The following is a 72,089-nucleotide window of genomic DNA, read 5'->3' on the forward strand; positions in this document are numbered from 1 at the left end:
TGAAGAAATGTGTACCTATAGCAACAAATGCAGCCAACAGTAAGTGAAAAAACTCATGAAATTTCACATTTAAAAAATATTATTTTTTCGTGTTTTTGAACTTCCACTGCTATGAGTGTGAATCCTGAATCCTTCCTGTTCATGCTGACAAAGTTTTATGAATTTATTTGTAAAAGTGTAGACAGTGAAAATTAAAATGTCCTGTGGTGCCTCTCCTTCTCGAAGTCGGCCCGTTTGACGTCCTACCCCTCTTAACAACAACCCGTTAGCGGGAAAGAGATCAGTAAGACATGAACCAGACAATAGCAATTTTAGCAATTAAGAAAGGATCAGACCAATTATGGCAACGCAGCTGGGAAGACCATCCGATTCATCACGACAGCCAGGAAAGACTGGCTCATTTTATCAAATGTGTGATCAAAGTCCACGGAGACCAGGGCACCGTGCAACCTACAGGCCGGCACAAGGGCGATCACATCTGAATACTCGCTAAGAACTGTCCGCATATTACTGTTCCCCCCCTGAAGATATTTGTTCATATGAGATAACTTGGTGCAATACTCGCTTAAGACGCATCGCCAGAATTCTTGTGAAGACCTTGAAATCACAGTTGAGGATGGTGATTGGGTGGTAATCTTCAGTCTGTGTGCCACCAGCTGCTTTGGACCTTCCATGAAAGCCGGTGGAATGGGGACCGCTAATGACAGCAATTCTTGGTATGTCTCCTTCCACCATGGGGCCATCAGATACTCAAAAGTCCAGTAGAATTCCGGTGGAAAGCCATCTCGTCCTGGTGATTTATTAACTGTGCCCTTGGCAAGGGCGTCCAAAACATCACCACCTCCAAAAGGGATGCTGACGCTGTATCTTCAAGTGTGCCAGCGAGGGTGTGAGTTAAGCATCATGCTGCACCCCCTGTATCATCGGCCGCGCGGGATTAGCCGAGCGGTCTTAAGCGCTGCAGTCATGGACTGTGCGGCTGGTCCCGGCGGAGGTTCGAGTCCTCCCTCAGGCATGAGTATGTGTGTTTGTCTTTAGGATAATTTAGGTTAAGTAGTGTGTAAGCTTAGGGACTGATGACCTTAGCAGTTAAGTCCCATAAGATTTCAACAACAACAACAAAATCCTGTATAATCGGTGATAGTGGTCGACGAATGGACGGGTGATGTCCGCCTGGGTCGTCACCCTGCTACCATGCAAGAGATTCAGAGCGTGTACCAGTTTTTGACTGTCGTCGTTCGGAGGTAATGTGGTGCAGGGACATGGGTTCTTCGCCGATCCTGTCCTGGCATCTCGCTCAATGCTATGGCGGGTAAGGGTGATAATCTTCACTTTGGCGCGGCGGATCTTTGGCGATCAGGAAACGGTGGGTGTGCTGTAAGTTCTCAGAGAAGTGTATGGTTTGTTGGTGCAAGAGCGATCTTATTCTACCACAACTAACCAGCGTACGTCATAAAGCCAGTTTGACAGATTCTAGCCACCACTGAATTCATGATGGATACCGCTTTCACCTGAGGGCTACTTACTCGCTGTGATCGCTATGAGCTGCTTGCATTCTTGGTCGTGTTGGAACACCGCATACAGTTTCCATAACCCCCGACTTCTCCAAAACGTCTGCCGCCGGAGGTTCACCGTGTCGATGTATGCACTGTGGTCTGAGAAAGCCCTGGGTCAGCGCTCTGCTGCTAGAACCGCCATCGCAAAGAAGAGACTTAGATGCTATCGAGTCTTCTGGCTGAGTTACTGGTCACATAAATAAAGCCAGGACGACCACCATGCATTACCTCCCAAGTATCAGCAAGACGCGGTTGTTGTACCAAGAGACGCAGTTTGGGGCAGGGAGTGCAGTTCGGTTTTTGGTCTTTCTGATACTACACACTATTAAAATGATGTGGATGTGGCCGCCTAAGAAGAGAGGCGTAAGTTCTTCCGCATAAAACCGTCACGTCTCGCCTTTTATCAGTCCCGGAAGGGAGGAGACTTTAACAACTCGAGTCCCCTGCATATCGAACACCAGTCCCCATGCCGATGGCAAATATATCACATTGGATACCGAGCCGTGGTAAAAATTGCTGTTTTGAAGAGGGCGCCGCAGAGCGTTGTGTGAAGCAGTCGCCCTCCGTTTCTGGGGGTGGCGCCACTGTGGCAGTCACAGCTTTGGTGTCTCCCTCTGGTGGGAAAGGGGAAAGGTAGCCTGTTCACGTGCATTTAAGGAGCGCGATGAGCTCGCTAGGGTGCGAGTCTAGTCAGTTGGTCAGTGGGAGTGAGTCTGGGTCAGTCATGCGTCACCAGTTGCTGGTCTGTCTCTCGTTCGCATTTGTGCGGCAGTTAGTGTCTGTCTGTCGTCTGGAGTGCCAGTACGTCTGTCGTTCGGATTGACCTTTAAGGCCGGTTGCATCATTCAGTTGGTCGGTCGCGCACTGAGACACAAGATGACTTGTCTGCCTTGAGCGTCGGCGCATATGAGGTCACCACGTGGGTCCAGTGGACCGGGCCGTATAGCGAGGGGTAGTGGCTTCGCGGCCGACACGAGAGCAACAGGAGTCAACCCACGACATCGGTCTGGCCGGAGCGAACTGCGACGCCATGAGACGGGAGATCGGAGCGCCATCCTGCGTCCGTTGAAGCAGCTGGCAGCGGACGGTTCTAGAGAGCGCTTTGGGGGTGCTGCGCGGGGTGTACGCCAGAAATCGAAGTTAAGTTCAGATGGTTCAATGGCTCTGAGCACTATGGGACTTAACTTCTAAGGTCATCAATCCCCTAGAACTTAGATCTACTTAAACCTAACTAACCTAAGGACAGCACACACATCCATGCCCGAGGCAGGATTCGAACCTGCGACCATAGCGGTCGCGCGGTTCCAGACTGTAGCGCCTAGAACCGCTCGGCCACTCCGGCCGGCTATAAGTTAAGTGATTGGTGATATGTTGTTTCATCTACTTGTTAAATTCTACTTGTTTTCTTGGTCAGTCTCTCGTCCCCAGCTTGCTCGTCTGTCTCACGTCCACATTTGTTAGGCAGTTAGTGTCTGCCTGTCTGTCTGTCTGTCGGTCTGCCGTACGTTAATAGCTGCCTGTGTCATGTTTGTCAGATTCGGTGTTAACGAATTTATTGCTTCAAGTGTAACGGCCGAATTCCTTAAATATGTTTTTATTTTGCCTATCACCTTGAGAGGCGGTATATGTGTAATGTAGAGCATGTTTGGCCAACCTTGTATATTTTACGTAAGACTGCATTTCATGAGTTTTTATTTAAATGGTCATTTTACTATATAAAGTTGCCACCATTCTACAGTAGGAATTTTTTTAAAAATCATGTTGCACTTTCGGTGGCAAGTTAATCTTTTAATGTTAGTGTTTTGTGCCATTTCCATCCCTCCTACGGGGTGCATAGCTTATGTGCTTGTGTGAGTTGTTAAAATATTTTAGTTTAAAGTAATCTGGTGTGTTGCAGATTTGTACCAATGTAGTCTTTCGGAGGTTGTTGTGAACGGACGTGACTACGCCCGTGTCAAATGGGAGTGGCAAGCGTCTCAGCCCGAAAGCTCATACAGTCAAAAATTTGTTATTTCTGCCTCTTTTTTTTAAATTTTCCATTTGTTGAAAGAAATTTGATTTGTTTTCACCAGTTACCCACTGGCAACGACTTCCACGCTCACATAGGTTGATTAAATGTGTTAATGTTCTTGATGAATCGCTAGTAAATAAAATAAATTTTTAAGAAAAGGTTTTGAAAGTAAATTCACAGTTCAGGTACCTTCATTCCTTCTCGCACAACAGCAGCCGTTCCACTGCCTCCCATAGCAGCGGCAGTGACGAAAGCGGTAAACCCCTGGGAACGTCTCCAGTCGAACTTCCTGCAATAGACCAACATCCATGTCCGCCGCCCTCAGCATATCGCGCAGCAGTTGAAGTTTGATACGTGTGCCGATCATGTTGAGACTGATGGAGGCTACCTGGTAAGCTTGCATATGGTCTGAAGGCAATGGGACTTTCCTAAGAGGGGGAGGAGGTGTAGCCACAGAGACAAATCAACTACGCAGTGCTTCCCTTCACCCCACAACACGTTCTAACGTTCCTGTGCCGCCGGGACAACAGTCGCCTATGTATTCTCGGCCAAACATTCGAGAACAATATCATTGATCAATGATATCAGGTGAGTGGTGCGGTTTTCAGAGTCCTCCTCAAAGAAACGTGGTGGCTGCTGGGACACTTCACATGGCACAGGGCGTCGTTCGTCGCGTTGGTCGGCAATCAGCGGCTGCACGTTCGACAAGATCGGATCGACGGCCAACCCAGTGGGAGGACACTGCTGTGGAGGGCCATCGGAAGTTCATCTCGCGACCGTGTCGTGGACGCACTTGTGAAGGTCATGTTTCGCTTCTTATGACTCTTTGGGAGCCGCTGTTTCCCAGATTGCGTCTCTGTGTCTGATGGCGGGATTGAGTCTCGACGTCCAGTTACAACGGCGGCCGTCGGTACAACCATCGCATCAACTTCCAAACCACCGTGGGTTTCCTCATCCTTTTAGAGACGGCTAGGCGTGATGGGGGACCGTGTTAGACTTCATCTGCCCCTCGTCGTTCCGTCTGGACATCGTCGGTTGCGGAAGATCGTGCAGGTGGTCGGGCCCATGCATCTGACTGCGACCCATCCGGAGCGCCGCTACATTTTTTTTTTGGTCATCAGTCTACTGACTGGTTTGATGCGGCCCGCCACGAATTCCTTTCCTGTGCTAACCTCTTCATCTCAGAGTAGCACTTGCAACCTACGTCCTCAATTATTTGCTTAACGTATTCCAGTCTCTGTCTTCCTCTACAGTTTTTGCCCTCTACAGCTCCCTCTAGTGCCATGGAAGTCATTCCCTCATGCCTTAGCAGATGTCCTATCATCCTGTCCCTTCTCCTTATCAGTGTTTTCCACATATTCCTTTCCTCTCCGATTTTGTGTAGAACCTCCTCATTCCTTACCTTATCAGTCCACCTAATTTTCAACATTCGTCTATAGCACCACATCTCAAATGCTTCGATTCTCTTCTGTTCCGGTTTTCCCACAGTCCATGTTTCAATACCATACAATGCTGTACTCCAGACGTACATCCTCAGAAATTTCTTCCTCAAATTAAGGCCGGTATTTGATATTAGTAGACTTCTCTTGGCCAGAAATGCCTTTTTTTTGCCATAGCGAGTCTGCTTTTGATGCCCTCCTTGCTCCGTCCGTCATTGGTTATTTTACTGCCTAGGTAGCAGAATTCCTTAACTTCATTGACTTCGTGACCATCAATCCTGATGTTAAGTTTCTCGCAGTTCTCATTTCTTCTACTTCTCATTACCTTCGCCAACTCAGATTTACTCTCAAACCATACTGTGTACTCATTAGACTGTTCATTCCGTTCAGCAGATCATTTAATTCTTCTTCACTTTCACTCAAGATAGCAATGTCATCAGCGAATCGTATCATTGACATCCTTTCACCTTGTATTTTAATTCCACTCCTGAACCTTTCTTTTATTTCCATCATTGCTTCCTCGATGTACAGATTGAAGAGTAGGGGCGAAAGGCTACAGCCTTGTCTTACACCCTTCTTAATACGAGCACTTCGTTCTTGATCGTCCACTCTTATTATTCCCTCTTGGTTGTTGTACATATTGTATACTATCCGTCTCTCCCTATAGCTTACCCCTACTTTTTTCAGAATCTCGAACAGCTTGCACCATTTTATGTTGTCAAACGCTTTTTCCAGGTCGACAAATCCTATGAAAGTATCTTGATTTTTCTTTAGCCTTGCTTCCATTATTAGCCGTAACGTCAGAATTGCCTCTCTCGTCCCTTTACTTTTCCTAAAGCCAAACTGATCGTCACCTTGCGCATTCTCAATTTTCTTTTCCATTCTTCTGTATATTATTCTTGTAAGCAGCTTCGATGCATGAGCTGTTAAGATGATTGTGCGATAATTCTCACACTTGTTAGCTCTTGCAGTCTTCGGAATTGTGTGGATGATGCTTTTCCGAAAGTCAGATGGTATGTCATATATGTCATATATTCTACACACCAACGTGAATAGTCGTTTTGTTGCCACTTCCGCCAATGATTTTAGAAATTCTGATGGAATGTTATCTATCCCTTCTGCCTTATTTGACCGTAAGTCCTCCAAAGCTCTTTTAAATTCCGATTCTAATACTGGATCCCCTATCTCTTTTAAATCGACCCCTGTTTCTTCTTCTATCCCATCAGACAAACCTTCACCCTCATAGAGGCTTTCAATGTATTCTTTCCACCTATCTGCTCTCTCCTCTGCATTTAGCAGTGGAATTCCCGTTGCACTCTTAATGTTACCACCGTTGCCTTTAATGTCACCAAAGGTTGTTTTGACTTTCCTGTATGCTGAGTCTGTCCTTCCGACAATCATATCTTTTTCGATGTCTTCACATTTTTCCTGCAGCCATTTCGTCTTAGCATCCCTGCACTTCCTATTTATTTCATTCCTCAGCGACTTGTATTTCTGTATTCCTGGTTTTCCCAGAACATGTTTGTACTTCCTCCTTTCATCAATCAACTGAAGTATTTCTTCTGTTACCCATGGTTTCTTCGCAGCTACCTTCTTTGTACCTATGTTTTCCTTCCCAACTTCTGTGATGGCCCTTTTTAGAGATGTGCATTCCTCTTCAACTGTACTGCCTACTGCGCTATTCCTTATTGCTGTATCTATAGCGTTAGAGAACTTCAAACATATCTCGTCATTCCTTAGTACTTCCATATCCCACTTCTTTGCGTATTGATTCTTCCTGACTAATGTCTTGAACTTCAGCCTACTCTTCATCACGACTATATTGTGATCTGAGTCTATATCTGCTCCTGGGTACGCCTTACAATCCAGTATCTGATTTCGGAATCTCTGTCTGACCATGATGTAATTGAAATCTTCCCGTATCTCCCGGCCTTTTCCAAGTATACCCTCTCCTCTTGTGATTCTTGAACAGGGTATTCGCTATTACTAGCTGAAACTTGTTACAGAACTCAATTAGTCTTTCTCCTCTTTCATTCCTTGTCCCAAGCCCATATTCTCCTGTAACCTTTTCTTCTACTCCTTCCCCTACAACTGCACTCCAGTCGCCCATGACTATTAGATTTTCGTCCCCCTCTACATACTGCATCACCCTTTCAATATCCTCATACACTTTCTCTATCTGTTCATCTTCAGCTTGCGACGTCGGCATGTATACCTGAACTATCGTTGTCGGTGTTGGTCTGCTGTCGATTCTGATTAGAACAACCCGGTCACTGAACTGTTCACAGTAACACACCCTGTTCCCTACCTTCCTATTCATAACGAATCCTACACCTGTTATACCATTTTCTGCTGCTGTTGATATTACCCTAAACTCATCTGACCAGAAATCCTTGTCTTCCTTCCACATCACTTCACTGACTCCTACTATATCTAGATTGAGCCTTTGCATTTCCCTTTTCAGATTTTCTAGTTTCCCTACCACGTTCAAGCGTCTGACATTCCAGGCCCCAATTCGTAGAACGTTATCCTTTTGTTGATTATTCAATCTTTTTCTCATGGTAACCTCCCCCTTGTCAGTCCCCTCCCGAAGATCCGAATGGGGGACTATTCCGGAATCTTTTGCCAATGGAGAGTTCATCATGATACTTCTTCAATTACAGGCCACATGTCCTGTGGATACACGTTACGTGTCTTTAATGCAGTGGTTTTCATTGCCTTCTGCATCCTCATGTCGTTGATCATTGCTGATTCTTCCACCTTTAGGGGCAATTTCCCACCCCTAGGACAAGAGAGTGCCCTGAACCTCTATCCGCTCCTCCACCCTCTTTGACAAGGCCGTTGGCAGAATGAGGCTGACTTCTTATGCCGGAAGTCTTCGGCCGCCAATGCTGATTATTTATCAAAATTTAGGCAGTGGCAGGGATTGAATCCGGGACCGAAGACGTTTTGATTATGAATCAAAGACGCTACCCCTAGACCACGGGTACATACATGAGAGATAAAGATGATGGGGTGTTGGAAGACATAAAACCTCTTGGTTGGAGCTGGACAATCCGTGGCCCTTCTGCTACCGCGCGCCGTGGAATCTAAATCCCCTCCAGACGTCATGGACGTCAAAGACCACTAGAGGTCTCTGCATCATCGCGCCGTAAGCTGTGGCAGCGTGCATGTACTGACCTGCGAGTAGTGTGAGGGCACCACAGTGGAGCACGTTGTTCCAGCAGCCAATAGCGGCGCCCCCATTAGAGTATTTAAGAGTCGGCCTCTCGCTCTGCCAGCCTGCCATGTCTTCACTGTTGTGTCCCCCCTACCCTGCATGTCTGCACCCTTCATCTCCTTTCCCAAGGTGGCTTCCATCAACTCCCCCTCCCGGATGGTGCCCTCTCTCCCTCCATTTATCCCTCCTATCAACTCTGATCCTCACCCCCCTCCTTTCTTCCATTCTTTCCCTGAGCTCATTCCTCCCCCCTTCCATCCTCTGTTTCTACCTGCCTAACCTCTCCCTACCTCCCTTCTCCCCCCCTGACCCCTTCCCACTCACTGTCACATCTGTCCAGCACCCCCCACCCCTCTTATGGGTCCTCATCCTCCATTGGCTTCTTTCCCCCCTCCCCCTTCGCTTTTCCTCACCTTGCCCCCCTTTTTATCTGCCCCACATCTGACCAGTTTCCCCCCACATGCTCTCGGCTGTGGAATGCCATATTTTAGCGCAGTGTTCCAGTGAATGTTCACTGTTGTTTCATCTTTTCCCGTGTTTCGAACAGAAACCATGCTGTCGCTGCGTGTGAATTTTATGTCCTTTGCGAACAGAAACCAGACAGCCACCGTGTTTTTTTTTTTTTTAACTGTCTATTATTTTACCTGTCTGCTAGCCGGCCGAAGTGGCCGTGCGGTTCTAGACACTGCAGTCTGGAACTGCGAGACTGCTACGGTCGCAGGTTCGAATCCTGCCTCAGGCATGGATGTGTGTGATGTCCTTAGGTTAGTTAGGTTTTAAGAGCTAGGGGACTAATGACCTCAGTAGTTGAGTCCCATAGCGCTCAGAGCCATTTGAACCATTTGAAACTGTCTGCTTCGTATGTATTTTTATTAGCATCATCATCCCTTTGTTCTATGTTTTAAGTTCCACGATTTTTTTTCGCCATGTTACCCTTTAAGTCTTCGATTTTATCGCGTTTTTTTATTATATATTATCTTCACCTTTTTAAAACAAAGTCTGTAGGCTGAAGAGCGGCATACTGTGCTGCTGCCAGCACGCCCCCTTCGGAGGGGGAATCGAAATTCAATAAAGAAAAAAAAAAAAAGAACTCTGCCAGCGAGTCTAATCGTTGCGTGAGTCTCGACACATCGCCTCGACAAGACAGCGTGTTTATCGTACTTTGATCTCGCTAATCGTGGGCGTCTTGGATCGTTTGGTTGTCTCTGTCACTCCGTTGCGTCTTGCGTGTTGTCGCCGTAAGGTCTCTCTCCATCGTCCGTCATTGTTTCGTGTCCGTCCTTTCCGTTCGTTTGTTTGTGTGCGGGCCGCTCCCCGTTTGGTCCCGCCGCGCTTTGTCGGTCACCCCGCGACCGTTCCGGTCGCGCTCACAACAGGTTACAACAGCCCTCTTTGCCACAGACCGCCATATATTACGACGATCGCTCAGCATCCCCCGACGTAGAGGTAGGACAGAACATGCTTTCTGAGTTCAATGTGTACCTGTCGTACTGCATTCAATACAGGGTAGGTGGTAAATTGTGCCCACTTTTCCGCGACGTGGCCGTAAGTCGTCCCATAGGGCCTAAGCGCGGCCACGGCTACACCGTCCGCCAGCACTTCGAACAGGAATTCGAATATGAGGAGCGTCCTGAGGCCGAGATCCGCATGACCCACAGTCACTGGGTCAATGTTGCTGTCCGAATGTCGAAACTTGAGTCCGTCTCTCGTTTTCTCTAAAATCGTCACAGGGAGCATCAGTTACTAATTTCACATAAACCAAGATGCTCGCAGTTGAGAGAGGGATACCAACAAGATTGGTACAAGGAATATTCATATCGCTTCGAAGAAATATTTCTATTTTAAGGCCTTTGGGACGTGCATATTCGTTCGAGAAACTGAATTTCAGTGTCGATTTCCGATATGAATTGGCCATTTACTTCCACAGACACTCGCGCGAAGCCGGCCGAAGTAGCCGTGCGGTTAAAGGCGCTGCAGTCTGGAACCGCAAGACCACTACGGTCGCAGGTTCGAATCCTGCCTCGGGCATGGATGTTTGTGATGTCCTTAGGTTAGTTAGGTTTAACTAGTTCTAAGTTCTAGGGGACTAATGACCTCAGCAGTTGAGTCCCATAGTGCTCAGAGCCATTTGAACCATTTTGAACCACTCGCGCGAAAGCCGCTGTAGCACGTAAACAATTCGAAAGCGCGCACCGCGGCGAGAACGTAAACAGGCCCGTCCCAACCGCACTGCCGACGAAGGCAGACTACTGCTTGGCCACGACAAACAATACGCAGCGTATGCTCTATTTCTGCCGAGTTTAATGGAGAGGACAACAAGGTGACTTCGTTGCAGAATGACGTGGACGTAAGTCGTAAACGCATGAAATTTTGGAAGGTTTCTACTGTCAGGCTTCACAAAATTCCTTTTTATTATTACTTAAAAGTTGTAAAAGCGTCAAAATAATTAATAACTAAACCATCTGCAAGAAAAAAGTGCGCAAATGCACTACTAATTTCAGCTAACATTCATTCACTATATGTAAACAGAGCTGACGTCTTGAAATTTAATGATGTTTAATCTATTAATTACATAAACATAACAGATGTTTCGCGAGGCTATGGACCAAATTTTCTTTTTTTTTTTTTTCATGTTACAATCATTCACAGGAGCCGACCGGAGTGGCCGTGCGGTTCTAGGCTCTACAGTCTGGAACCAGGCGACCGCTACGGTCGCAGGTTCGAATCCCGGCTCGGGCATGGATGTGTGTGATATCTTTAGGTTAGTTAGGTATAATTAGTTCTAAGTTCTAGGCGACTGATGACCTCAGAAGTTAAGTCGCATAGTGCTCAGAGGCATTTTCATTCACAGTAACAACAATACAAACTATATTTCTAACAAAGGAAAACAGTCTATTATAAACTCACTTTCCTCTTGGACGCATCCTGGTGATTCGTCAGTAAAACATCATTACTAAATTCGAAACTAGTATTTCTAAAATGACAAATTCTAGCTGTAAACAAATCACACCAAACCGAGCTAGTGGCCATACTGAAGCCTGACCACCTCTCGGTACAGCTGTCGAAATGTCGGTGGGCAGACCAACCGGTAACAGGCCTCAGACGATGACAGGGTGGCAACTTCGGCTAACGAACCGAAAATGACGTCACTACCGAGGTCAACCTGTATGAACGATACAGAATAAGGCTCGAGCGCGCCACCTCGCGCTCGTGTCGCAACTGACGACCAAAGATCAGAATAGAGTGCAAGGGTCGGTATCCAGAGAGGCTCCACAGTTCATTGTTAACATTCTACATCTTTATTCTTCATGTATACATATTTCATATATATTTTTCAACATAGTTACCCTGACGACGAACACATTTGTCCCAACGAGTGACCAATTTGTTAATATCGTCGCTGTAGAATGTTCGCCTTTGTTGACGGACCCACAATCTCGCTTCTTCATGCACTGCTACACTACTATCATTGAGAAGTCCACGTTGGTGTTCTTTAAGTTTTGGAAACAAATGAAAATTGGATGGGACCAAATTGGGGCTGTATGGCAACAAACTGGATTGTTGCACATGTTCCAACACACGTGTGTGGTCTGTCATTGTTGTGCTGAAGGAGTGGGTGCTCCATGTGTTGACGTTTTCTGCTGTTGGTAATTCGATTACACCACACTGTTTCTCACGCACCGACCTAGGTACGTTACACATCACCATGGTACACATTACTATCCAGACCCTCTAGCGACAGAGGGTTGCTACTTGCATCATCGAAGTGGGGAAGTCGACCGAGTAATATGCATGACTTGTACCTGGGGCCGGCCGGAGTGGCCGAGCGGTTCTAGGCGCTTCAGTCTGGAACCGCGCGACTGCTATGGTCGCAGGTTCGAATCCTGCCTCAGGCATGGATGTGTGTGATGTCCTTAGGTTAGTTAGGTTTAAGTAGTTCTAAGTTCTAGGGGACTGATGACCTCAGAAGTTAAGTCCCATAGTGCTCAGAGCCATTTGAACCATTTGTACCTGGGGCTTTCAGAAATGAGTGGCACAACAATTTCTTTCGTGTTCACAGGAGCTATTTGCTGAACAAAAGAATACATAAGTGGCAGGTACTCCCCATCAATATCCATACACTTTTGCCATCGTTCTGGCATCTTCCGTTTATGTGTAGCAAACCATTCCTTGGGGGTATCCTGGCGCCACTAGTAGACAACTGCAGGAAGTTCGTTATTGATGATGAACTTCTTACCCCACATGACTTCTTTTACTACTTCGAAAAGGGCATAGACACTAGCAGCCAGATCTGGCGAACAGGGAGGAACCGTGACTCGTCCACACTGACCAGATGCTCAAGGAACTCAGCTGGATGTGCAGTATATAGCATATCTCCACACGCTTTTGTTGCTGCACAGTGGTGAGGGAATTGGGCAATTACTGTGCACACACCTTCTTCATCTTCAGATCAACGCAGATGATGATATGGAGGGTTCCCGTGATAGATTTGTTGCCATCTCTAGTTCATCAAACGTGATTCACCTAGGCTCCATATCAGGTAACTGACACGCTGGGCGTTGTTTGATTTGCATGCGACTGGTGGACATCCAGTGCTTTTGCATTTGAAGCACAGCCCCTGCAGTCTCTGAATTCTGATACCCAACGAAACATTGACCTACGACTTGGTAATGTTTCCCTACCCTACTATCCTGTTATGGATGTCTGAGGCAGTCACATCTTCCCTACAGTGGAACCACACTGTCCACCGTTGCGCATGAATGTCTGTTTCCTTGTTGCCTTATCGATGTCCACCAGTGCACTCACAGTCCGGCACAAGAGCTGCTGCAATGCGCTGCCCATGGGAAGCAGCAACACCATCTGGTGGTAGTAGACAGTACGATAGCCCATAATCACGTGTTCATCGACAAACATTTAAAACTACTACTTAGTAGGAGTTACAGGGGGAGTGCTAGTCAACAGTGAACTACTAAATAATACCACACCCGATATTGAGATACAAGAAAAGATTCAGAGGCATTAATTTTCAAGAATGTCCCCATATATTTTCCAAAGAAAATTACAATCACTGGGCCTCATAGTCTGAAACTCCCTAAGAGTATTTAAAGAGAAATTAGTCTCATCGCAACAGCTGCGGCTCAAATATACAATATTTCGTTCTGTCCATAATGAATATAAAGCACTGACTGACTACAATGAGGTACCCCACCCCGTTAAATGCTGTATTAAAACCTTAAGAAGCTGTCTTCTTTCGTTATACACTTCTCAGCATACAGTCTTGATTGTGTGTATCGGAGTTTTTATCCTTGCTCGGGGAAAAATTTAATTGTCGATTTTACGCCAGACTGAGCAGATTAAACTCCGCAGGATCGTTTCCCTGACCTTGGGAGAAAGGGAGGTTGTAGTGTCGAATTAGCGCAATTCTGGCTTTTAGTGATATTGTTTAACTGTTGTGTAGCGTAACGATTAGCTCCCAATGTTTATCATAAATATTTAGTCACTCTAACTTGATTAAACCGCTGTTTATGCCTTTAATTAGTTTTGAAAGTCCCTTCTGACTTGTTGCAGTAGTTAAAATCTCGTAAAAGGAATGATAAAATTCTTGTACGTAGCTTATGTAAGAGGTTGCTAGTTAGTCACTACAAAGATCAAAATTGACCCAAGCACTTTTTGATAACTAAGCTTTTCAATTATTTATCACAAAGTATTTTTAAGAATTCTGATGTATCACTTTTTGCCTTTTTGAAATTTTTGAAATCTTTGTTATTAAAGCACTTTCCCTCATAACTGCCCCAGAAATATAGTCATACAAAATACAAGGATATACTCATCCAGAAAATATTATGTAATTGTTAAGTTTATGATACATACTGAAAAATTTCTCTTTTTCAGAAATGCTTTGCTTATTATTGCCACTTTGCATTTGATATCCTCTCTGCTTTAGCCGACGTCAGTTACTTTACTGACCAAACAGCAAGACTCATTCAGTGCTTGTAGGTCTCATTTCCTAATCTAATTTTATCTGCATCACTTGGTTTAATTCGAGTGCATTCCATTACTCTGTTTTGATTTTGTTGATTTCATCACAGAACAGTACGAATGAACCTTTATTTTTCGCTGCTGCTCACGATGTTTTGGTGACAGGAACGAAAGACGATTTTCTGCAGAGATAACGTGATATTTATCACATGTGATCGAGGAACTGAGTTCTGATGATTCATTGGTCATTTAGAAAAGTTTACTTTCCAACTGGGTATGTTCCACAAGATATTACGCTATTCCAACTTTCGTCATCTATAAAAGCGTATGTAGTCCATTATTAGCTCTTAGTTTTGTACCATAATGTACCAGCATCCATCTAACATCAGAAATAACATCCTTTTGTTCACCAGCATTCATCCAACATCACAAACAACATCCTTTTTTATACCAAAAAGAAAACTTTATAGGCCTACCTACTGCGCATACATAAAGATTGTAAGGCATGATGTAAGTTCTTCTGTATTTATTTCATCTGCAAAAGATGATCAAGTAAGTTTCCCTGTAAAATAGCATGCGCTGAGTTTGCAGTACAAGACATTGCCGCTGTTGATGTTTAATAAAATTTTATTCTGTCACTTCTTTGGCACTGATTCAGAGTGTAACCTGCGCAATTATATTTAATCTAAAAGGGAACAAAAAGGTTGCCATGGAGATCCTGTTGCAGCATACTATCGTGAAGTGTCTTTCTATGTGTATTCTCCCGTTTGTATATCATCTGTTGTCTTGTCTGAGACCTATTAAAACCACATTGCACGGCCAAATTAATGTCAGTCATCGCCTCAAACATATCAGTACGAGTTATGAGGTTCTCATGGAGTCACAGCTTCACTGTACCGATCACAGTACAGCTGTCTCAATGTTCGTTTATGCAAACCATGCGCATAACAGTTGAATGAAATATGCCTCTTTGCATTTTTCCTCTAGAGAAGATACGTCAACTTCCTCTAATCACTGTTGTGTATCCAACCATCGTTATCATATATGCTTGCATACATGAAGCAACTACTTTAATAGTAGGAAAGCAACAGCCATTCCTCAACTGCGGCAGGCAGAGCCGAGAATTAGGCTGCTGCAACGAGAGTGTGTAAGGTGTCATACAAGTAACACACCTTACACTGAATTCTTGAAACAATTCCGGTGAACTCGTTATGTCACATGACATAGTTACGTGAAAATGTACGTATTATTGACAGACAAAGCGAATAAACAAGCTGGCATTTCTTGAATATAAACCACTAACACTCACACTAGTAACTGGAGGGAAGTAATTTACCAGACCTTAAGTACGAGACACAGTTCTGAGGGAAGAAGAATTAACTACGGCAACGTCCGTCCCATGTAGGCTGAAACTTTCACAGTGGGGCATCTGGCGGACACAATGAGTCGCCGGAGCCGCTGCGCACACCACCGGCGGCAAAAGCAGCCCTTGTCCCTGCTTTTAATGACGACCCTTCAGAAAGCCTTTCTACAGGAACATGGTCGAAGATCGCTTACAAAGGCCTGGAGAAACCCAACTAAAAATATGGGTGACTCACTGTAGCCACCTGTGTTAAAAGCTGTTTATCTCAGTATTACGTAGCAGAAGGTAAACTCTGCCCTATAAAAGAAACGACGCCAGTGATAGGCTACAAAAAGCCTTTTCAGTAGTTGCAGGGGCAACAGTCTGGATGATTGACTGATCTGGCCTTGTAACACTAACCAAAATGGCCTAGCTGTGCTGGTATTGCGAACGGCTGAAAGCAAGGGGAAACTACAGCCGTAATTTTTTCCGAGGGCGTGCAGCCTTACTGGGTGGTTAAATGATGATGGCGTCCTCTTGGGTAAAATATTCCGGGGGTAAAATAGTCCCCCATTCAGATCTCCGGGTGGGGACTACTCAAGAGGACGTCGTTATCAGGAGAAAGAAAACTGGCGTTCTACGGATCGGAGCATGGAATGTCAGATCCCTTAATCAGACAAATAGGTTAGAAAATTTAAAAAGGGAAATGAATAGGTTAGAGTTAGATATAGTGGGAATTAGTGAAGTTCGGTGGCAGGAGGAACAAGACTTTTGTTCAGGTGAATACAGGGTTATAAATACAAAATCAAATAGGGGTACTGCAGGGGAAGGTTTAATAATGAATAAAAAGAATTGGAGTGCGGGTTGGCTACTACAAACAGCATAGTGAACGCATTATTGTGGCCAAGATAGACACGAATCCCATGCCTACTACAGTAGTACAAGTTTATATGCCAACTAGCTCTGCAGATGACGAAGAAATTGATGAAATGTATGATGAGATAAAAGAAATTATTCAGATAGTGAAGGGAGACGGAAAATTAATAGTCATAGGTGACTGGAATGTGATAGTAGGAAAAGTGAGAGAAGGAAATGTAATAGGTGAATATGGATTGGATGTAAGAAATGAAAGAGGAAGCCACCTGGTAGAATTTTGCACAGAGCATAACTTAATCATAGCTGACATTTGCTTCAAGGATCATTAAAGAAGGCTGTATACATGGTAGAAGCCTGGAGATACTAGAAGGTATCACATAGATTATATAACGGTAAGACAGAGATTTAGGAACCAGATTTTCAATTGTAAGACATTTCCAGGGGCAGATGTGGACTCTGACCACAATCTGTAGATTATGAACTGTAGATTAAAACTGAAGAAACTGCAGAAAGGTGGGAATTTAAGGAGATGGGACCTGGATAAACTGAAAGAACCAGAGGTTGTACAGAGTTTCAGCAGGAGGGATGACTTTGAAGTTGAAGAAATGTGAATTCGTTAAACAAGAAATAAACTTTTTACGACATATCATAACTACGTCTCGGATTGGAAAGGACCCAGGAAAATTGAAAGCTATAGAAAAATGTCCACCACATAAGAACCGAAAACAATTGAAAGCATTTTTAGGTCTTTGCGGTTTTTACCACAAATTTGCGAAGGGGCAAACGTTTAATAGCCCACATTTAAATGGTTTACTTAAGAAATACAGTACATATATCTGGACAAATGAATGTCAAAAGGATTTTGAAGAGTTAAAAATTGCGTTAGTAGAAGGAATATATTACTTCACCCAGTTTTGAGTGAACGGTTCCATATGATTACAGAGAGTATTACATACGGAATCCGAGTTGAAATTTTCCAGGAAAATAGTGAATTAATTAATTAATCAAGAACACAAGATGATAATTTTCGCAAGCAGGACTCTAACTAAGTAAGAAAAGAATTTGTTGACCCTGTGCTGCTATCTGTCCAGACAATATTTTTAACAAACCTGTCATTTTTGGTGACTTTTCGCTTTTCGATTCTGCTGCACCTTCGTATTCAAATGCTACTTCTTGCGGCTTAGTTACTTCCCTTTTGATCTTAGGTGAATTAAACATATCTGTTGACTCGTTTGCATACCCACAATCTTCAACTGGATGGCTCATTTTTCATGCTCCCATCCCACTCGTCTTGTTGTATTCTCAGTTTTCCGCCCATCTTAGTTATTGTTATATTTTTATATCCTTAACTTTCAAACTTAGGTAACTTTCTGCTATTTATTTCTTCATTTGTGTTACAGTTTCGTGCCACAGGACGTTTTATTCTTGATTTAATTTTGTTTTTCGTGTAATATTTACGATTTTTACAGTCTCTAACAGTAAAATTAAATGATGTCCTGTCCCGTGGCGCCAAATATAACACTTACTGCCCAACAGATAGTACTGTAGCGTGAAAAGCCAAATACAACACTACACTACACTGCGCTGTTTGTTATACCAGTATAATGCGTATTACCGCTGCCTAATGGGTTTGGATTATCGAACCTGAATTTAATATAACAGTAGAAACCAGAAACCTAAAGATTAAAATTCGGGTAATATCTTAAGTAACCAAGTTTACTTAAATGAAATAAAATACAGTCGCCAGCCTAATTAGGCATAGTAACATGAACATTCCTTTTAAAGATTATGTATTGAATTTTGATAAAGGAAAGCTACCATTACTTCTATCACCATAGAAGTGCGATGAAACGCTGCTATAATCAGATAAGTGATACAATGAATACCAGCAGTTATAAACAGTATGTGGAAGCTCCCACAGGAACAATTTACACTTTATCTCTTTTCAGCAGTAATACTTTGTCACATGTAAGTTATCTCATTATGAAATGTTGTGAAAGACACTACTAAACCAAATTTGGACATGGACATAGTCTTGTTTCAATAGTTACTTTTCATATAGCACAAAGATAATTATAAGTCACTTGCAATAGGATTTTTACACTTGCTATGAAGCAAACTTACTTCTAGTCTTTTTAAATAAAAGCAGTTACAGTAACTTTATCTTTCATAGGCAAAGACTTAGGTCGGGGCCCTCAAACCTCCTTTCCAATTTTTATCACACAAAGCACACAAAACTCTAGAATTACTTCATAATGCAATTAGTAAATTCATTGTTCAAGAATATTTCTTTATATTAAGCAACACTAAAGTGGGGATTCTCAACTGACCTTTACACTAAAGCAAACTAAACACAGTTTTCTGAGACTATTTGTAAGATGCAAATTTAGGTATTACTCTTCCACAAATTTCATTCACCTTGCAGGACTTTTTAAACAGTTAATGTCAGTGATCTTTTATACAGGTTCTTAAGTATGAATTTAAATGAATCTTACTCTAACTAACCTCAAAATAATGTGCTTCATATTTGTCACTATCACAACTACTAATTTTCACTGACAGAATTAAATGCAGGTAATCTTTGAAGCATAAATACTTTGAACTGAAACAAATCAAACATTATTGAGTTTTTCATAAATGCAATACTAACTACCTCCCTTGATTTCAATGAAACCCACAGTATCTCTATATATCTTGTTGCATTCAGAATTAAGCAACACCAACAATCACTTATTTTCAATCGTTTTTCATATACAGGATACTCGGATGTTAGTAATTATGTGGAATGGATCCTAAGAGGTATGATGAGACGAACAAATTCTAGGGTTGTACACACAGTTTAACATAATTTGCCTTATTATTGCAAATTAAACAACACTTAAATGTACTGGAGCATTCTTTGACATAAATCTGACCTCTTAGATTTTGATGAAGTGATGGCGCAATATTGGTGGCGAGTACACGGTGGCTACCTGGTCTTTCCTCTGGACGTAATTTGCTGTATTACTTTCTTCTTAGCGAGGAAATTAACAACTGTAGAGCCTTTTCAAATAATAGAGCACCATATCAGAGTCATACACACATCTAAGACCTTTCCATTTTAATCCATGTACTTGGTGCCTCACTCGGCACTTGCACTGTTCACTCACTTGCCAGACCAGATTGTCCAGTAGCTAGCTGCCGACTGACTGAGCTCTCTCACTTGGGGCCCAGACTGAGCGCCACATCCACCTTTTCCTAGCGCACCAACTCACTTCCGTGGCAGAATAGAAGTACTGTTGCTTTTCATTTTATACAATGCAAGTCCGTAGGTATGAACCACTTTGTACATAGTTGTAAACAAACATCTTTTAAAAAATATTAATATTTAAATACATTAACATGTCAACACAAAAGCCACATACGTATCTAACATTTTCCTCCAATTAATACAAAGAATTTAAATAGTAAAGAGAAAACATTTTACACTACTTTCCACTTCATTACAATAGGTCAAAGACATTACATAGTGAAAATTACATACTTGGCAATGAGCAGAATTAATCAGTACAAAATGTTTACAGTATTAATTATTGTGTTACATGCTCCACAAATAGCAACACTCATTTACTGCTTGAAGCCCCTGATTTCCTAATCAAATTCCCTCAGCATCGCCTGATTTAATTTTACTACATTCCATTATCCTCGTTTTGCTTTTGTTGATGTTCATCTTATATCCCCCTTTCAAGACACTGTCCATTCCGTTCAACTGCTCATCAGGATCCTTTGATGTCTCTGACAGAATTACAATGTCATTGTCAATCCTCAAAGTTTTTATTTCTTGTCTGTCGATTTTAATTCCTACTCCCTGTTTTGCTTTTGTTTCCTTTACTGCTTGCTCAATATACACATTGAATAACATTGGGGATAGGTTACTACCCTGTCTCACTCCCTTTCCAACCACTGCTTCCCTTTCATGCCTTTCAACTCTTATAACTGCTATCTGTTTTCTGTACAAATTGTTAATAGCCTTTCGCTCTCTGTATTTTACCCCTGACACCTTCAGAATTTGAAAGCGAGTATTCCAGTCAAGATTGCCAAAATTTTTCTCTAAGTCTACAAATGCTAGAATGCCTTCCCTTACTCTATTTTATACGGTAAGTCGTAGGGTCAGTATTGCCTCACGTGTCCCAACGTTTCTCCGGAATCCAAACTGATCTTCCCCGAGGTGGGCTTCTACCATTATCATTCGTCTGTAAGGAATTCGTTTTAGTATTTTGCAGCCGTGACTTATTAAAATGATAGTTCGGTAATTTTCACTGGTGTAGAAATATCAAACAATTCAGGTCGTAAATTGTAAGTGCTACTCCAAGATGAAGAGGTTGACTCAGGGGAAGAGTTCGTGGTGGGCTGCATCAGTCAGAAGACTGATGACACACACAAAAAAAGTTTCCTTTTGGTTTCTGCCCTTCGCAGCAACAGTGCAGCAAAAAAGTGTTTGCTGCTGTTACGAAGTGTTATCATCCAGATTGCTGTACCTGCAACTACTACAAAGGCTGATGCTCCTCTTCAGTAATCACATTTCAAACTGCCCTTTGCACAGATACTTCTCCGTTGTGGATACAACGATCGTTATCGTTGAAACTACCCCACCTCGGCGTGGTCCGTGGTTCGTTGGGGGGAGGGGGGAGGGGGAGGGAGGCGGAAGAGGGGTTCGGTCACCGCAGGAAGTTGTCGTAGCCGCTACCACCTCTGTTATCGCCGCAGCCTCGTCGGGTCGTTGCTCACACCGCTACCGTTGAGGAGATCCTCACTGTTGCCTTAGACCAGCGGTGCTCAACCCGTCGATCGCGATCGACCGGTCATCAGTCACCATGGCTTTCTGAGTCGATCTTTCAAAAACTTTGTCCGAAACCTGTTTAAATGAGCTGTTCTTGTAAAATACCAGTTCCTTGATCAGAATTTTGTAGGCGGTAAGATTGACAAGACTGTGTCCGCCTCTTTCGTCTCCATCTGCTTTTCACCGTTCTTAACGCTGGAGCCGATCAACAGTCTCTCCTGCGTGGTGAGGTTACTGATCGCGAACTGTAACTTGCCACATTGTGAGCGGGTGTTGACGTGAGCGCGGAGAGAGCTCAGGATTTTCGAGGGGACTTGCTTGACCCTTGCAGAGTACACCTATAGAAATTAAATGTGTAACGCTTTTCTCCAATACTTTCGGAGCCGTCAGTTAAGCAAACATCATTGGATCAAGAAGCTGCAAAGAAAACAGAGTTTGAAAACTGATTTTCAGATTTCAAGGCAATTGAACTTGTTGTAGCTTTCACAGCTCAGCTTTTCCGACTAAGGAATGTGGTAGATATTTGAAGTAAAATTAGTGCTCTTTTCTCTTGTATTGAGACTAAGCGTGAAAAGAATGTAATTAAATTTCAAAATGCCATTTCATTAAAGTCAAAATTGATTGAAGAAATTAGTGAGTGTAAAAACTACTCTAACATTGTAAAAGTGGCATCGCATGTGTTATGTCATTAAACTTTTTTCACCATTCATGGTGGTGCAAATTTTAATTTTTTCACGTGTGTAATATCTTGAAAATGAAGTTGTAGGATTACAGCTGTTGTTAGAGACAAAATGGTCTTTTCTGATTTTTGTGTAATTAAAGTGGCTAGTTTTGGCTACAGTGTTGTTTTGGGCTTAAACCTTCACTAATTTTTAACTCGGTAGACCTCTAAATGGACTGAATAGCATGTAGTGGATCTCAAGCGTAAAAATGTTGAGTTCCTATGCCTCTGACCAAGAATCGCTGCGCTGCAGATTCTCCAGAATGTAATCGTCGGTTCCCCATCGCGCACGCGCGCGCGCACGCACACACACAAACACACACACACACACACACACATCCAGGCGATATTTCAACGATCTCCCTTCCCTCTTCGTCTTTACAACAGTGTTTCCATTTTCAGCTCTGCCACCACCAGTAGAATCGGCTCCTCCGACGGCATCGCCTACGGCTTCACCTGCACCTACAGCTCCACCGCCATTAGCCTCATATGGCACCAGGGGTGCGAGAATCCGGCCATTCTACTTTCTCGGTAAGATCCCAAATCACTGCTGGACCACTGCTTAATAAACCTTACCTCATAAAATGAGAAATCAGATAAAGTCACCAACAAAGTACTGAAGAAAACTAAAAAAGATGATGCTGATTATATGGGCGCAACATACGGGAATTAACAAGAACCCTCACGAACTCTGACAGTCTCATCGACTGTCTCCAACTGTGTTTAACACAATGTATGGGCGGGTTGACCTGTTACATCACATAGAAGAATATAAGTTTATTCTACACTCCAATATCACTTATAAACTGCCGTATACTGGAGCGTTGGTCAAAGTGTTCGAACTCGTGCAACTATTGCGCAGTAACAAATAAAAGTTTACATACATGACTTAGAGCAAAATGACCTACTATTTGAAACTCTTTAAGAGTTCACTACTCCCAGAAAATCACCGAACACCCAACATGCCCGATCCAACCGAGCCCATTCCATACATTTACCGTAATGGCTGCAATGTCACAAACCCCATACATTCACCTACCTACGACTCTGGCAGAACCTCTCTGAACGTCTACACCTCCAAACGCGACACTAGTTTCATAAATCCGCAGACGTTTCCCAGAGCAATTCGCAAATACAAACCCGACCTCACGATTTATCAAATAATCCTTAGGATTTCATTCGCAAGGATGGGGCCCCTCCACGCCCACACCAACGTGGTATCCAATCCAAAAGTTCTACTGTCACCTCTGTATAACATGTTAGTTTTTGAATCAGGAGTCACAGGATGCGGGCTGTGATGTTATCCATGCGTATGGGTAAAATTACTCATAAACATGGTCCATCAGGAGATAGAAAGTGGACAAAAGCGATCGAAGGGTAGCGGTTGTAAGAGCAGAGGAAAAAAAGTGCCAATGCAAGCGCCAAGGGAAAAAAAACCTCTGCGACAGTGGGACGGGTAGTAAGGGCAGTAGCGGCTTGCTATCTGCGACAGTGCATGCAAGGTGTGGTTGTGTTAGTTCGAGGTATCGTGCATCGTTACCTTTGTCGTTGTTGGCGCTTGTTGCGGTGCTTGCTGCAGTTGCTGCGTCCCTGCAACAGTTCAAGGTCGTTGTACATTAGTAGGCGATCGGTCATAGATCGGCTCACAGACGGTGCAGGGGGTGTGTGTGGTTGGTTTGCGTGCTGTGTACAGTACGGTTTCCCAGCGGTTGCCTGTTTTTCGGCTGGTCGAACATCTGGGGTTGCTAGTAATAGCTGTGTTTCAGGGGCTCGCCAGTACTGTCGCGTTAGCGTTCTATGGACCATAGATGTTTAGTTCCTAGCCAGTAGTGTCTTTGGTCTGTTATGCTTCCATCTATGGTTGTGGTCGTAGTTACCCAGAGAAAGGATAAACGGGTTGCGCGAGTGTCTCGTGTTATTGTACAGTCGTGTGGAGAGTTTTTGGAAGACCTGCAAGATAGTCTCTAGCCGGTATTCCCGGTGAAGTTCCGCGATGCGTGTGTAGCGCGGAGCGTTGCTTATGATTTTGAGTACTTTGTTCTGTATGAGCTGCAGACGGCGCAGGCGAGTTGGCGCAGCGTATCCCCAGACAGGGGCTGCGTACGTCATCAGGGGTCGAATACGTGTCATGTACATGGACCTAGACACCCTCCTGTTCAGTGTGCTACGCCTGTTAAGCATAGGGTAGAGTTGTTTGAGCCTCGCGTTAGCTTTGTTGGTCACGTGTTGAATTTGGTCCCCCCAGAGTAGTTTCCTGTCCAGCCAGACACCGAAGTATGTCTTTTCGCGGAAACGTATTGGGCGTGTGTGTTAATGTTATGGGGTTGCAATGCTGATGTTTGCGCAGTTGCTTCGGTCTTCTAGTGAACAGAACGGCCTCGCACTTGTCGACGTTTACTCTAACACGCCATTTCACCAGCCAAGGCTCCGCCGCTCTGAGTGCAGTCTTTAGTCGTTAATTAATGTTAGACGGCTTCCAATCTTGCGCAAGGATGGCGGTGTCATCCGCGTAGATTGCTACCGTCGTTAGCGGCCTTTAATGACCCTCTGATCCTGACCCCTACAAGAACCTACACCACCAACTCCACCTATACCGCATTTGATTATCGCTTTAACCACCATACGATATCCTGTTTCTGAGGTAGCCGAATTCCTTCACTGCATCTACTACGTAATCCCTAATTATGAAATTTATCGTTAATCTTGCTTCTGATACTCCTCATTCCTTTTGTTTTTCTTTAGTTTACTCTCAGTCCATATTCTGCGCTTATCACACTTTTCGTCCCATTCACCAGGTCATTACCTTCACTGAGGATAGGAATGTCATCAGTAAATCTTTTAATTTATAGCCTTTCACTCTAAATTTTAATCCCACTCTTAAACTTTTCCGTGACTGCACAATACGACGTATAGTTTGACGGATGGAGCAGACATACTGCATCCTTGATTTACGTCCTGTAGGAGCGCAGAAAAGGCGAATACGTTCCTCTTTAAAACACTCTGACAGAATAGTGGGGAACGTGGTGCCTCAATCCTCATTTTGTCTTCCTCAACAATCTTTCGTCTTTCCTTTGTGTTGTGCACGTGATACGGTTATTGTTCATTTGACTAAAGACAAACACACAGCGACAGTTGGCAGCACTATACACTGTAAAGACACACACGTTCAACACGCAATGAGAAGAGCAAGTGAAGTGTTTTGATAACTGTGCGTGGAAAAACGCCATAATTCTGTCGTCTGGAGGATGGGGACATAGTAAACGTATCTCCAGGACCACACACATGGACTAGCAACAATGGAAATCGTACGTAACACCAAACGGTAATTTAACCTCACAAAATTTGGCTGCAAATAGTGTTTCTAGTCTGAAAAACAAAAAAAGAACACCTGCAAACGAAACATAGTACGAGGGTAATCCCAAAAGTAAGGTCTCCTATTTTTTTATAAGTACATAGACCTGTCATTTCTACAATGGTTTACATCAGTTTACAGCTTGAACATTTAGCTATTTTTCGACATAATCACCATTTCTGTCGATGCATTTTTGTAGACGCTGTGGCAGGTTTTGTATGCCCATGTCATACCAGGTCGCAGCCATACTGTCCAGAAAGTTATGAACCTCATCTTTCACCTCGTCGTCGGAGCTGAATCGCTTTCCGGTGTTAAGTGGTGTGCCCAGGTTTCGACACCCGCGACAACTGGGTCCAGAAAGTTGTCCTGTTCGGCTGCAAGGCGGTGAAGAAATGCGTGGGAAGCATCAACTCGTTGCCGCATATGGTCCTCAGTCAGCATGCATGGCACCCATCTTTCGGCAGTTCAATGTTTCCGTTAAAATTCTGTGAGCCGTGCTTCGGAAAATGTCAGGAAACAATGTGTAGAGATCATCCACGGTGATCCGCCGATCCTCATGCATGCTTTGCTCAACCTTCAACACTGTCTCTTCAGAAATTGAAGGTCTCCCGCTCCTTTGTTCGTCGTGAATTTCGGTCCGACCAGCTGCAAACTCTCTACACCAATTAAAAACATTTTTGACATCCATGCACGACTCACCATACCCTTTCGTCAAATGGCGATGGATTTCAATCGGCGCAGTGCCCTTTGCGATCAAAAACCGAATAACTACACGCAATTCGCACTTGACGGTAACATGCAACGGAAGCTCCATTCTCAACGGCTGCCAAGTCAAGACTGAGCGCTTCAGCACGGAGTGCGCATGTTTACACACAGCGCGTGAAGCACTCTTCGTAACAGTGTGACCAACTGCCACACAAACAGAGTTCTGTACTTATAAAAAATAGGATACCTTACTTTTGGGATTTCCCACGTAATATGCTTGAAAATACTACACTACTGGCCGTTAAAATCGCTACACCACGAAGATGACGCGCTACAGACTCGAAATTTAACCGACAGGAAGTAGATGTTGTGATACGCAAATGATTAGCTTTTCAGAGCATTCACATAATGTTGGCGCCGGTGGCGACGCCTACAACGTACTGACATGAGGAAAGTTTCCAACCGATTTCGCATACACAAACAGCAGTTGACGGGCGTAGCCTGGTGAAACACTATTGTGGTGCCTCGTGTAAGGAGGAGAAATGCGTACCATCACGTTTCCGACTTTGGTAAAGGTAGGATTGTAGCCTTTCGAGATTGCGGTTTATCGTATCGCGACATTGCTGCTCGCGTTGGTCGAGATCCAGTGACTGTTAGCAGAATATGGAATCGGTGAGTCCAGGAGGGTAATATGGAACGCCGTGCTGGATCCCAACGGCCTCGTATCACTAGCAGTCGAGATGACAGGCATCTTATCCGCATGGCTGTAACGGATCGTGCGGCCACGTCTCGATCCCTGAGTCAACAGATGAGGAAGCTTGCAAGACAACAACCATCTACACGAACAGTTCGACGACGTTTGCAGCAGCATGAACTATCAGCTCGGAGACCGTGGCTGCGGTTATCCTTGACGCTGCATCACAGACAGGAGCGCCTGCGATGGTGTACTCAACGACGACCCTAGGTGCACGAATGGCAAAACGTCATTTTTTCGGATGAATCCAGGATCTGTTTACAGCATCATGATGGTCGCATCCGTGTTTCGCGACATCATGGTGAGCGCACATTGGAAGCGTGTATTCGTCATCGCCATACTGCTGTATCACCAGGCGTGATGGTATGGGGTGCCATTGGTTACAACTCTCGGTCACCTCTTGCTCGCATTGACGGCACTTTGAACAGTGGACGTTACATTCAGATCTGTTACGACCCGTGGCTCTGCCCTTCATTCGATCCCTGCGAAACCCTACATTTGAGCAGGATAATGCACGACCGCATGTTGCATGTCCTGTACGGGCCTTTCTGAATACAGAAAATGTTCAACTGCTGCCCTGGCCAGCACATTCTCCAGATCTCTCACCAAATGAAAACGTCTGGTCAATGGTGGCCGAGCAACTGGCTCGTTACAATTCGCCAGTCACTACTCTTGATGAACTGTGGTATCGTGTTGATGATGCACGCCATCCAAGCCCAGGCGTATCGAGGCCGTTATTACGGCCAGAGGTGGTTGTTCTGGGTACTGATTTCTCAGGGTCTATGCACCAAAATTGCGTGAAAATGTAATCACGTGTCTGTTCTCATATAATATATTTGTCCAATGAATACCCGTTTTTCATCTGCATTTCTTCTTGGTGTAGCACTTTTAATGGCCAGTAAATGTACATAACGTATTTATTATGAATGTAAAACCAAACATGTATTTCAGTCCAGTGAAGGCACTGTTTAAATAAAATAAGTGAAACGCTTATTGAAGGAAAAGGCAACGGCCTTGCCGCAGTGGCTACACCGGTTCCCGTGAGATCACCGAAGTTCAGCGCTGTCGGGCGTGGCCGGCGCTTGGATGGGTCACCATCCTGCCGCCATGTGCTGTTGCCATTTTTCGGGGTGCACTCAGCCTCGTGATGCCAATTGAGGAGCTACTCGACCGATTAGTAGCGGCTTCGGTCAAAGAATACCGTCCTAACGGTCGGGAGTGCGGTGTGCTGACCACACGCCCCTCCTTCTCCGCATCCTCCTCGGAAGATGACACGGCGGCCGGACGGTCCCGGAAGGGCCACTTGTGGCCTAAAGACGGAGCTTATTATTTATTTATTGAAGGAAACAAACCGCATTTCATTTTGTTGCACAGGCGGGATATACACTATGTGGTAAAAAGACTCCGGACACCCCCAAAAACATACGATTTTCATATTAGGTGCATTGTGCTGCCACCTACTCCGAGGAACTCAATGTCAGCGACATCAGTAGCCATTAGACATCGTGAGACAGCAGAGTGGGGCGCTCCGCGGAACTCACGCACTTCGAACGTGGTCAGGTAATTGGGTGTCACTGGGGTCATACGTCTGTACGCGAGATTTCCACATTCCTAAATATCCCTAGATCTACTGTTTTCGATGTGTTAGTGAAGTGGAAACGAGGATGGACACGTACAGCACAAAAGCGTACAGGCCGACCTCGTCTGTTGACTGACAGCCCCCGCCGACAATTGAGGACGGTGGTAATGTGTAATAGGCAGACGTCTGTCCAGACCATCACACAGGAATTCCAAATTACATCAGGATCCACTGCAAGTACTATGAGAGTTATGCGGGAGGTAAGAAAACTTGGATTTCATGGTCGAGCCACACATCACGTCGGTAAATGCCTAACGACACCTCGCTTGGTGTAAGGAGCGCAAACAATGGACGATTGAAGAGTAGAAAAACGTTGTGTGAAGTGACTAATCACGGTACACAATGTGGCGATCTGATGGCAGGCTGTGGGTATGGCGAATGGCCGGTAAACGTCATCTGCCAGCATGTGTAGTGCCAACAGTAAAATTCGGAGGCGGTGGTGTTATGGTGTGGTCGTCATTTTCATGGAGAGGGCTTGCACCCCTTGTTGTTTTGCGTGGAATTATCATAGCACAGGCCTACATTGATGTTTTAAGCACCTTCTTGCGCTCCACTGTTGAAGAGCAATTCGGGGATGGCGATTGTACCTTTCAACACGATCGAGCACCTGTTCATAGCCACGTCCTGTGGCGGAGTGGTTGCACGACAATAACATAAGAGTTCGAACAATGGACTAGCCTGTGCAGAGTCCTGACCTAAATCCTATAGAACACCTTTGGGATGTTTTGGAACTCCGAGTTCGTGCCAGACCTCACCGACCGACATCGATACCTCTCCTCAGTGCAGCACTGAATGACGAATTGGCTGCTATTCCCCAAGTAACCTTCCAGCATCGGACTGAACGTACGCCTGCGAGAGTGGAAGCTGTCATCAAGGCTAAGGGTGGACCAACACCATATTGAATTCCAACATTACGCGATGGGCGGGCCACGAACTTGTAAGTCATTTTCAGCGATGTGTCCGGATACTTTTGATCACACAGTGTTCCTCCATGAATTTTGAAACGGCTAAGGAATGACGAGGAGTGAAAAATGTGATACTTACAAAATAATGGAAGATCCATGATAGAATAGAGACAATATTATGAAAAGGATTGCTACTCACCATGCAGCGGAGATGTTGAGTTCCAGATAGTCAGAACAAAAAGAATGTCAAACAGGTAAGCTTCCGGCCAAAAAGGCTTGCGTCGGAATTAGCCGACATACACTATGTGATCAAAAGTATCCGAACACCAGGCTGAAAATGACTTACAAGTTCCTGGCGCCCTCCATCAGTAATGCTGGAATTCAGTACGGTGTTGGTCCACCTTTAGCTTTGATGACAGCTACCACTCTCGCATATACGTTCAATCAGGTGCTCGAAGGTTTCTTGGGGAATGGCAGCTCATTCTTCACGGAGTGCTGCGCTGAGGAGAGGTGTCGATGTCGGTCGGTGAGGCCTGGCACGAAGACGGCGTTCCAAAGTATCCCAAAGGTTTTCTGTAGGATTCAGGTCATGCTCTGTGCAGACCAGTCTATTACAGGGATGTTATTGTCATGTAACCAGTCCGCCACAGGCCGCGGGTTATGAAAAGGTGCTCAATTGTGTTGAAAGGTGCAATCACTACTCCAGAATTGCTCTTCAACAGTGGAAAGCAAGAAGGTGCATAAAACATCAGTGTAGGCCTGTGCTGTGATAGTGCCACGCAAAACAACATGGGGTGCAGCCCCCTCCATGAAAAACATGCCCACACCATAACACCACCCCCTCAGAATTTTACTATAGGCACTAGACACTCTGGCAGATGACGTTCACCGGGCATTCGCCATACCCACACCCTGTCATAGGATCGTGACATCGTGTACCGTGCTTCGTCACTGCACACAACGTTTTACCACTGTTCAATCGTCCAATGTTTACGCTCCTTACACGAAGCGAGGCGTCGTTTGGCATTTACCGGCTTGATGTGAGGCTTATGAGCAGTCGCTCGACCGTGAAATCCAAATTTTCTCACCTCTCACCTAACTGTCATAGTACATGCAGTGGATCCTGATGCAGTTTGGAATTCCTGTGTGAAGGTCTGGACAGACGTCTGCCTATTACAGATTACGATCCTCTTCAACTGTCGGCGATCTCTGTCAGTCAACAGACCAGGTCGACCTGTACGCTTTCGTGCCATACATGTCCCTTCACGTTTACATTTCAGTATCACATCTGAAACAGTGGACCTAGGGATGTTTAGTGGTGTGGAAATCTCGCGTTCATACGTATGACACAAGTGACACCAATCACCTGTCCACGTTCGAAGTCCGTGAGATACGCGGAGCGCCCCATCCTGCTCTCCCACGATGTCTAATGATTACTGAGGTTGCTGATGTGGAGTACCTGACAGTAGATGGCAGCACAATGCACCTAATATGGGAAGCGTGTTTTGGGGGGTGTCTGGACACTTTCATGTCATAGTGTACAATCTGGACACTTTCATGTCATAGTGTACACACACACACACACACACACACACACACACACACACACACACACACACACACACACAAACGCAACTCACATACACATGACCACAGCCTCTGGGTGCCAAGGTGTGTGTATGTGTGTCAAATAATTCCGATGCACACCTTTTTGGCCGGAAGCTTACTCTCTTGACATTCTTTTTGTTACGACTATCTGCAACTCAACATCTCCGATATATGGCGAGTAGCAATTTGTTATTTTCACAATACTAACAATAATAAAACACATTGATCAGTATGCAGAGCAAGAGACTCAGCTGTGACAAAGAGAGGGAACTGTTCCTCTTAGAACTTTTTGAATTTAGAGACTAGGAAAGGAAACCCAAGGAAAAGAGAACATAAATCGAAGTGAAACAAGTAGGTAATCGTGACTGGCGGACCTCTTACCTAAAACCCGGGTGAACCAGTCACCCAGCAGCACATTAAAATACTCTCCCTAAAATCCGAGGCAACAAATTGGACAGGACACAAAACCATAAGACCTTAACCACAGTCGTTGCGTCGTCTTGCAAAATAGAGGGCAAATCCGGTGGCAAGGAAACTACCGCCCTCTGGTCAGAGAATAAAAGACAGTCAAGTATAATGTAGCGGACAGTAATCTGGACGCCACAAGCACTGCAGATTGTGGGGTCCTCCCGCCGGAGTAAAAAACCATGCGTTAAGGGACTGTGCCCGATGCGGAGGCGAGTGAGGAGAACCTCATCCCGCCTGCATGACTGGTAGGACGTACGCCATGGCCGCGTGGTGGCCTTGACCAGACGCAGCTTTATTTCACCGACTGCCAGCCACTCCTCTTCCCATTGACGCATAAAACGAAGACGCAAAAGGGAGGTAACAGCATGGAGGGGGACGGCACATTCAACAACGTGAGGGAGTGAACATGCATCTTTGGCAGCCACATCCGCCAGTTCGTTTCCCCTAATACCCACGTGCCCCGGCACCCAGCAGAAAGAAACCTCCTTCCCCTGCCGTTGCAGGTGGAGTAGGGCATCATGGATGTTCTGGACGACCGTATCCGATGGGTACGAGTGTTTCATGGTCTGAAGGGCACTCAGGAAGTCAGAACAGATGAGAAACTTAAGACTGGGAACACACCTCATCTGCTCCAACGCCCGCAAGATCGCAAACAATTCGGCATCAAAGATGGTAAACGCCGCAGGAAGCCGTCACTTGACGACTCGATCAGGGAAAACAACACCACAACCAACAGAGTCCCCCTGTTTAGAGCCATCCGTAAATACTGGTACATGGTCGGGATGCTGGTTTAAAATATCGTAAAGTAAGGAGGTAAACAGGAGTGCAGTTCCTCCGGTACTCTGACAAGTCGCATGCGACAGGACGCCTGCCAATATGTTCCAGAACGCCGCGCATAAAACCGGAATTTTCCGGTCCTCATACCTCGGGTTCTATTGCTGATAAGACGGTAGTGCAAAGTGTCTTTGATAGGCCTTGGGCTAGGGACTATTTTTATACCCTGCTGAACGGTAATCTTAGTGTCTTAGTGTAGGCATATTTGTTCATTTAACTAAGGCTTTTGATTGTGTTGATCACAAAATATTGCTCCAGAATTGGACCATTACGGAATACGGGGAGAAGCTCACAATTGGTTCACCTCTTACTTTAGCAACAAACAGCAAAATGTCGTTATTCACAGTATTGAAAATGGCTGTGATGTGGGGTCTGAGTGGGGTACAGTCAAATGGGGGGTGCCCCAGGGATCAGTGTTGGGTCCTCGACGTATTAATTTCACAGAATGGGCTTATGATTAGTGAAACTGAACAGTTCAGATTTCTAGGTGTTCAGATGGATAGTAAGCTGTCGTGGAACGCCCACGTTCAGGATCTTGTTCAAAGACTTAATACTGCATTTTTTACTATTCTAACGGTATCTGTAGTGAGTGATCGTTCGACACGAAAATTAGTCTACTTTGCTTATTTTCATTCGTTTATATCGTGTGGTACTATATTTTGGGGTAACTCTTCCCATTCTAAAAGGATATTTTTGGCTCAGAAACGGGCGGTTCGGGCAATAAGTGGTGTAATTCACAAACCTCTTGTCGACCCCTATTCACGAGTCTGGGTATTTTGACATTTTTTGCACGTAAAATCCAATCTGAGATAGAAAACTTGTTTTGCTTTATTTGAATTTCACTTAAGTGCACTATCTAAATTTTACTGGCCAATATGAAAGGATCCAGTGTAAAAATGCTCCTATTGGAGTACAAAAGATAATATATCCGCCGTCCGCGGATAGGAAAATCTCAGAGTCTTTCTTCAAAATTTACAAAACAATATTCGTGAGGTAGGACTGATCCTCCAAGCCTACCAATAACTAAATCAGAGATTCTTCCAAACATAAACTGGCTGTAGTAACCCATACAACTTCACCAAACGAAGCCCCGGGCTTTTCGTGAAGAGCGGCGCGGAGTCCACGTTGCTGTCGCCTGAGTCCGAGGGCGAGTAGAGGCCCTGCGAGAATGGCTCCGGTATGCTGGCGGCGGTGGACAATGACGCGGCGGCTACGATGACACCAGTGGGCTCGCTCGGCGTGAACTGCCTCTCCAGGTTTTTTTTTCTTTATTGATTTTCAATTCCCCGCGAAGGGGGCGGGCTGGCAGCAGCTTAGTACGCTGCTCTACAGCCTACAGACTTTTTTTTAAAAAAAGGAAGAAGAAAGAAACAAGTAAAACAGGCGATAAAACGGTGACTTAAAGTGTAAAATGGCGGAAAAATGCGGAAAGTTAAAACAGAAAGCAAAAGGGGTTGGCAATGTTGATAAAATACACAGGAATCAGACAAGTATCATAGTAGACACACAATTAAAAAACGTGGCGACAGTCTGGTTTCTGTTCGCAAGAGATAAAAAATCACACCCAGCGACAGTATGATGGCTGTTCGCTACACTTCCCAAAAGACACAACACGGAACACTCACCGTAAAAACACTCACTGTAAAACACTGCACGAAAATGGCGGCACAAATATGACACTCCCGAGCCAAAGGCAGATGGGGGGGGGGACCTGGAGGAGGGGGAAAACAAGGAGGGAGGAGAGGAAAAAACGAAAAGGGGGGGAACCAAGGAGGGAGAGGACACATAAGGTGGGGGGAGAGGGGGGGAGGGGCAGGGCAGACGCGAGCGGGAATGAGAAGAGGCAGAGAAGGGAAATGCAAAAAGGGCTTGGGGGAGAGAAGGGGGCAGAGAGAGGGGAGTTGGGGAAAAAAGAGGATGGAAGGGGGGGGGAGAGGGAGCCCGGGAAAAGGACAGAGGAAAGGAGGGGGAGTGAGGATCAGAGTTGATAGGAGGGATAAATGGAGGGAGAGAGGGCATCGTCCGGGAGGGGGAGTTGATGGAAGCCACCTTGGGAAAGGAGATGAAGGGTGTAGAGATGGAGGGTAGGGGGGACACAACAGTGAAGACGTGGCAGGGGGCGAGGATGGGAGAGGAGAGGAGCAACCAGGGGCTGAGGGGGATCAAGGCGGCGGGAGGTGTAGAGGATGCGGATATGTTCGAGGAATAGGAGCAGATGGGGGAAACCTCTCCAGCCTCCTGCGCCAGCCTAAATACTGCTCGGCTCATGGATATGGCTGTCGAACGGAAGGAAAGAGGTCCGCGGCCGTAGCGACCTCTTGCGGCGCCGTGGACGCTTCCTGGTGGTCTCTGGGAAGCGTCTGTGTTTCCGGGACGACCGGGCAGGCTGACCCGTACTCGGTCCGGGGCCCGCTGTACCGGTCTGCTTCGCGGGAAGCGAGAGTTACAGGCGCTTAGTCTGGACACAGTAAAAGATGCGAATACGTTCCAGTTTATTTACGAGAATAACTGAAAAGTGGGGTACCAGCTGCCTCATTCTACCTTTCTCAGCACCTTTAAAAAATTTCCCGAAAATTTTGGCGAGAGAGTATATTTGCGCTGTTTATGCTGAGAGAAAAGTGTTGTACAGGGTGTTACAAAAAAAGTACGGCCAAACTTTCAGGAAACATTCCTCACACGCAAATAAAGAAAAGATGTTATGTGGACATGTGTCCGGAAACGCTTAATTTCCATGTTAGAGCTCATTTTAGTTTCCTCGGTATGTACTGTACTTCCTCCATTCACCGCCAGTTGACCCTATTGAAGGAAGGTAATGTTGACTTCGGTGCTTGTGTTGACATGCGACTCATTGCTCTACAGTACTAGCATCAAGCACATCAGTACGTAGCATCAACAGGTTAGTGTTCATCACGAACGTGGTTTTGCAGTCAGTGCAATGTTTACAAATGCGGAGTTGGCAGATGCCCATTTGATGTATGGATTAGCACGGGGCAATAGCCGTGGCGCGGTACGTTTGTATCGAGACAGATTTCCAGAACGAAGGTGTCCCGACAGGAAGACGTTCGAAGCAATTGATCGGCGTCTTAGGGAGCACGGAACATTCCAGCCTATGACTGGCGACTGGGAAAGACCTAGAACGGCGAGGACACCTGCAATGGACGAGGCAATTCTTCGTGCAGTTGACGATAACCCTAATGTCAGCGTCAGAGAAGTTGCTGCTGTACAAGGTAACGTTGGCCACGTCGCTGTATTGAGAGTGCTACGGGAGAACCAGCTGTTTCCGTACCATGTACAGCGTGTGCAGGCACTATCAGCAGCTGATTGGCCTCCACGGGTACACTTCTGCGAATGGTTAATCCAACAATCTGTAAATCCTCATTTCAGTGCAAATGTTCTCTTTACGGATGAGGCTTCATTCCAACGTGATCAAATTGTAAATTTTCAAAATCAACATGTGTGGGCTGACGAGAATCCGCACGCAATTGTGCAATCACGTCATCAACACAGATTTACTGTGAACGTTTGGGCAGGCATTGTTGGTGGTGTCTTGATTGGGCCCCATGTTCTTCCACCTACGCTGAGTGGAGCACGTTATCATGATTTCATACGGGATACTCTACCTGTGCTGCTAGAACATGTGCCTTTACAAGTACGACACAACATGTGGTACATGCACGATGGAGCTCCTGCACATTTCAGTCAAAGTGTTCGTACGCTTCTCAACAACAGATTCGGTGACCGATGGATTGGTAGAGGAGGACCAATTCCACGGACTCCACGCTCTCCTGACCTCAACCCTCTTGACTTTCATTTATGGGGGCATTTGAAAGCTCTTGTCTACGCAACCCCGGTACCAAATGTAGAGACTCTTCGTGCTCGTATTGTGGACGGCTGTGATACAATACGCCATTCTCCAGGGCTGCATCAGGGATTCCATGCGACGGAGGGTGGATGCATGTATCCTCACTAACGGAGGACATTTTGGACATTTCCTGTAACAAAGTGTTTGAAGTCATGCTGGTACGTTCTGTTGCTATGTGTTTCCATTCCATGATTAATGTGATTTTTAAGAGAAGTAATAAAATGAGCTCTAAGGTGGAAAGTAAGCGTTTCCGGACACATGTCCACATAACATATTTTCTTTCTTTGTGTGTGAGGAATGTTTCTTGAAAGTTTAGCTGTACCTTTTTGTAACACCCTGTAGAAAGAGCTAAGAAGGAGACAATCGCAGCGTGAGAGAAAGAGAGGTTCACAGTGGGAGAGGAACATAGCTGGAAGTGACAGAACAGCGCTAGGAAAAGAGTGTATGGGAGTGTGTCAGCGGGGAAGGAATGAAGAGAATGAGAAAGTAGAAGGGACTGAGAGGCGCTGATAAAGAGAGACAGAGTGTATGTAAATGGCAACGAGAAAGAGTGCGGTAGCGACAGTGAGAAGAGACAACAGCAGTAGGAAAGAAGGAACGAGATAGTAGCACTAAGAGAGAGCAAGAGGGAAACAGTGACACTGAGAGGAGAGAACGATGGGGACTGAGACTGTGACACAGGAGACAATGACAGAGAGACACAAAGAGATAACGGCAACGAGTTGGGCTGATGAGTGAGTAAGAGAGGTTAAGTAGGTGTGGATGGGTATGCAAGCGACGTACAGCGATTGACTAGTGGGTGTGAGAGAGGTACTGGTAGGGGAGGTTGTGGGAGTGTGAGGTGAGGTGTATGTTAAGGAGAGTGCGAACGATTCGCATGCTAAAGGTGTCGAGGAAGGTCGAATGAGGCTCCTGGGACTTAACATTTCAGTCAGTCTTTTAAATAAACAGGAACATACTAGCTTTTTTTTGTTCTCCTATTGGAGCACTTGTCCGCTGGTTTTATAATCTATTATCATTAAAACATTTCCAAACTTACTTAATATTTGTTTTAGAATCACGGATGAAGTCCTTTTTTCCTGGCATACTGGTTTTGCTATATCATGTTTACAGGGTCTACAACGTAGCTGTGTTGAAAATATGTAATATTCGTCTCTTATTTAGCCCGCCTCCTATATACCATTGAGTCGTCTCCAACCTTCAGTCAAGCGCGCACGCTCGGATCTCGGGAACAGCTACGCAATTCGTGTAAAGTCACTAGCTTATCTACACTCCTTGCCTGTTCGCTTACTCGCAAGTGAGCTGTCCAAGCAGTCGTCACTGCTTCTTGCTTCGCGAAATTGCTGCTCGTAATGTTAACCAACCGTCTCTGCTGTGTTTAATGATGGAATTCTCTGAAAGTTGACGCCATTGTTCTTAATTTCAGCAGGAGTAATTTTGATTTTCCTAGATTCTGTAGCAGCCCATTTCGCTTTTCGAGATCATTCCATTTTTCCTGCAAATACGAGTACTTCACTTTAGCTTCCCTGCACTTCCCATTGATTTCATTCATAAGTGTCTTACACTGCCATATGCCATCATTTTCTTAAATATATTTCTATTTCAGCTATCGTCAATCATTTTAAGTATTTTTTCTTTCATGCTAGGCTTGTTTGTGGTTACCTGCCATCCATCCATATTCTTCTGTCCAACTTATGTGATTGGCTCTGTTAGGGATGTTCGTTCATTTCAACTGAACTGCCTACTGTGTTATCTACCATCGCAATATCTACAGTTTGAGATAACTTCAAAGACACATTGTGGCGTACGAAAACACATCACCTATAACAAATCGTGACACGGTTCTACCGTAACAGATACAGTGGTCAAAGTAAATGTTGGCTATTGCTTTGTTGTCAATACTCGACATAAATAAGAAACAAAATTTTTTTTCTCTTATTATAATCACAAGAAAACGAAAATAAAGGAGATATATCTTACAAAAGATTCCACTGCAAACACTGCCGTTTCTTCTCAGTGTCATCTTGCATAACACATAGTTTATGAACCAACTGCCACTTCTTGTAACTGGATATACTTTTGAATGCGGTTAGGCATACTACTTACCAAACTGTCCAGACAATCCTGTGGGGTATTATCCCATTCCTCCACAGTGGCCTCTATGATGCCCTGTATAATCGGTGGTGGAACAGGACGATTGCAAACAGCTCGTTTTATCATCGCCCACGCTTTTTCAACAGAGCTGAGATCTGGAGAATATGGAGGCCATTCCATCCGATAGGTCCTATACTCCACTAAGAAGGTGTTCACATGATTGGACCATGGGGGCTTCACTGTCGCCTATCAGCGTGAATACGGTTAGTTCATGAGCCCACGCGAATAGTAAACAGTTGTGAAAACACACTTGACTTCTTAGAAACAAATAATCCTGAGTTAATAACGAGGATCAAAACGGATAGAAGGATTGAAAAATTCGTTCAAATGGCTCTAAGCACTATGGGACTTAACATCTGAGGTCATCAGACACCGAGACGTAGAACTACTTAAACCTAACTAATCTAAGGACATCACACACATCCATGCCTGAGGCAAGATTCGAACCCGCGACCGCAGGAGCAGCGCAGTTTCGGACTGAAGCGCCTAGAACCGCTCGGCCACAGCGCCCTGCGATACAGAGATTAGTAAACACAAGGTTGTCGTAGCGAGACTGAATATTGTAACCCCCAAATCCTCCAAAAATAAACGAAAAATTTACCAATTGAAGAAAGCAGATAAAAATTCACTTGACGCCTTCCTGAGAGACAATCTCCACTCTTTCCAAATTAATAATATTAGTGATAACCAGATGTGGCTTGAATTCAGAGAAATAGTATCAGCAGCAATTTAGAGATTTGTACCAAATAAATCAACGAACGACGGAGCTTGTAATCCCTGACACAGTACTCGTTAAAGCCTGTGCTATGGTAAGTGAGCGGGATTCACCTTATGAGAAAGGATTTTCGTATAGTTATCGACAGTGTACCTGAATGGTGGCAAATCAGACTTACATCCACTCTGTAATAACAGTGATCCGTCAAGTAAGTTCGAAATGCAATTACACGTCAGGATGGATCAAAAGCAACCCAGAAGATGCTACCAATTAGATAATAATACGGTCGCCAGCCTAATTAGGCATTAACTGAGTTTCTTCCCTATACAAGTTGGTATATATTCATGCAAAACAACAAGTTGTAACACTGCATAATATAGTCGAATTTTAGAACCAGAAAATCTATTGAACTGATAGTTTCACGTTCTGTACTGATATGGAAAATCATGAATACATAACACTACACTATAATGTTTACTACAAAACTTTATACTGTATTAATGTGATTAAAATCGGGCATAGGTTGCCCTAGAAATTGTACTTTCATGCCACACACAAAATGTCAATTTTCATAAAGATAAAACACTGATAAATTTTGACTTTTATATTGACTTTAACTTTTGCTGGTCAAACCAATTTAGAACACTTCAGAATTCAAATGAATGAGGGGGAGGGACCCTGAAACTGTTATGATCGCTGTATTTAAAAAAAAATGATTACTGAATTTATTATTCATTCAAGATTTCCAGTATATAAGTTACTACTCTTTTCATCTTATTTACTGCTCATTTAAATGCCTTTGAATCTGTCTCGAAATAATAAACTTCATTACTATATCAATACTAAAGTTATCTTTCAACTTCGTTAGACCTTCGTTATTAATTTACTGGTTCATTAAGAAAACATTTCTTTAAACACCATTCTAACATAGCTAGTTCTGCAAATAATTATTATTAACACAAATTTTAATTTTCATTTCGGGACACTCGGATTGCACAACATTTGGAAAGGACCCTGTCTAGGTTAGTTGTGAGGATAAATAAATGATGGGAAAGTTCTGGTAAAATTTAGGTTATTATTGCACCAAACAAACACAGTTCACTCTCGTGTGGACGAATACAGTACTAAAAGTTTCAACCTGCTAGTATCGATGCGGCGGTTGGCGGGTGGCGAGGTGGCGGGGCACAGAGCATACATACAACCACAGCTATGGCTCTTGATGTATCGGCACTTTAATTCTTCTTAGCGTCGCAATACTTTTCCATTTACTGCCTATGGAATTTTGTCATGCTGTGTGGGTGTTGGAACGGCATACCCGAGGCTCAGTGAAGCTATGTCTTCCAGGAGAGCCTCCTCGCTCCAGAAGGTGTTGCTCAAACCAGTGCCAAACTCCAACTACTACTGAGCCCGTTGTGCCGTGCAGTGCCCGTGCGCATTTTCCCGCGCTCGCCTGCCATCCACCTTTTACCGCTCCCTTACAGACAGGGTATTCACCCGAGGTTTTCCATTCTACATATCCTAACACACTGCCTACGTATGGACCAGACGCACAGTTACCATTTTAAACATCTTACAACAGTCTCAACATTTGTTACATTTCAATTCTATTACAATATTACTTGACATTTGACATCAACATTAATATTCACATTGAAACTTATTTATAGTTTTCTTAACACAATGGCACGAAACAAAAAAAAAATTGAAATCAGAACATCAATTACACAAGTTTATCGGAAAATCAAATGGAAAAAACTACTTATATGTACAATAGCACAACGTCGTTGTTGTTACAAGCTCATCCTCCTTGGTACACAAAACGGGTCAGAACACTGTTGAATAAACAATAAAACAAACATGCCAAATTTAAACAGACGCAAAATAACCAAGATTGGCGATCTTTTATAGAAGCTCGAAATTTAGCGCGGACTTCAATGCCAGATGCTTATAACAGTTTCCACAACGAAACTTTGTCTCGAAACCTGGCAGAAAATACAGAGATTCTGGTCGTATGTGAAGTATGTTAGCGGTAAGAAACAATCAATGCCTTCTCTGCGCGATAGTAATGGAGATACTATCGAAGACAGTGCTACCAAAGCAGAGTTACTAAACACAGTCTTCCGAAATGCCTTCACAAAAGAAGACGATGTAAAGATTCGAGAATTCGAATCAAGAACGGCTGCCAACATGAGTAACGTAGAAGTAAATATCCTCGGAATAGTGAAGCAACTTAAATCACTTAGAAAGCACGTCTTCTTGTCCAGACTGTATACCAGTTAGGTTCCTTTCAGAGTATGCTGATGCATTATGCTTCACACTTAACAATCATATACAGCCGTTCGCTCGACGAAGATCCGTGCCCGAAGACTTGGAAGTTGAACAGGTCACACCAGTATTCAAGAAAGGTAGTAGGAGTAATCCATTTAATTACAGGTCCATATCATTAATGTAGATATGCAGCAGAATTTTGGAACATATATTGTGCTCGAACATTTTGAATTCAAATGTTGAAATGTGTGTGAGTTCTTAAGGGACCAAACTGCTGAGGTCATCGGTCCCTAGGCTTACACACTACTTAAACTAACTTATGCTAAGAACAACACACACACCCATGCCCGAGAGAGGACTCGAACCTCCGGCGGGAGGAGCCGCCTCTAACAGCGCGGCCACTCCCCGCGGCCATTATGAATTACCTCTAAGAAAACGGTCTATTGACGTACAGTCAACATGGGTTTAGAAAATATCGTTCCTGTGAAACACAACTAGCTCTTTATTAGCATGAAGTGTTGAATGCTATTGACAAGGGATTTCCGATCGGTTCCGTATTCCTGGATTTCCCGAAGGCTTTTGACACTGTACCACACAAGCAGCTTGTAGTAAAATTGTGTGCTTATGGAATATCGTCTCAGTTATGTGACTGGAACTGTGATTTACTTTCAGAGAGGTCACAGTTCGTAGTAACTGATGGAAAGTCTTCGAGTAAAACAGAAGTGATTTCTGGCGTTCCTCAAGGTAGTGTTATAGGCCCTTTGCTTTTCCTTATCTGTATAAACGATTTGGGAGACAATCTGAGCAGGTTGTTTGCAAATGACGCTGTAGTTTATCGACTACTAAAGTTATCAGAAGATCAAAACAAACTGAAAAACTATTTAGAAAAGATATCTGAATGTTGCGAAAATTGGCAGTTGATCCTAAATAAAGAAAAGTGTGCTAAAAGGAATTCGTTAATCTTCAGTTAGACGACAAATCAGTCAAATTTGAAGTCCGTACATTCAACGAAATACCTAGGAATTACAATTACGAACAACTTAAACTGGAAGGAAGACATAGAAAATGTTGTGGGGAAGGCTAACCAAAGACTGCGTTTTATTGGTAGGAGACTTAGAAAATGTAACAGGTCTCTTAAGGAGACTGCCTACACTAGGCTTGTCCGTCCTCCTTTAGAATACTGCTGCGCGGTCTGGGATCCTTACCAGAAAGGACTGACGGAGTCCATCGTAAAAGTTCAAAGAAGGGCAGCACGTCTTGTATTATCGCGAAATATGGGACAGAGCGTCACTGAAATGATACAGAATTTGGGCTGGACATCATTAAAAGAAAGGCGTTCTTCTTTGCGACCGAATCTTCTCATGAAATTCCAATCACCAACTTTCACCTCATAACTCTAAAATATTTTGGAAGGAAGAAACGATCACCACAATAAAATAAGGGAAATCATAGCTCGTACGGAAAGATATAGGTGTTCTTTCTTTCCGTGCGCTATACGAGATTCAATAATAGAGAACCGTGAACGTAGTTCGATGAATCCTCTGCCAGGCACTTAAATGTGATTTTCAGAGTATCCATGCAGATGTATATGTAGATGTAGATGCTCCAATATGTTCACCAAACGGAACAGACAAGCCTCCGAACCACAATTCCCGTGAAGAATTGTCGATGTCCAACCATTTTGCACCTAGTTGCAGTTTCACTGTCCTTCTACCTCTTTCTGCAGACGCTCACGACAGTAGCACGAGAACATTCGACCAGCTTCACCGTTTTCGAGATACTAATTCACATGCCCTGCGTAATAATAACCTGCCCTTTGTCAAAGTCTCTCATCTAAATGGATCTTCTCATTTGCAAACCATATCTTCGCTAGAGTGATCCCCCTTCCGTTTCTCCTCCGCTTTACTTTTGTTACCGAGTCACGTGTTCGCAACGCGACCAGGCGACATCCAACTTCGCGATGGGCAGCGGTCGTAATGTTTTGGCTTATCAGTGTATACACACTAACATCAGTGTATTCGACAAATACACTTAGAACACACCTGCCATTGAATGGTTCAAATGGCTCTGAGCACTATGGGACTTAACATCTATGGTCATCAGTCCCCTAGAACTTAGAACTACTTGAACCTAACTAAGCTAAGGACATCACACAACCTGCCATTGATCACATGCAAAATGGTCTTCATGCGCCGAGGAAGAAAACGTTAATTATGTTCCTGAACAACCTCACACGATCTCTCACCAAATATTGCCCTACACTAATTTCTTAGTTTCTGTAAATATGCGCGTTAGCGTTTTTCAATGATGTCGTAATAAACTGATGGTTCGGAGAGGCAACTGTTAGTAACTGCATTCTTTGGTATGGCTTTTACTGCTGTATTCACGAAACCTGACAGTGTTTCGCAAGTCTCGTATATCCTGCATACCAAATTTTGTCATGTTTGATTATCCCAAGGATATTAATAATGTTGGGTGATACATCCATCAGCATCACTGGAAGTTGTCGCTGTAGCAGGCATGGTATCTTTTATCAGTTGATCATTTTTGAGGTCCATTCTTTTTTCGTCAACAACTCAAGATCCATAGAAATCAAAGCTTTTCAAAAACTGTATTTTGAGATAAATTTAACGAAATATCGGTAAGATCATGTTTTCATTAGGTCATCTCTCGCGATTTTCTACGAAAAGTCTTAAAAACTGGAATGAAATGTAACGAATGTGTCGACCAATGCCATAGGTGGCCCACCAGGAGGTAACCAGGGCGGCCGTCTCAGCGGCAGCTTCTACGAGACGGTCAGGAAGTCCACCGCCCTGCTTGCGGCTGCAGTGTTAGCCGTCCTGATGACTTCTGCAGTATTAGCTATCTCCAGCAGGAAAGACACAAACATCAACCAGGACGCACCTAAGACGTCTGCAGGTAAGTCATCTACTTCATTGGCCTCTAGCGCAGAACCACGCATGCAACATAAGTTTGTGTTGTGGACTAAGGCGCCATCCCGGATACAACTCATAGTGTTCTGTTATCCTGTCCGTTCTCCTTGTCTATGTATTCCACATGTTTCTCTCCTCACCTATTCTTTGAAGAACCTCTTATTTTATTATTTTATCAATCCACCTAATTTTCAATATCCTTGTGTAGCATATCTCAAACGCTTCGATTTTCTGTGTTTCCGTACAATTCTGTGCTCCAGACGTACTTTGTCAGAAATTTCTTTCTCATACTAAGCGCAATGCCTGATGTTAATAGATTTGTTTTGGCCAGGAGTGCCGTCTTTGCCCATACTAGTCTCGTTTGTATCTCCCCCTTGCTTTATCCACAATCTGTTATTTTGCTTCCAAGGCAGAATAATTCCTTCCGTTCGCCTGCTTCATGGTCCAGCATGTTGATGAAAAGTTTACCGATGGTCTCTTTCCTGCTACTCCTCTTTACTTCGGTTTCATCTCAATTCATACTGTGTGCTCATTAGACTGTTGACTCCATTCAATATGCCCTGCGATTCCACTTATTTTCGGTGAGTTTCCCAATATCAGCGAGTCTTATCATTTGTATCATTTCAACCTGAATTTTACGCCTTCTCTTGAACTTTCCTTTATCTGCGTCAGTGGTTCTTCGATCACTGCTTCTACGATGTGTAAACTAAAGAGTCTGGGTGAAAGATTGCATCACTTTGCTCTTCCATTCTTCTTTTTTCCTCTTGGTTCTTGTACATAATGAATGTTACCCATCTCTTTCTACAAATTACTCCTCTTTCCGAATGTTGAACATCGTGGACCATTTTACATTATCGAAGGATGTTCATAGATTGACAAGTCCTACGAACATTCCTAGACTTTTCTTAGGTATGGCTACAATCATTAAGCGCCACGTCAGAGCTGCATTTCTGGAGTGTTTACCTTTCCTAACGCCAAACCGATCCTCATCTAATAGATCCTCAACTTTTTTTTCCCATGCTTCAGTATATTACAGCCTATCTCCGACGTTATTGAATCTGTACATAGAGAAAATAGTGAAAGAAAGTAAAGAGATAGGTGGAAGAGTGAATTTGTAAGAGTGAAGTTGGAAGATTGAGGTTGTAAGAGTGAAGTTCAGGGAGAAGAAACAGAAACTTCAAGGTATGCTGATGGTCCTGTAATTCTGTCAGATACGGCACTAGACATGGAAGATCAATTGCACGGAAAGAATAGTGGCTTGGGAAGAGCTTGTAAGATGAACCCAACTGAAGTATGACAAGGGGAACGTGTTACAGTCGAATTAAATCAGGAGATACTGAAAGAGATTTATTAGGATATAAACACTAAAACAAGTAGAAAGGTTTAGTTATTTAGGCAGCATAATAACTGACGATGGGCAATGTAAAGAGGTTATAAAATGTAGCCTGGCATTAGCTAGAAAAGTGTTTCTGAAAAAAAGAGTAATTTTTTTAACATCAAGTATAACTTTTATTCTAAGGAAAATTTTTCCGAAAGTGTTTGTCTGGAGATCAGCCTTGTGTGGAAGTGAAACGTGGACGATTAATAGGGTAGACAAAAAGAGTACAACTTTTGGAATGTGGTGTAGCAGAGGAATGATGAAGATTGAATGGGGAGGTCGAGTGAATAATGAATTAGTACTGAATCGAATTCGGAAAAAAGAGTTTTGTGGTACAACTTGGCTGATAGGAGGGGTAGCCTCTGGGAACCTCATGCTGAGGAATGAAGAAATAGTTAATCTGATAATGAAGAGAGGGTGTGGGGGGTAAAAATTCTGGATGGTGGAGAACATAATGCAAGGGTAGAGAGTAAGGAACCAGGAGTGGAAACAACCAGGAAAAATCTATTTATCCAGGTGTTTAATTTAACTCGGGGTCAGTGGTGCTATTTATCAAATCATTGAAATTTAGAGACGTTTATTGTCATCACTAGGAAAGAATTAGTATCACGTGATCGACAGGCACCAAAAGAATTTATAAGACGTTTGTTAATGTTCCCCTATTTACAATAGCGAAGTAGCTTCTGTCACCGATAGAAATTTTAGACTTTTTCGAGACTATTAAACGGTCCGTACGTAGTAAATACAACAAATGAAATAAATCTCATAAAACAAGGAAACACATAGATCATACACAATAAAAAATATTTCAAAACAGACAGCAAGGAAAGCTTTCGGAATTCTGAATAAAAATTTGTTGTTGTTGTGGTCTTCAGTCCTGAGACTGGTTTGATGCAGCTCTCCATGCTACTCTATCCTGTGCAAGCTTCTTCATCTCCCAGTACCTACTGCAACCTACATCCTTCTGAATCTGCTTAGTGTATTGATCTCTTGGTCTCCCTCTACGATTTTTACCCTCCACGCTGCCCTCCAATGCTAAATTTGTGATCCCTTGATGCCTCAAAACATGTCCTACCAACCGATCCCTTCTTCTAGTCAAGTTGTGCCACAAACTTCTCTTCTCCCCAATCCTATTCAATACCTCCTCATTAGTTATGTGATCTACCCACCTTATCTTCAGCATTCTTCTGTAGCACCACATTTCCAAAGCTTCTATTCTCTTCTTGTCCAAACTGGTTATCGTCCATGTTTCACTTCCATACATGGCTACACTCCATACAAATACTTTCAGAAACGACTTCCTGACACTTAAATCTATACTCGATGTTAACAAATTTCTCTTCTTCAGAAACGATTTCCTTGCCATTGCCAGTCTACATTTTATATCCTCTCTACTTCGACCATCAGTTATTTTACTCCCTAAATAGCAAAACTCCTTTACTACTTTAAGTGTCTCATTTCCTAATGTAATGCCCTCAGAATCACCCGATTTAATTCGACTACATTCCATTATCCTCGTTTGGCTTTTGTTGATGTTCATCTTATATCCTCCTTTCAAGACACTGTCCATTCCGTTCAACTGCTCTTCCAAGTCCTTTGCTGTCTCTGACAGAATTACAATGTCATCGGCGAACCTCAAAGTTTTTACTTCTTCTCCATGAATTTTAATACCTACTCCGAATTTTTCTTTTGTTTCCTTTACTGCTTGCTCAATATACAGATTGAATAACATCGGGGAGAGGCTACAAACCTGTCTTACTCCCTTCCCAACCGCTGCTTCCCTTTCATGTCCCTCGACTCTTATAACTGCCATCTGGTTTCTGTACAAATTGTAAATAGCCTTTCGCTCCCTGTATTTTACCCCTGCCACCTTTAGAATTTGAAAGAGAGTATTCCAGTTAACGTTGTCAAAAGCTTTCTCTAAGTCTACAAATGCTAGAAACGTAGGTTTGCCTTTTCTTAATCTTTCTTCTAAGATAAGTCGTAAGGTTAGTATTGCCTCACGTGTTCCAACATTTCTACGGAATCCAAACTGATCTTCCCCGAGGTCCGCTTCTACCAGTTTTTCCATTCGTCTGTAAAGAATTCGCGTTAGTATTTTGCAGCTGTGACTTATTAATCTGATAGTTCGGTAATTTTCACATCTGTCAACACCTGCTTTCTTTGGGATTGGAATTATTATATTATTCTTGAAGTCTGAGGGTATTTCGCCTGTCTCATACATCTTGCTCACCAGATGGTAGAGTTATGTCATGACCGGCTCTCCCAAGGCCGTCAGTAGTTCTAATGGAATGTTGTCTACTCCCGGGGCCTTGTTTCGACTCAGGTCTTTCAGTGCTCTGTCAAACTCTTCACGCAGTATCTTATCTCCCATTTCATCTTCATCTACATCCTCTTCCATTTCCATAATACTGTCCTCAAGTACATCGCCCTTGTATAAACTCTCTATATACTCCTTCCACCTTTCTGCCTTGCCTTCTTTGCTTAGAACTGGGTTGCCATCTGAGCTCTTGATATTCATACAAGTGGTTCTCTTCTCTCCAAAGGTCTCTTTAATTTTCCTGTAGGCAGTATCTATCTTACCCCTAGTGAGACAAGCCTCTACATCCTTACATTTGTCCTCTAGCCATCCCTGCTTAGCCATTTTGCACTTTCTGTCGATCTCATTTTTGAGACGTTTGTATTCCCTTTTCCCTGCTTCATTTACTGCATTTTTATACTTCCTCCTTTCATCAATTAAATTCAATATTTCTTCTGTTACCCAAGGATTTCTATTAGCCCTCGTCTTTTTACCTACTTGATCCTCTGCTGCCTTCACTACTTCATCCCTCAGAGCAACCCATTCTTCTTCTACTGTATTTCTTTCCCCCATTCCTGTCAATTGTTCCCTTATGCCCTCCCTGAAACTCTCTACAACCTCTGGTTCTTTCAGTTTATCCAGGTCCCATCTCCTTAAATTCCCACCTTTTTGCAGTTTCTTCAGTTTCAATCTGCAGTTCATAACCAATAGATTGTGGTCAGAATCCACATCTGCCCCTGGAAATGTCTTACAATTTAAAACCTGGTTCCTAAATCTCTGTCTTACCATTATATAATCTATCTGATACCTATTAGTATCTCCAGGATTCTTCCATGTATACAACCTTCTTTTATGATTCTTGAACCAAGTGTTAGCTATGATTAAGTTATGCTCTGTGCAAAATTCTACAAGGCGGCTTCCTCTTTCATTTCTTCCCCCCAATCCATATTCACCTACTATGTTTCCTTCTCTCCCTTTTCCTACTGACGAATTCCAGTCACCCATGACTATTAAATTTTCGTCTCCCTTCACTACCTGAATAATTTCTTTTATCTAGTCATACATTTCATCAATTTCTTCGTTATCTGCAGAGCTAGTTGGCATATAAACTTGTACTACTGTAGTAGGCATGGGCTTTGTGTCTATCTTGGCCACAATAATGCGTTCACTATGCTGTTTGTAGTAGCTAACCCGCACTCCTACTTTTTTATTCATTATTAAACCTACTCCTGCGTTACCCCTATTTGATTTTGTATTTATAACCCTGTAATCACCTGACCAAAAGTCTTGTTCCTCCTGCCACCGAACTTCACTAATTCCCACTATATCTAACTTTAACCTATCCATTTCCCTTTTTAAATTTTCTAACCTATCTGCCCGATTAAGGGATCTGACATTCCACGCTCCGATCCGTAGAACGCCAGTTTTCGTTCTCCTGATAACGACATTCTCTTGAGTAGTCCCCGCCCGGAGATCCGAATGGGGGACTATTTTACCTCCGGAATATTTTACCCAAGAGGACGCCATCATCATTTAATCATACAGTAAAGCTGCATGTCCTCGGGAAAAATTACGGCTGTAGTTTCCCCTCGCTTTCAGCCGTTCGCAGTACCAGCACAGCAAGGCCGTTTTGGTTAATGTTACAAGGCCAGATCAGTCAAACATCCAGACTGTTGCCCCTGCAACTACTGAAAAGGCTGCTGCCCCTCTTCAGGAACCACATGTTTGTCTGGCCTCTCAACAGATACCCCTCCGCTGTGGTTGCACCTACGGTACGGCCATCTTTATCGCTGAGGCACGCAAGCCTCCCCACCAACGGCAAGGTCCATGGTTCATGGGGGAAGAATAAAAATTTATAAATCCATAAAGCTGATAAAATTAAATGAAGGAACAATTGACGTTATATAGTAACGTTTCTTAAACCCAGTGACAATAAACGATGACAGAACCCCAGAATACAATAACGTGCGCGTAATACCCATGAAACCAGTCATAATTTCTCACGTAAAGTCTTTTAACGTTCTGCCAGGGGATGTGTAACCATCGCAGTGGAAAAGACAACCAAGCCCTAGAACACTGCAATGACCTTGAACGAGCAAAAGACGCTTCCCAAGATAGATAAAAGTTTAACTGAGGACAGTCTGGAAACAATAACGCACAGAAACACGCATTTCACACTTCCTTGGTAGGCAGTAAATCTGAAAGCGTTTCGTTTTAAAATGTTTCTCACCAGACTAAATTTCCTTTGGTGTCCCGCTGGCGGTGCCGTGAACGAAGGAGACAACTGTTACTGTTGTACACACTGCTGCCGCAAGTTGTGCCCTTGCACGACCTTACAGACTACAGACGCGCGAAATTTGGCACGGACTCCAATGCGAGATGCCTTTAATAGGTTCCACAACGAAACATTGTCTCGAAATTTGGTAGAAAATCCGAAGAAATTCTGGTCGTATGTAAAGTATACAAGCGGCAAGACGCAGTCAATACCTTCGCTGCACAGTGCCGATGGTACTCTTACCGACGACTGTGCCGCTAAAGCGGACTTATTGAACGCAGTTTTCCGAAATTCCTTCAGGGAAGATGAATGGAATATTCCAGAATTTGAAACACGAACAGCTGCTAGCATGAGTTTCTTAGAAGTAGATACCTTAGGGGTTGCGAAGCAACTCAAATCGCTTGATACGGGCAAGTCTTCAGGTCCAGATTGTATACCGATTAGGTTCCTTTCAGATTACGCTGATACAATAGCTCACTTCTTAGCAATCATATACAACCGCTCGCTCACCGATAGATCTGCACCTACGGATTGGAAAATTGCGCAGGTCGCACCAGTGTTTAAGAAGGGTAGTAGGAGTAATCCATCTAACTACAAACCTATATCATTGGCATCGGTTTGCAGTAGGGTTTTGGAGCATATACTGTATTCAAACATTATGAATCACCTCGAAGGGAACGATCTATTGATACGTAATCAGTATGGTTTCAGAAAACATCGTTCTTGTGCAACGCAGCTAGCTCTTTATTCTCACGAAGTAATGGCCGTTATCGACAGGGAATCTCAAGTTGATTCCGTATTTCTAGATTTCTGGAAAGCTTTTGACACCGTTCCTCACAAGCGACTTCTAATCAAGCTGCGGGCCTATGGGGTATCGTCTCAGTTGTGCGACTGGATTCGTGATTTCCTGTCAGGAAGGTCGCAGTTCCTAGTAATAGACTGCAAATCATCGAGTAAAACTGAAGTGATATCAGGTGTTCCCCAGGGAAGCGTTCTGGGACTTCTGCTGTTCCTGATCTATGTAAATGACCTGGGTGACAATCTGAGCAGTTCTCTTAGGTTGTTCGCAGATGATGCTGTAATTTACCGTCTAGTAAGATCATCCGAAGACCAGTATCAGTTTCAAAGCGATTTAGAAAAGATTCCTGTATGGTGTGGCAGGTGGCAGTTGACGCTAAATAACGAAAAGTGTGAGGTGATCCACATGAGTTCCAAAAGAAAACCGTTGGAATTCGATTACTCGATAAATAGTACAATTCTCAAGGCTGTCAATTCAACTAAGTACCTGGGTGTTAAAATTACGAACAACTTCAGTTGGAAAGACCACATAGATAATATTGTGGGGAAGGCGAGCCAAAGGTTGCGTTTCATTGGCAGGACACTTGGAGGATGCAACAAGTCCACTAAAGAGACAGCTTACACTACACTCGTTTGTCCTCTGTTAGAATATTGCTGCGCGGTGTGGGATCCTTACCAGGTGGGATTGACGGAGGACATCGAAAGGGTGCAAAAAAGGGCCGCTCGTTTTGTATTATCACGTAATAGGGGAGAGAGTGTGGCAGATATGATACGCGAGTTGGGATGGAAGTCATTAAAGCAAAGACGTTTTTCGTCGCGGCGAGATCTATTTACGAAATTTCAGTCACCAACTTTCTCTTCCGAATGCGAAAATATTTGTTGAGTCCAACCTACATAGGTAGGAATGATCATCAAAATAAAATAAGATAAATCAGAGCTCGAACAGAAAGGTTTAGGTGTTCGTTTTTCCCGCGCGCTGTTCGGGAGTGGAATGGTAGAGAGATAGTATGATTGTGGTTCGATGAACCCTGTGCCAAAAACTTAAATGTGAATTGCAGAGTAATCAAGTAGATGTAGATGTAGATGTAGAATGTTTACGGTGAGTTTCCCCTCTTGTATCATACCGAGTGCTGAAATGTGGAAGCATCGAACCTGTGACAGAAGACAGAGAAGGATGTCAGGCTTCATGTCCAACAGAAATAAAACATCCGTATGTCTTCAGCGCGGCACTTGAAGCGCGGCAGCTAGTTGGACTTAAAGCCATTAAACAAGGAAACCACGCTGAGGACAAGACTAAGAACACAGAGCGGCATGTTGCGCACATCACACGGTCGCTGTAGCCCTCGTTGCTAGGTTACAAAGTACTAATGTGTAGCAGAGGGAAGACCTCTGTCGATAGCAGTTTCACGAGCCGATAAACGTATCACAAGCCTTGACATTAATAAGCATCCAGAATGAAATTTTCACTCTGCTGCGGAGTGTGCGCTGATATAAAACTTACTGGCAGATTAAAACTGTGTGCCAGACCGAGACACAAACTCGGGACCTTTGCCTTTAATCGCGGGCAAGTGCTCTACCGAATGAGCTACCCACGCCTGACTCACGACCCGTCCACACAACTTCAGTTCGCCCAGTACCTCGTGTCCTACCTTCCAAACTTCACAGAAGCTCTCCTGCGAACCTTGCAGAACTAGCAGTCCTGGGAGAAAGGATATTGCGGAGACGTGGCTTAGCCACAACCTGAGTGATGCTTCTGTGAAGTTTGGAAGGTAGGAGACGAGGTACTGGGGGAATTGAAGCTGTGGTGACGGGTCGTGAGTCGTGCTGGGGTAGCTCAGTCACTAGAGCACTTATCCGCGAAAGGTAAAGATCCCGAGTTCGAGTCTGGGTCAGGCACATAGTTTTAATCTTTCAGGAAGTTTCAACGGTAAGCATGTTCAAATCGATGTACGTTTTTTTTTGTTATGCAGAGATGAACAGACTAGCATATGACAGTCAGCTGCAATAAACCAGTCTTCTAACTGAAGAGCCCAACACTACCAACATTAGAGGCTCTGCGTACAATACTCTTATTTCAAAAAATTAAGCATAGATCGATGCCGCCAGTGTTACGAATTGTCTTTATAAAACACAATTAAAATATCTGACTTCAAAAAACAGGTTATTAATAGAAAACATGTCACTGGATTCGTCAAAAGTAAAATTCTTTCAAAAAAAATGGTTCAAATGGCTCTGAGCACTATGGGACTTAACTTCTGAGGTCGTCAGTCCCCTAGAACTTAGAACTACTTAAACCTAACTAACCTAAGGACATCACACACATCCGTGACTGAGGCAGGATACGAACCTGCGACCGTAGCGATCGCGCGGTTCCAGACTGTAGCGCCTAGAACCGCTCGGCCACCCCGGTCGGCAAAATTCTTTCTACAGATCTCAAATCACTGTAGCAAAAAAGTAGTATGTATAATAAAAGTAAAATCCGGTACTAAAAATCTTACATAATTCTCCGAAAGTGGAAGTTATGCCTGAGTTAACAGTATTCACACCTTCAACTCGTATTTTCAAATGGCTTTGAGCACTATGGGACTTAACTTCTGTGGTCATCAGTCCCTTAGAACTTTGAACTACTTAAACCTAACTAACCTAAGGACATCACATACATCCATGCCCGATGCAGGATTCGAACCTGCGACCGTAGCGGTCACGCGTTCCAGACTGAAGCGCCTAGAACCGCACGGCCACTCCGGCTCGTATTTTCCATTGAGATTTGATTCCTTGCCTCTTCGCATATACGGCAATTTACTGAGTTATTCTTTCCAGCAGTACTATGGAAACAAAATAAGGTATGGGTTATCCAACCTGGTCAAATGTATTACGAACAGTCTTCTACTTGACATATGTATTTATCACTAAAATAATATAACAACTGATTCATAATCGCAGTTGCGTCTGGTGATACATTACTTGCATTTTGTAGACATGTTTTCGTTAGTAGCCACGACGTAAGTCGCATATGGAAAATATGTGGTAAAATGTATAAGGCCACACTACTTTTACGAAGAAACGCTCTACCTAATCTTAAAAATGTTGCTCTTACGGTTTCTGCAGTGTCCTATGTCTCTTGCGACGGATGAATTGCACACTACCAAAACATGATCATCATATCCACGTAGGTTAGCACCAGAATTGGTGATAGGCTGGTTTCCGCTACTACGTTAACTATTTGCCATGTCTTTGCATTATGAGTAATATCGGTACTTTAATTTATCCTTATGAATTTAGAGAGTTCTTGTTACTGTTTCATCTAGATATTCGTCCCTCATTTCCATCGAATATTTACTGATTACTCGACTCCAGACAGGGTAATGTGCAGCTGTCAGTTCTCTAATGGGGCTTCAGTGTCCGAACAGTTTCTGCGTATTTAATAGCTTGTATAAAAGCAACCGTCTAAAACGAAACCTGACACTTTTGTAGGTCGTTTGTTGCTGCTCAGTAGTTGGTGTAAAGGGGTAATAGAAGGCATGCACTGAAAAATTTTCGAAACGGTTTGCGGAGCCATCATTTATACGATGAAGTATCATCCAGGTATATACTAGGGTTGGACTATGTAGTGTGGTGATCATGTTTTGTGATTTTCCATGTACGGTGAGATCCAGGCCTTCCCGTCGAATAGTGTAGTTTTATTGGAGTCTTTCCTTTGATTATTTTTGTTTTTCCATAGATATGTAAATTATATTTTGTATACGTCGAATGTTTTATAGGTTTCACTTCATAATATCCATCCAGAATGAATATATGATTCAGTTCTTTGTAAAACTCATAATGACTGCAGAATTATTTCGTTAGGAAATTTGGACATGGAAAGTTGTCACAGACCACGACAGTTTACAGCGCATTAGGTTTTGTAATTTAATTGTCTCCATATCGCATTTCCCTATAACAAATTGATACCATTACTCATCTGTGCCATCCTTGAATGTCTTTATCCTGGTCAAAAGCACCGAATAATGGTAGGTAACATACATTTTTCGGCGGGGTCAGGTATTTTCTCTGCCTCGTGATGACTGGGTGTTGTGTGATGTCCTTAGGTTAGTTAGGTTTAAGTAGTTCTAAGTTCTAGGGGACTTATGACCATACATGTTGAGTCCCATAGTGCTCAAAGCCATTTGAACCAACATACATTTTTGTTATTAAACTTTCCTTAAACACTAATGGATCAGTACTTAAGCTACGTGGAAAACCAGTTTCCAGAACATTCGGCTCGAGGTTGAAGCACACTATTGTGTCCGTATCTGCTTACAAATAAATTTTATTTGATCCGTTTCCGTCTTGAGAGAAGGCAATTCTCTTCCTTCCAGATGTGTGTCGCTGAAGTTACCGCATCATGAACTGCATTTTTATTTTCATTCTATTAGGTAAAAAGAAAACTGCTCTTTACTGCCTGTACATACAGAAATTCCAGCTTTTATAGGAACTCTTCACAAATTTGAAATACATCTTGTTTCCACCAGCTGCTATTATTGTGATTTTCCGTATTTTGCGTTATAGCTGTTATTCTTCCATAGCTTGTCAATCGCAACCATAGAGCACTTATTTTAAAATGGTATTTACATCGAAATTTGTGACGGGGTTGTTGCGGTTAACATTATTTTATACTGTGTGTGTGTGTGTGTGTGTGTGTGTGTGTGTGTGTGTGTTTGTACGTGCGTGTGTGGTGTAAGCAGCGTGTCCCCACTTACTTGTTTTGATTTTCACGTTATTTTCACAATGAAAACTGCACTTATTAAAAACTTGCGGTTTGTCACTGTTTACAAAATTCAAAACCATATGTTGACAGTTGAATGTATTCTGAGCGGAGTTAGTGCACTGTTAGGAGTAACATTCCCAGTCGTAAATTTTCGATGCAAATAACCTTCTTCATTAAGTTCTCTGTGGTTGCAGATGACAAACTGTAAAGAAAAATAGTTATAAAGCAAAATACAGAAAATCACAATAACAACAGGAGGTGAAATATCAGAGCGAGATCGGATTAGGTAACAACTACGGTAACAATATACAGGGTGTTTATAAATGATTATCGGGGTTTTAACGCTTTATAATATTTATTATATTAAACATACAGTTATAAGTGATATATCAAATGAAAGAGTAACTCAAACAGTTTTACCAAGAACCTTATAAACGTTCAATGTAAGCACCATTTGTCACACGGCACACATCAAGTCTATAGCCGAGTTCTTCCCAAACGTGATAAGTGTGTCTTTAGTGATTGTAGCAACAGTTGCTTCAATCCGGTTTCTTAAGTCAGGGAGGTCTGTTGGTAGCGGAGCCACGTACACACGATCCTTGATGAAGCCCCAAAGGAAAAAATCACATGGTGTTTGGTCGGGTGAACGTGGAGGCCATGAAAAAGCAAGCCCTGTTATTGGGCCCCTTGCGGCCTATCCAACGCTTGGGTACAGTGAAGTTCAACCAATCGCGTACTTCGCTATGACAGTAAGGTGCTCACATTGAACATTTAGAAGGTTCTTGGTAAAACTGTTTGAGTTGCTCTTTCATTTGACATATCATTTATAACTGTAAGTTTAATGTAATAAATATTGTAAAGCGTTAAAACCCCGATATTCATTTATGAACACCCTGTATACGGGACTAAAGATTATGCACAGTTTACAGTGAGTTGTTGACAGACGTTTTACAGTATTTGGTACACTGCTAAATAAAGTGAACGACGACTACCATCATGTGTAGAATGCTCAGTTCGATTACTCTTGGCGGCGAGTGCAGGTGAGCCCTGCGTTGAGGTTCTGTCTAACTGGCAAACAAACAGCTGACCGGCTCCCTGTGTCTACTTATACTGACACCCTCTGCCACGTATCAAACAGTAAGGGATGTACCTTAAAGGCAATCAAAGTTGCTACGGAGGTGTAAAGATACACTGTTTTGCTGAATTCCATATAGGAGTTTTCCAAATCCTGTAGCAAATTACATTTGTTTCGGGATAGGGTGAATACCTTTCTTAAAAAATGAAATTTCTGTATGTACAGATAGGAAAGAATTTTCCTGCTACCTGAGGGAAAGAAAATTAAAGACCCACTGACGATGCTGTAACTTTAGTGAAATATTTCTGGGTATAAAGAAGGAAAAAAATGTGCTGGCACAAGTAGGATCCTATGTCGAAACAAATGTAGTTTGCCAGAGGATTTGGAAATCTCCTGTTTGGAGTTAACAAAAAAGTGTACCTTTGCACCACCATAGAAACTTTGTTTTAATATATGTCCCATACCGTCTGGTACATGGAAGTTGTATTTGCACATGAGGAAGTGTGGTATTTATGACCACAACAGTCTATATCTGATTGCAGATACAACACTAGATTGGCAGTTGATGACAGAACTCGGGCGAGAGATCAAATTGTGGCCCAAGCGGAGTTCAGTGCCAGCCGACTCTACGAGTCTTCTGCTTCACCCCATTCCTGCCGTGGTCGTCGGAGACACGCCTGACGCGTACTGCGAGACGGAAGCCGCATGCGTGCCACTGTTGCGTAAATACAGCGACGAGCGCCAGGTCCAGTGGAACTTCCTCGTAGATGTGGCGGGCAACGTCTACGTGGACCGAGGCTGGGACGCTGCCACCAACGTGTCGTCCTGGCTGCAGGGCTGCAACATAGCAGTAGCACTCGTGGGCAACTTCCAGGACCAAAATGCTACCGACAGTATGATGAAATCGCTGCGGCAACTGCTGGAATTCGGTGTGAGCTCGGGTAAGCTGAAACCCGACTACCGACTCGTATCGTACGGCCAGGTGGAGTCCTTGATCCCCGTTAAGAGTCCGGGAGATGGCGTGCTGAGAGTGATAAACGGATGGCCACATCGATGCATGGCAGACTGTGACCTTGGCCTAGAATGTCTTCACTCAACACGTATAGTTAAGAATCGTTAGACAAAACGACCATTTTATTCGAGATTAAGATAAATTGCCGGAAACCACAGGCAATAGTTATGTACTTATTCTAGTGCTGCTACTTAACTAATTCATGATACTGCTATTAGCACTAAAGTGGACTAAACTCCGTCTGAACAGGCCTTGGTAGGCCCAACGGTACCGACCGGCCGCCATGTCATCCTCAGCACAGGCGTCACTGGATGCCGTATGTCAGTTTACGAGACCGGAGCCGCTACTTCTCAATCAAGTAGCTCCTCAGTTTGCATCTCAAGGGCTGAGTGCACCCGCTTGCCAACAGCGCTCGGCAGACCGGAGGGTCACCCATCCAAGTGCTAGCCCACCCCGACAGCGCTTAACTTCGGTGATCTGACGGGAACCGGTGTTAGCACTGCGGCAAGACCATTGGAATACTGTTATTAGAAGTTAGTTTAAAACAGTGCTATATTTTCTGTGTAGATGTTGCTGTAAATTGACATAATAATAAAACCATATGATAGTACTGGTATCGTTTTTCTACCTTTCTACGTGACCGTATTATTTCTTTCATTCCGTCGTGGAAGAAATCCTGTGGTGTACCTTGGTAGGATCGGCGGGAAATGATGAGGAGGGGAAAACAAAACAAACCAGTTGACTAGCTTTTTCCGACTTTGAAAACTTAACGTAAGAGCTCGCAAGCATATTTCATTCCTTGAAATGTATTACTGAAATTTCATTTCATCGTTCTTTTTTTTCTTAACATTATTTTCGTGATTTAATCTGCAGATCTACTGCAGTGAGAATTGTGCTTCGCAAACATTTGTAGTGGTACGTGGTTTAAACAAAAGAAGATAGTCGTAACTTTTGATGGAATTATCATTTCAGTTTTTCATGTACATTGATACCAGATAATTCTGCGCTACCTGCTGTTCACTCTTTCCTATGTACAACCGTGGATCATAAAATAATGTGGCGTACAAGGAACAGTTCTAACAAGGAAACATCCTTGACTCCACCTCATATTTTAAGGACGGGAAAGGACAGTTGCAAAATATCAGCCATTGACAGTACAAGGTTATGATCTTCCGATTGTACAGCATTTAAAGTTTGGCGTGGACCGGTTGTTTGTCTCTCGCTCCAGCCTGCTGTAGTGCTCTAACGCCCTGGTGAGAAGTACTGTACAGTGTCAGAGCCCTCCTATTTGCGGAACGTTGAAGGTGAAGGAAGGGAAGAGGAGAGGTGGACACTTCTGATCAACTTGTTTTTAAATCTTGTTCGAGAAGTCACGTTCTTCTACGCGAAAAACAGTACAAAAAGTGAGTACGTAGTATGTCCACTTCATGCTCATATACATTCAATAATATTTTAACAATATTCTCCGCCTGATATTTTACAGGTATATATAAGCTTCAGAATCAATATTACTAAGCCTAAGTAAATGAAAAATAATTATGAAATGAAATTAATGATCTTCGATTCACAATTTAATTATGGCTATCGCGCTGAAGAATAACGCATACCTGGAAATGTACTTCACTTTAACAATGTCAGCATTAAAACCGAAAGCAAATAAAGCACAACAGTGATGTTAATAATTAAATACCGCTACGCTAGTTATTTAATGACATACCAATTCATTTCATTTATCTAACTGTACTGATGAATCGCTAGATAAAAAAAGTTCAAAGGAAAGAGAGATCTGGCACCAACTACGCACTTTGAGACCATGAACAACGTAAGTTACCAATGTCAAAATAATGTTTCACAAACCTCTCGCCCACTCCGCTATGCAGTGATTCACGCTTGGGCACTAGGCGGCTGCAGTGCGGCGGAGCACATGACAAGCAAACTGTGCAAGCGGAAGTTTAACAGCTGTACTTTCAGGAAGTTGTAGCCGCGTACCATCAGAACTATAGCCCAAATTTTCCAGCGGGATAGAGTGATAGGGCTGATATCTTGCAAGTAAACATTATTCTCCTCAAAATATGAGGTTGAGGTTGTGATGTTTCCTCGTCAGAGAAAGTAATGAAAGACATTCTGTTCAATACGGTGTGCGTGAAATCTTATGTGCATTACTTTGTTCCCATTTCTAACATTCCGAATAACGCATAAAGACTATCAGAAGGTGATTTCCAACATTGTAAATAAAGGAAAGTCCCAAAATACACTGTTTTAGATTCGCTGAATCATTCAAAGTCTGTCGGCAGAACCACTAACTCGGTACAATCGTTCGTGTTTTGTTACAACTCATCGTGTTCTGTCGTGGTTGAGTACTTCGGGGTTACAAGGAATCTCTCTTTTATTTGCATCTCTTTTTTGAATTAGCTGAACGTAACTCAAAATTTCCCCTAGTGTTTTGGGAATATTTTAGTATGTTTAGCATCAATATTATATTATCGTCTTTTCAATGTTTCTGCTCCATTTACTTTGCCTGCTTGCTAAAAGTAAATGGAGAAAAATTCTGCCTTCTGCAATAAACAGTTTGATCAGTTTTGTTTTACAACAAAACCAATCAGACGTTGTCTTACGTACGGTAAAATTTCTATATTGAAGGCGATAAGGGTAATGTCTCATTGGTTAAACAACAAATTGTGAAGAAAATTTCAGGTGACATATATTAACCTGAAAACATATGACGTTGTCTTCTACACTATAGCTCACCTTAACTTGTTACATTAAAGCAATCGGTGTCTTACTGAAGGCAGAATATCTTACCAACATTTCTCTTAAAGTCAATTAACTTCCTCTCAGAAATGTACTTAGTCGCTTTGCGAGTCTATAATGAAACAACTCTTACACAGAAGAAGAGTTTTTAGAACTAATGCAAAACTGAACAAACCCTTGAAGAATTCCGTATCAGTGTTTGCATTATATCACGTATATAACAGTGCGAGAAATGCAGGAGTACAAAAATTGTGTTGCTGAAGTAGAGGTAACGAGCTCAAATTAGACAATATCAGCGACAAGAGCATGGGCTGATAACCCTATGATGTAGCAAAAAAAGATCCTTTATGTTGCTATTAAGGCCTAAATAAAGATCGAAAACACGAGGATAACCCTGACTGTAACTTCAGATGTGAAGTAAATGAACAAAGCACTACGAATAACAATTGGAATTATTGTTCATGAAAGTAGATAGCTACTACATACTGTATTATAGAGTGTGCTGCGATCCATCAAACGCATTGCCGCAGCAAACATGCACACAAACTTTAATTAAAAGTAGGATTACATGCCAGACTTTTCCTCTCGCTCTAATGCCTTTGCTACCCTAATAGGAAAGAATAAGTAGGGACGATACATTGCTGACAGCAAAGCATAAGAGAACTGTATATTACGAGATGAGCTACGTCCAGTATTTCTGCAGCTTACACGCATGAGCAGGTGTCTCCATGAAGCAGAGAAAGAAGAACTAGAACATGATCACAGGACTTGTCCAGAATTTCCGTCAGGGAAACTGTAGTTTCCCTTGTTTATGTAGTTTAGGCTGACAAATTCCATAACTTTTCATAAAATTCGTTTCTGACGATTCGTTTTGCAATATGATGCAGTGTGTGTATCCATTCCATTAATTGCTCGTCCGAACAGATGGTCGATCACGGCCCATCGTTGTTCCTCTTACTGTGCAACGAAATATCCGATATACGGGTGGTTGGAAACCAGCAATGGGACAACTCAGTGAGAGTGTTGCAATCACGAAAGACCCTTGAAGTCAAACATATAAAGGAGGCAAGAAGATCATCACCTACCAACAGAAATAGTTGCTGTTATGAAGCGGCTAGCTTGCACGCAACAACTGCACAGCTTTGTCACAGAGCCAGACAGAGGTAGGTAACAGCTACGGTAATACTGTAACAGTGCATATGGGAACGTAGATTAAGCACAGTTTACAATGTGTTGTTGACAGAAGTTTTACAGTACTTGGTACAGTTCTAAACACAGTGAACAACGACTAACATCATTTGTAGAATGCTCAGATTGACTCCTCTTGGCGGCGAGTGTAGATGAATTATGTTTTGAAGTACTGTCTAACTAGCACACAAACTGCTGACTGGAGCCCTGTGTCTACTTATACCAGTGTTTGGCTGATGGATTTAGACTTGGTAGCTATTGTGTTCGTGTGACGTAAAGCAGAGGTGTAATAGAGTGTGCGCCCTCTTTGGATTTCAGCATGTACTAATTTGCGCCTGAGACATAGGCAGCTCGGTGCTCTGCCATGTAGGCTGTGTCTCTTATCTTTTGGGGGACGCAGCAGACAGGTACATGAAGTAAAATCATACTAACTTGTAAACGGTTTGCGTTAGGACCTTCAAATTGCACTCTTGGCCGCCGGGCATGATGGGAAACAGTATGCGTATGTGTGGTTAGGTTTAGCGATGAAGCCACTTTCATTTTGATGGGTTCGCCAATAATCAAAACTGCGCATTTTAAGGAATGAGAACCCGCATTTCGCGAAGTCCTTTAACCCTCAACTGGTGACTGTGTAGTGTGCAGTATCCAGTCACAGAACAATCGGTGCGATATTCCTCAATGGCACGGTGACTACCGAAGGCTACGTGAAGGTTTTGGAAGATGACTACATTCCCATTATCGAAAGTGACCATGATTTCGACAAGATGTGGTTCATGCAAGACAGACCTCGACCCCTTCGAATCAGGAGAGAGTTTAATGTCCTGGAGGAGCACTTTGGGGACCGCACTCAGGCTCTGGGGTATCCAGAGGCCACTGGAATGTGTCCCGATTGGGCGTCACATTCTCGGGATCGAACACATGCGACTCCTTTCTTGGGCTATATTAAAGTCAATGTGTACAGCAATACCCCCAAAACCATTTCTGAGCTGAAAACAGCTATTCAGTAGGTCATCGACAGCATCGATGTTCCGACACTTCTGAGGGTCCTGCAGAATTTTGCTGTTCGTCTGCGCCACATCATCGTCAATGATGACAGGCATATAGAGCATGTCATAACCTAAATCAGAATATCTCTAGTGATGTTACATGTTGAATAAAGTGTGTGCAAGCCGCAGTTTGTAACTAATTTACGTTTATTTCGTAATGTTCAATAATTGTCATCTTGTATTAGTTGACAAAGAAAACCACATTCCCAGCCGTAATGGGAACTAAATTAACTGACTAGGTTCAGTCCTAAGTTTATTTCCTTACAGGGTGAATACAGAAAGTGTTCGGCGCCTTCGTTGGCCAATGTGAAGCCCTGCTGGTAAAGTCATTAAATTTATTGATAATGAGTAATAAACAGGAGTACAATGCTGATAAAAAATGTGGATAAACACACGGATAAAACGTTAAATTTGAGAAAGTGAATGTCCAAATTCCTAGAGCAGGAATACAGAGCTGATTGTGTCTGAAATAAGGTTCAAATGTTCAAATGTGCCTGAAATCTTATGGGACTTAACTGCTAAGGTCATCAATCCCTAAGCTTACACACTACTTAACCTAAACTATCCTAAGGACAAACACACACACACACACCCATGCCCGAGGGAGGACTCGAACCTCCGCCGGGATCAGCCGCACGGTCCATGACTGCAGCTGAAATAAGGTAGCTCGGGGCAGAATAGGACAGCGGGGTTCCACAGGATTTATAACACTCCCGTCTGCTACACCATAACGTTAAAGCTGGAGGTAGTTCGTATAATGAAATTATTTTTATTCAAGCAATTATGGTAAAAGCAACAGAGCAGTGTTTCCCTCTGAGAGGAATTTCGTTATGTTGACCGTGTTGTACCTAACGGAGGTGGCTTATCGGAAGTGAAAGTCAGAAGTATGCAAATATTTAAACAGAAACAAACAATAATTTACCTATCCACAGTGTCCAAATGATAATAAAGAAAACGGTCGCCAGCCTAATTAGGTATGAGAATGATTAACATTCTTGTTCAAGAAAATAGGTACGAGTGACTTTAACAGACAAACACAACCTATACTTTATCATATGAGAGTGCAATGAACTCGGTCACTAGCAGATGTTGACGTTAAAGTTGGAGCTGACAGCTAGAGCAGAACAAACTATTTGCATCAATGTAACATAACGAAACACAATATTACCTTGAGGACTTAGTGGAACTGAATGGTCTCAATAATATTATTGTTACAGTGAATTTTAGAATCACAAATTGGACGTAGGTTCAATATCATTTTTTCAATCATATTCCTGTCTGGCTTGAAATATGGATATGGTTCACAGCAAAATTAACTACTATGAATAGATTAAGTCTCTCGCTACTAAACACCTTTCCACTTAGAATGAAAATTTAATGTATTTCTACTAACAAACAATTTCTCACTGAATTTTGAATAAAATAAGTTACTGTTTTCATAGATAGTGGTCTTTCTATTAATTGTTATTTATCGTGAGCACAAAGGATAACCTGTGGGTCTTATTACACTATTAATATGCACTTTTAATACACAAGAGGAACCCAATATCGTATATAATTTCACTTGAATAGCAAGAGTAATTGAAACTTGCTATAATTAAGTAACTTTGTGCATTTGAACTACTTTCGATAGCGGGGGGCCCTTAATCTTGACCACTGTAGGAGAGCAAACTAAACACACTTTCAATACACTAAAGAAATAAGCCCTTAACAAACATGAACGTGTAACCTTCAACAGTATTAGTTCTCAACTTTTACTGCAGTAGAACACAACTTGATGCAGTTATAAGACAATAGGTCACCTTTGGTTGATTTTCGACAGACTGCACTGTGATAATTTAGTTTGCAAAACTCTATAAGCCACAGTTTTGAGAACTTTCACTTGAGAAGTTGGCACCAAAATTTTAATAAGCAGTTTTAATAGAAAAATTATTTTCAACAATCATCATTTACTATATTACTCAGTTCTGCTACATAAACTTTAACTTTTTACTATGTTCAAGTGGCATTAATTAGTAAAACACTGGGCTTTCCTTTTTTCACAATATGGACATTCGGTAAGAATTTTTGACACGGGAAGGACCCTAAGTGGTTGTGTGACTAGGGATGAAAAAAAATCAAGGTAGGTATAAGAGTTCGTGTATAAGTTAACTTATATTTGCGCACACTGAAACATCCAATGAGCTGATCCTTCACTTTACGTGTTTACCAGTCACTGGTTACTTTTTCAGTGATTGCGCAATGTGGTGGCGATTGCATGTTGATAGGTGGATTTGCAGGTAGAATCGCCGGACTCTGTCATTTCTTGGTGGCGATGATAGATATCGATTCCAGAATAGTTCCAGCTCTTTATCCATCCATCCGAGGCTTTGGAAAGCGGCACGGAAAGCCTCTCTCGGCACCAGCCCAATATACAACTTTTACATCAGCAGTTGACAGTTTGGTAGCTCATCCCCGACTGACTCTTTGTTGTACCTATTCTACCTATGCCAACCACAATTTGCACGCGCTACAGAGTTCCGTTCCCGATGGGAAACACAACAACTTATACATACGAAACAACTAAGAACCCTAAGTGAAGGCCAGCAGTTTACATAACAGTAACCAAACATATTAAATAAGACAGAACATTTGCACATATTGACATTTCTAAAAAAAATTATTCACCCAAATTTCAAATATATACAATAAGTTCCGTCTCCCTCCAAATGAGACAAAGAATTTAAACGACAGATATGCTACACTGCATATAATCAAACCATAACATCAGAGTTTTTACAAAGAGAGGAGTATACTATTTTGTGTTATCGATTCAATCAAACAACATTTACAGAAACTCAACGATATAACATTAAATAAAACAAAAGGCAAAATAAATCAGTAGAACAATAGAGCTCTGGTGTTACAGATTGTGCTCTTTTCTAGGATGGACAGCACTGCAACCTATTGTACAAACTTGTAACAGTGCCTCTAAATAGAAGGGAAGGCGCTGAAACCGTTTTAACTTGGTTTGGGTTGCGACTTGTGAGTGGACGGTTGTCCTTCACGTTTCCAGTTGCACTTTTAATACCTTTTGGTGAATTTCAACGCACGTTAAGCCTCAGACCCCATTTTATTTCCAAGTGCATGCCATTCGCTACATGTCGGTTATACACTGAGTCCTAATACCGTGCCGGACCACCTTTTGCCCGGCTTAGAGCAGCAACTCGACGTGGCATGGACTCAACAAGTCATTGGAAGTTCCCTGCAGAAATGTTGAGGAATGCTGCCTCTGTAGCCACCCAAAATTGCGCAAGTGCTGCCGGTGCAAAATTTTGTGCTCGAACTGACCCCACGGATAAATCCCATTAATGGTTCAAATGGTTCAAAAATGGTTCAAATGGTTCTCAGCACTATGGGACTTAGCATCTATGGTCATCAGTCCCCTAGAACTTAGAACTAGTTAAACCTAACTAACCTAAGGACATCACACAACACCCGGTCATCACGAGGCAGAGAAAATCTCCGACCCCGCCGGGAATCGAACCCGGGAACCCGGGCGTGGGAAGCGAGAACGCCACCGCACGACCACGAGCTGCGGACAATCCCATTAATGTTCGATGGGATTCATGTCGGGAGATTTATCCAGAACGTTCTTCAAACCAATAGCAAACAACTGTGGTTCCGTGATATAGCGCTTTGTCATTCATAAAAATCCCGTCGTTGTTTGGTAGCATGAAGTCTGAGAATGGCTGCAAATGATTTCCTAGTAGCACTGGTCATTTCTAGTCAATGACCGGTTCAGTTGGACCAGAAGAGCCAGTTCATTCCATACAAACACAGTTTACACAATCGTGGTGTCACTACCAGCCTTGTTGGCGACTTGGGTCCAAGACTTCTTGGGATATACGCTAGACTCCACCCTTACACCAGCTTTTACCACCTGAAATAGTGGCTCGTCTGACCAGGTCACGATTCCAGTCGTCTAGGGTCCGAACCATATGTCACGAGCCCATGAGAGGTGCTGCTGGCGACATCGTGATGTTAGCAAAGGTAGGCGCGTCGGCCGCCTGCTTCCATAGCCCGTTAACATCAAATAACGCCACACCGTTCTAACGGATACGATCGTCGTTGTATCACATTCATTTCCGCATATGTTTCTCACAGATTGCTTGTCTGACAACTCTGTGCAAACGCCGCTGCTCTCGGTCGCTAAGTGGAGGTCGTCGGCCACTGAGCTTGTAACAACAACTGTACATATAATAATTTTTTCCTTCTGATTTTCGATAAATTAGTGTAAGCAATGTTTTGATTTCATTTCTTTTTCTTTTCGTGTCATTATGTTAAAGAAAATGTAAGCAACTTTCGATGTGAATATTAATATTTATGTCAAATTTCAAGCAATGCTATAACAGAATTGAAGTGTAACCCATGTCGAATCTATTGTAACATGTTTAAAATTGTAATTGTGCGCCTGGTCCATACGTAGGCAATGTATTAGGATACGTGGAATGTAAAACCTTTGGTGAATACCCTGTCTGTAGGGGAGCGGTAAAAGGTGGATGGCAGGCGAGCGCGGGAAAATGCACACGGGCGCGGCACGGCATAACGGGCTCAGCAATATAGTCGGAGTTGGGCATCGGTCTGAGAAACACGTTCTGGATCGAGGTGGCTCTCCTGGAAAACGTGATTTCATTGAGCCTCGGATGTGCCGTTTCCGACGACTACACAGCATGGCTATATTCTATAGGCACTAAATTGAAAAGGATTGCGACGCTAAGAAGAAGCAAAGTGCCGATACACCAAGAGCCATAGCTGTGATTGTATGTGTGCTGTGCGCCTCGCCATCTCGCTGCCCGCCAACCGCCGCATCGACACGAACAGGTTGAATCGTTAGAATTGTATTTGTGTGGACGAGTGTTAATTTTGTTCCTGACTGTTCAATAACAACTTAACTTTTACCAGAACTGTCCTATCATTTAATTATCCTCATCACTAACCTAGACAGGGCCCTTTCCACATGTTGTGCAATCCGAGTGTCCCGAAATGAAGATTTAAAGTTTATGTTAATAAGAATTACCTGCAGACCTATCTATGCTAGAAAGATGTTTAAGGAGCTTTATTGTTAATGAAAATATAAGCAAAGAACAAAGGTCTGACAAAGTTGGAAGATAATTTTGGAATTGGTTTAGTACTGAAGCTTAATTAATTTGAGACAAAAATAATGGTAGTTAAAGGAGGGATTAATAAGGCAAAAAGAGTAGTAACTCGTATATTGTAAATCTTGAGTACTTAATGCTTCCAATAGTTAATAGTTTCAACACAGTGATCATAACAGTTTCAGGGTCCCCCCTCCACTCTTTTCTTTTCTATTCATTTAAATTCTGAAGTGTACTGAACTGATTTGACCAGCAAAGTTAAAGTCAATATAAAACCTAAATTTATCAGTGTTTTACCCTTATTAAAATTGACATTGTATGTTTGTTTCAAAAGTGTTGTTTCTAGGGTAACCTATGCCCGATTTCAGTCGGATCAATAGACAAAACGCAGTTTGTAGTAATCATTATAGTGTAATGTTGTGTATTTATAGCTTGTCCAAATTAGTACAGGAAGGGAAAATATTAGTTCAGTAGATTTTTCTGGTTCTAAAATTTACCATATAATGCAGTATTACTACGTGTTGTTATGCTTGTACGTACATCCACTTGTACAAGGAAAAAACTCACTTAATGCCTAATTAGGCTGGCGACCGTATTATAAACAATTGGTAGCATCTGCTGTGTATGGTTCTTGCCCGTCCTAACGTGTAGTTGCACTTTAGACTTGCTTGACGTATCATTGTTGTTACTGAGTGGGTGTAAGTCTGATTCTGCCTCCATTCAGGTACACGCGGTCAACATATTTACTAAAATCCTTTCTTATAAGGTGAAGCCCGTCAACTTACCATAGTACAGGCTTTAAAGAGTTAACGTACGCCCAAAAGTAGACGTTACAAGCTGCCCGTGGTGAGATGTAATGTCTGAGATATGGTACTCGCGACACACTCTTGACACTATGGATTTAGGAATAATGAATCCCCTAACGATTTCCGAAATGTCCCGTGCCTCTAGCTCCATCTACCATTGCGTGTTCAGAGTCTGTTAATTCCCACCTTGAAGTCATAATCAAGCCGGAAACCTTTTCACATGAATCACCTGAGCACACATGACAGCTCCTGCAGTTCACTGCTCTTTTATGTCTTGTGAACGTGACACTACCACCATCTGATATGTGCACATAACTACCCCATTACGTCACCTCAGTGTGTAATACGTTTAAACCTGTCAGTTACCACACCCAGTAGGGGCTATTAACCTGAAACGCGCGCTCTTTGGGTGGAACGGGATGTGGTAGAATAGGATTCTGTCCTGTTTTGGCTCGTCACTTTTGCATGTAAGTAGGTTTCCAATTACAGACTTCCTTTTTTCCCATAGCTTTTCCAGATAGTGCGAACTCGCATTTAGAAGACTGATGGACAACAGAGTGATATTAAATAAATTGAAATGGAAGTATCGGTCATTTTATCTTCCGAAATAGGATTTTGAAAATCATCTAAGGAGTTTAATGTAACCAAATCAACGTTGGAAAGATCGTAAAGCTAAGAATAATACTGGCTACAGTGTTGGCAAATAAGACCGGAAATTTGAAAATGTGCTCAGTGCAGAACAGCTACCATATTACCAAATTCTCGTAACAAGAATGATCTCTTTGATGCTGTTGCAAGCACAGAAAAGAAAGAGGGAGCAAATACGTCAAAATTGCAGGACAGGTAAAAAACTGAAATGAAGGTATGCCATCGTCGGCCGGGAGGCCCCAACTGGGGAAGTTCGGCCGCCAAGTGCAAGTCTTATGTCAGTCGACGCCACATTGGGCGACTTGCACACCGGTTACGAGGATGAAATGATGGCGAGGAGAACACATCACCCAGTCCCCGAGCGGAGAAAACCTCCAACACGGCCGGGAATCGAAACCGGGCCCGCTTGCGTGGGAGGCGAGCTCGTTACCATCCAACTAAGCAGGCGGACTTCAGGATAGGTAAGTAGGCCGTAGAAGAAACTCTTTGACAAAACTACAGCAAAACAATACCTAACAGTGCACAAAAAAGCAAAACAGAGGAGATGAAAGGATCAGATAATAAAAAAAGGAAGCAGACGATGGACATGACTGAATAAGAGGAAGCTGAGTGTTTCTATTATGGGGACTTTTACTCCATTTGTAACGAGGGTCGCATGCCAGAAGTGTTTCAAGTGGGTATGCAGATCGTATGCTAGCGCAGACAGTGAGGATGGTGAAGAAATTGTGATTTGTGAAACTGTCAGAAAGACTATATGTTATTAGTTTGGTGTTTATTTGGTATTAAAAGTAACTGCACATTTTTCAAAATGACATTAAAATATTTTTTTATTATTAATATAGATTTTTTTATTATTACTTATTCCACAGTCTAAACTGTTCGTTAAAAAAATTTAAGTCGTATTTATAAGGTGATATTGCCAATAATTTCAACGTTTATGCAGTAATTTCAACATTTACGCAATAATTTCACAAAAACTGCCTTATCCCATTCTGCCTCGTGGCTGGGGCAGATTGAGAAATACGAAAACATTTTCTTTGAAAACATGCAAAAATAGAAAACTTACAGTTTTAAGGGGCTCCGGAAAGGCTCAAAATCATGAAAAGTTCAATTTTTACTTTTTGCGTTTTCTGAATCTGCAGACTATTAGCTTTTAATAGATATATAATTTATTCAATTCCGAAGACTACAACTATTTTTAATTTTTTTTTAAATGTATTCTACATGGGCGTGACCCACTGTGGCGCTGTTAAACTGCTGTCAAATGGTGTTATTATTAACGTCCGTGTTCATCAGGTACATTTTAGTGATGTGAGATAAAGTATGTGTTGTGGCTAACCTGTGATGGTTCAATATATATCGCTGGTGTGATTGTCGATTGTTTCATGTTTATTTACTCTGTCGTTATCTCGAAAATATTCGTAATTAATTCTGTTTCTTGAGTCTCTGTTTTGTTGAAGTATAATAATGAGTAAAAGTAAAGTTATTAGAAATCCTCTGAAGGCTTTTAAGAAAAGGAGAAATGTTGGAAAGCCAAAGGTATGTGTTATTACTGTAAACAATAAAGACGATGAAAATCCCCAACATAGCGTGTATCCCAAAGAAGAAGACATTTGGTGTAAATATAACAAAGGATTGCTAACTGGTGAAGTGTACACTCATAAGCATAGTCTGCCTCATGCAATAATGGAGGTGATAAAACCTATTTTCAGAGACTTAGCAGCACCTGAACTGTTGAAAAAGTGTATTCACGGAAAAACTCAAAACGCCAATGAAAGTGTAAATAGTGTTATATGGTCGAGAATCCCCAAGACTGTATTTGTTGGAATACAAACACTTCACTTTGGTGTGTATGATGCTGTTGCGACTTTCAATGATGGCAACATTGTAAGGTGCACGGTATTTAGAAATATGGGAATGAAGATAGGTTCTAACATGGTACGAGCGATGCTTGCTTTAGACAAGGAACGCCTTCGGGCTGCAGACAGGGCTGTAAAGAGTCTAGAAATACAAGCAAGAGTAAACAGGAGGAGGAACAAGAGGAAGCTGGAGGAGGAGTTGGCAGAGGATGAAGATAATCCATCCTATGGACCTGGAATGCACTAAAAAGTTAATCCAATCTTTGTCGCTCGATTCCCAAAACTTTTATTTTCTCATACTAATTACATGTTTTCTAAGGATCTTCCAAACATATTTGTTTCAAACTTTCAGTAAATGTTACACAGTACCTTCTGAATAATTTAACACAGCCTTTTTCCAAAAAACTGTATATTTTTGAATATATAAATAAAAAATTGCAAAATAATGTTGTGAATTTTCATTACAATTGAAAAAAAAATCATCTTTAATAACTGAACTAAAATTTTGTAAAATCCCTGTGTTAAGTTGTAGCCCATTTCCAATAAATAATCTGTAAAAAGTTCAACTTCCTACCTCAAATACGTTGTGAGGAAAGATGTAATTTATAAGCGTTATTTTAACATTGCAAGTATAGGGCGTTCCGGAGCCCCGTAAGTAATTTTCAAGTAACGTACGTCAGGTTTTAATACACGATTATTTTTTATACCTTTGAGAAGCGTTTTGTTGCATTCCTTTATTTTATAAAGCGATTAAGTATCCCGCTCCACCCCGAGTTCCCGTACTCGCCCCAAATAAGTAGACACAAAGTTCGCGCAACAGAGATCTCGTTAACTGTATGAATAAATTTGCTAGACAGTGATTTCTGCGACATACTGCAAAAACAACCTGGCAAAAATTTCAGTCACAAA

General features: G+C 42.9%; 1 protein-coding gene across 1 annotated transcript; it reads left to right on the plus strand.

Moving 5' to 3' along the window:
• Positions 1-4,145: 4,145 nt before the first annotated feature.
• Positions 4,146-57,852, plus strand: LOC126260728 (peptidoglycan recognition protein 1-like). Its single transcript, XM_049958066.1, has 3 exons — positions 4,146-4,155; positions 43,967-44,146; positions 57,275-57,852. Exons 1-3 carry the CDS (start codon positions 4,146-4,148, stop codon positions 57,850-57,852), a joined length of 768 nt encoding a protein of 255 aa, XP_049814023.1.
• Positions 57,853-72,089: the final 14,237 nt, after the last annotated feature.

This window comes from Schistocerca nitens, chromosome 5 (assembly GCF_023898315.1).
Source record: "Schistocerca nitens isolate TAMUIC-IGC-003100 chromosome 5, iqSchNite1.1, whole genome shotgun sequence".
In the NCBI taxonomy this organism is placed as follows: Eukaryota; Metazoa; Arthropoda; class Insecta; order Orthoptera; family Acrididae; genus Schistocerca; species Schistocerca nitens.

Excerpts from the sequence above, each read along its gene's own strand:
- LOC126260728 (XM_049958066.1), top strand. Across the intron at positions 44,147-57,274 it reads CGCACCTAAGACGTCTGCAG|ATACAACACTAGATTGGCAG; the intron begins GTAAGTCATCTA and ends ATCTGATTGCAG.